We start from the raw sequence: 72,089 nt of genomic DNA on the forward strand, positions 1-72,089 counted from the left end.
ATCACAGATATGGGTTTAATTCATCAGTTTTTTTGCTCACCACAACACCCCATAATGGACAAAGCCATATGCAAATCAAGCTTGACCCTGCTGCCCATGGGAACAGTCCAGCCCAAAATGCAAGGCTAGGTCCTCCCTGGACCGAAAACAAGCATTCTGAGACCAGTTTCAGGGTATCATTCATCATCATCCAGGCTAGCTTGAATCCAGTGGCACAGTGAGCATGGGACTCACGTCTGGGCATACTCTTCCCACTTAGGGCAAAAAAAGCAAAAAGAACAGATGGTGGACGGATGTGGAACAAATCAAACATTCACCCTGAGTTACAGATCTGGGTTTAATCCATCAGTTTTTTTACTCACCATGTCAGCGCAGCTTGGACCCAGCCATATGCAAGTCAATGTTAACCCTGCTCCACATGGGAACAGTCCAGTCTGACCTGCCAGGCCAGGACCTCTCTGGACCAGAAACAGACATCATGGTGTTTGGGTATCACCCCTGTTTGGACCTTGGGTAGATATTAAAACATGGTCATATGTGTACATAAGCTTGATGAGAATAGCATTGATTACAAAATCCCCATTTCCTTTACTGATATGGACTCATGTAGATAAAACATTTTAGGTAAAGCTAGTACTAAAGGCTTACTACCAATGGCTGGCCCAAAGCTTCTTCGGATGTCCTCACCTTTAAAACAGCAGCACTTGCACCAACAAACACATTTAAGTTGAGGTTGTTGGAAATTGGATAAGAATTGGATAAGTGTTGTTGGCTGGTTATTGTCCAGGCTTCTTATATATATGTACATACTTCAGTGACAACTTGCCCAAGACCAACATGCATACACAGAGACAGGGCATCCTTGCAGTTTTTTATGGCATGAGCTATAAAAAGTGGGCAGAGGTATTCTCTTCTGGCTTCCACTTTAAAGGTACAAAGCAATATAAAGTGCGTAACAGACCCCCCCCCGCCCCCTCCCCACCGCAGGTCACATCCTCAATTAGATGAACTACTCCCACCTTAATGCCTCTACCTGATGTACTGCTTCACCGGCAAGGCATCTGGTCTAAAATTAACATACAATGACCTCTTAATGGGCAGTTAGTTTTGTCCACGTAAGGTTCAAAGAAAGAAAGTGGCTTGAGTGTCCAAAGCTGTTCCAACTTCAGAACTGACTGGTTGATGGACACATATTGCCAGAACTCTTCCTTCACATATTGCTCTGTGCCTTTCATAATCCTTTCTTGTTCCGTGCAACAGTTAGAGCATCCTATAGTTAGCAGGAAGTTGGCCAAATGAGTATACCAGTGAAATTTTACTTGTTTGGCTTGAGACCAAAACTCTCGCACAGTGCTCCGGTAGACTTTCAACTCCGGTTTGATCTATATTTTTACCCAATATAAGATAGAAAGAAGTGTTACCTGCAGTTCAATAGATCTAGTACCCAGCTTGTGCCGTAATGTATCCGCTGGAGTCCCAGTACAAAGTGCAAGGAGGTACGCAGGAGACAATTCTCAGCCTTATCTAGCCCTTCTACATTTATGAAGCCCCATACCTCTGCCCTGTACAGGCCTGTAGCAAGGGTTTGTGCCCCATATACTTCAAGGGGAGAGGCGATCAGCCTACTCCCCCGGCATCTAGCAAAAACAAGAATTCCACTGGCATGTTGACTCTGTGATGCCTCGCCCTTGAATAATTAACGGGACCAGGACAGCTTAGAGCCAAATCTCACTGCTAAGTAGTTATAGTGGTCAACAAGAGCCTGAGGTGTACTATAGATTTTAAAAGAGCACCTCAGCTTAGCACTTCCTTTAGCAATCGTGTAGTTCTCAAATGGTTGTGCATGGTTAGTTTAGTGTGGGACAAAAGAACTGCATCATCTGCAAAAAGCAGGATTGCCATTTTTTGGACCCCTCTGACTGGAATGTCGAGATTTAAGGCCCCCGGGTAATCGGCGACATCGTTAATGAAGATGCTAAACAACGCTTGGGCAACATGCATCCTTGCCTGACCCCAATATTTATACCAAAGATCTTCCCCTTTTTGACCAAACCTGACTTATGAGGTGCTGTTGCTGTATAGATTCTTAATAGCTGCCACTAATTTTGCTTGACAACCCTGAGTTTGTAAAGTTTGCAAGAGTACCAAACAATTTACAGTATCATAGACCCTTTTTTATATCTATAAAAGTCAGGTACAGCTTTGATCTTTTAACCCCTCTATGTTTCAGGTAGCTGTTAAATATCCACATGGCCTGGTTAATTGTTCCTTGCCCTTTCTGGAAACCAACCTGTGCAATATTAATCACCTTATTTTCACTTCTTCTTATTTTCACTTAGCCCGTCATCTAAGCGGGTATGCAGCAGCTTGATGTACATTTTCCCTGCTACATCCAGCAGCAAATTTGGACGGTAATTAGAGGGGTCATTTCGGGGACCGTTCTTGTGCAGGAGAACAATTGTTGCAGACATCCAGGAAACTGAAGCTTCTTCTGGAGCCAGATCACGTTAAACAGTGTAGTCAAATCAGGTACTCAATACTTAATTGCTGACCTATAAATCTCAGCCAGGAAACGGTCAGGCCCTGGTGCCTTGTTAGGTTTCTGGCTGAGGATTGCTGATTGTACTTCGCCCTCGCAGGATTCCTTATTTGTTATTTAATCTCCTGGCATCATTAATAGTGGGATACTTTGAGTCTTCTCTGCCAGACGGTTATACATCTGATTTTTGTCTTTCTCCAGTGCTGGGCCCGCAATCCCAAGTCAAAAAGGAAGATCTTCCTGGAGTCATTCTGAAGTCATCTGATGACTCTGACTGGGCTATATCCCTGTAATTATCTGCTGGAGTCATCTGAAACCATCCTGAAGTATGTGTATAGGGTGAAATATTTAAATGAGATGACTCTAGAGTCATCAGAGAAACTACTCTAGGATGATGATCTGATTATTTCAATTGAAGTGTGTGATGATCTTTAACTACTCAAGGAATACTAATTGACAACTTCAGGATCAAAGTAAATTACTCCATGATGATCACATGACAACTTCATGATGAGCATAGATTACTCCAAGACATGACAACTTCAGAATGAATGGGAAATATTCTAGGATGAGTCCATGACAACTGCACAATGATAGTGGATTATTCCAAGCGGATTTTCTGATTAATTCAGGATGGGCCTGGCTTACTCAAGAATTAGTTGCAAACCCACTCTTGCCACAATTTCTCCATGAATTCATATTTCTAAAGTACCATTTTAGTTGTGTATTTAGTCTTGGAAAATTAACGCACTAAGTATATTATAAATTACAATAGTGGAACAGAGCCTTAAGAAGCCCATCACACAACAGACTGCTTAGGCTTAAAGTGTTTGTGAGACCAACATGATTTATGTATTCAAAAAATACTTTTTTATGGTTCAAAATAAGTGTCATGGTACTCATGAATAATATGATAGGGGTACAGTCTAGATGCCGTGCAATACTTTGTTTAATACACTTATTTATCCTCATCTCACCTTAGGATTGCCACACTCACTGTCCGCAAACATGTCTGGGAGATGGTGGTTTGCATCCAATTTAATTGTAGATGTAGAAGTTCACTGTAGGGTAGGTCACAGGGTTGAATAGTGATTGGGGGTGGCAAACTATACCAAAGAAGTGAGGGTGTTAAAGCATCACACACGGAGACACAAGCAGACGAGTGATGACAGCACCTGCCCAATTCATCAGCTTCGAGTGGTGCTTGGTACAGTGAAGCATTCCTGTGCACCAATTAAGAACCACTCTGGGGCTTTATTACTTAGCCCAGTCACATAGACCTAGCTGCACATTTTTAGATGGTGAAAAAAGTCGAACTCAGCCAACTGAAGTATGTTTCCAAATCCTGAACCTTTCCTGAGGTGTCAAGGAGGCTGTCAATCTTCACAACCATGGCAAAGAATCCAGGTCAACTGGTTGGAGGGTGTCGACCTGATTCTGAACTATTCTTTTATCCCTTCCAGTTCATGAAATACTGTAGGTTGAAGCCACAATCATGTCTAATTCTGATCTGGCCAATAGCCAGTGGCAAGTAGTGTTAAGATTTCTTGCTGAGGGTTCCCCCTGCCATCAAAAAATGTTGTCCAAAACCAGTAGATCCCAATAAAGATACATTTCAAGGGAACAGACCCATTCTCTTCTACCCATCCCTATGCAAAGTGCAAACACCAGACAAAATGAAATCCTTCCATCACCCCGCATCATGTCGCACACTCAAGAAAACCTAAAGACTTTTAGGTGGTTGGATACTGCTTGTTGGGGGACTTCTGTTTTGAATCACACCTTTTACTCAACCTAAAAACAGACTTTGGAACTGCATCCAGTGTGTGTCCTAGCAAGATTGCTACATCTATGTTCCGCTTAATAGATCTCACAACTGGAACTCTCTTGAAGGTCCTCGAGCCAACTCAAACTAGGCCCCATTGGTTACAACGGGCCTTAGTACAATGTAGGTAGGAAGATATATTGGGTTATAACTCATCCATAGAAGGTGCTATCACCTTCTGGCATTTATATGTCTTCACTTTAAATTAACTATTTACATATGTGTTACTTATAGTTATAGTACTTTTCAAACAAGCTCTGATTGCGATTTGCTATCCTATTTAGAGTACATCAGTATTAGTCCTAGCATATCAGTTGTGAACAATGCCAATTGGACGCTTATACTGGGTTGACACTGCGCTTTCTTCTCCTCACATTATTAACATCGATCTGCAAGTGATGCATCGTAAAGACAAAGGAAGGCCCGATGGACCATTTACAATTAGGACAAATCGTGGTCTGATACTGAAACTTTTTTTCCTTAATAACAGCGTTTTTAAAGCGTTTTTATGCTTTCAATGTAGAGTGCCCGGCAACCCCATGTATTTCACCATGGTATTAGCAAGTGCTCACTTTTGCAGTTTCAACTGTAGAAGAACTTTAGACAAACAAACACATAATTAAATCGATGCACCTACACCACTTATAAACCCCCCAAAACTGTGGATAAATCAATTTTAAATAGGCCTCAGAGAGTGTTTATTTATTTTATGGTAAGCCATTTAAAATACTAAAACCCACCACTCGAAACATACTTGCACAATCACAGAAAACGTGTTATATTCAAATGAATTTTATTCAATTACAAATCCACTCCTAAAGCTCTATAACAGTATTGCAGCATATGTATACCACATTAAAGTATTCTCTGTTCTCAAGCTCCTTTCATAGACTAGCACCAGGACTGCACTCATATACATTTTGAGCCGTAGATTCTGATCTGAAAGGGTTAGCTAGGTCATATTTAATATGGCCAGAATGGTAATAGACAATCCTGCTTATTGGCGAGGTTGGATTTTATATTACTATTTTAGAAATGACACTTTTAGAAAGTGAGCATTTCTCTGCACTTAAAACCATCTGTGCCTTACAGCCTGTCTCCAAACAACATCTGGTCTGTGCTGGTTGACAGCTCCCTTGTGCATTTCACCCAGACAACCACAAACACAGGACACTCAGTCACATCTGCATTCACCGGCATGCTGAATAGGCCTTTCTGGGCTGGAAGGATGGAGGTCATGACACATATATTTCAAAGGCCAGTGGCCGGCCCCCACACAAAGAAGTGATAACCCCCCATTTGGGCCCTGGCAGACAGGACGGTCCTGAAAGGGGAACTTATGCACTTCAAAACCACTCTTTGAAGTCTCTCCCACTTCAAAGGCATTTTTGGGTATATAAACTGTGTCTCTGACCCCACCAACTCAGACACTTCTGGACCTGCACCTGAACTCTGTTGGAAGACCTGCCTGGCTGCCCACAGGACTTTCAGGACTGCTTTGCTGAGAAGGACTGCTGCTCTGCTGTTGCCCTGCTGGCCTCTGACTGTGCTGGAAGGACTCTGCCTTCCACTAAACGTGCTCTCTAAGGGCTTGGATTGAGCTTGCCTCCTGTTCTGAAGTCTCAGGGACAGCAACGACTTCAACTACTACCTTTTTGCTAATACTTGACTCCAGCAACTCCAGAATGACTTCAGCAATGCCAGCAACTCCACAGCCTACTCCCGCTCCATGGACCTCAGTGATTGCAACGACCGCGGGCTTCAGAGCAAGTCAGACATTGCTGCGACTCTACTGACGTCACTCAGGATCATCATGACCCTGAGAAGTCGACACATAACGTCTTGATGGAGCGGTTCACAAGGAATCAATGCATCGCGGACACCACCGCATCATCTCCCTCTGCATCTGGATGGAACCTGTGCCTCACCTCCACTTGTTTCGCAGCGCAGAACCAACGTCTCTGTCCTCGGAAGCTGTAAGGGATGCTGCACCGACTCCAGGGACCCGCTTTTCCGACTCCTTTGCGACGTCCTGGTTCTTCGTTTTCAAAAGGCACTGTACATGGGGGTCTGTGTGACTCTGACCAGCACCAGTGCTGCTGGATTGTTGGGACGACTCCGTCAATGACGCAGTGATAGCCCCAGTCAGAGCTATTGTGTTTTTAGGTGCTTCAGTTGGATTTAATCTTTAAAAATTCATAACTTTCAAACAGTATTTTATTCAGTTGAATAGTCTCTATTTTTTCTAAACCTGCGTGGTGTCTTTTTTTGGTGTTTTCACTGTGTTATGGTATAAGTTCTGCACAAATACTTTACACGTTGCCTTCTAAGTTAAGCCTAACTGCTCAGTGCCAAGCTACCGGAGGGTGGGCACAGGATAATTTGGATTGTATTGTGACTTACCCTGACTAGGATTGTGGTCCCTACTTGGACAAGGGTGAATACCTCTGACAACTAGAGACCCCATTTCTAACAGTGGGTATGATGGTTTACATATAGTCTAGTTATGCAACACTTCCCGATTAGTCATTGTGTCATCAGGTTTGGTGTTAAACTCCCTGCGTACCAGGATGACATGTTGCCTTGCTAGCTGATGGTTCGACGGTGAAGGTGATAGTGTGTTCTGATGGGCAATATCAATATACTTTTCTAGCCCAGTCATTTGCCTATGAAAATCTGATTGCAGGCCTGGCAGAAAAAATATATTCATTATGGTCAATACCCAGCATTCGCCAGAAATTAACAATATTTAAAAATTCATGTTTATTGGGGTCAACACTTGGCTGTCTGTGTCTAGTTGAATAGAAATCCAGATTGTGAGGCCTTCTCTCAGTCTCCCCATTGTTGCCTTTGTGGCTTTCACTGAGAGCACAGTAAAGCTATCCATATTGAACTCATCCAGGGACCAAGTCTCTGGAAATCAGCCAATAGTGTTTTATTTAATCAAATTGACCCAATCTGTGTCATCTGTCTTTGCTTTTAGGCCAGTGATATTCCAGCTGAGCACCTTTAGCCTGGTCTTGGAGTTCAGATCAGTGTCCAGCTCCTATGGTAGGTGAGTGGCATAAGGTGGGTGTGGGTGCCATATTCAACCTCTCTGTGCCTCTTCAGATGTTATTTGGGCCATGCTGGTGTGACCTTGCTAGTTCCCGACACTATGCAGGTTAAACGTTTCAGTAAGCATCTGTATAATAACATTTAAGCTTCAGGCTTCCTCTTTAGAAATGTTGCTAGTGGTACCCAATGCAGACAGAAATGCCCTGGGCTTGCAGGATTCCTTCACCCTGTGCATTGATACATCTACATACCCATGTTTGAATATTGTTGGGTAGGACTTCGAGATACCTTCATGGTTTATATCTGTATCTTATACCATTAACTGATTACCTTCATTCACATCCAGAGGAGCGACACATTAATTTCTAGGACTTGTGCTATTATTAAACAGCCTTTTGCATGAGGTTCTCCATTTTTGCAGTAATTTAATCCAGAAAAACTCTTACAATAGGTCTTTAAGGTCAATACAACTGCCGTTATTATGAGCACTCCTTGTTTCTAAAGCCTGAATAGTGGGCAGAGCATTTCTATGGTAGCTCCATGTTTGTGGAATACCATCCAAAACGTGCTTCACCACAAGTAAAACGGACTTATTTTTAGAAAAAGCTCTCTGTTAGAAATGGGGTCTCTAGTTGGCAGTCGGTTTGCACCCTGTCCAAGCAGGGACCCTCACTCTAGTCAGGATAAAGGAGATACCTGCTCAGATAACCCCAGCTCACCCCCTTAGTAGCTAGGCCGAGCAGTCAGACTTATCTCAGAAGCAATGTGTAAAGCATTTGCACATAACACATAGTAATAAATGAAGATACTACAAAAGGACACAACACCAGTTTTAGAAAAATAGCCAATATTTATCTATATAAAACAAGACCAAGTTATAAATATATTAATTCTGCAAGATTTACTCAAAAAATACAGTTCCTTGAAGTCGATAGCTCCACCTGGGGCTATCACGGCATTGTGATACAAAAAAAACAACAGTTCAGGCCAGCTGTGGCATCGCTGGCCAGCTACAGTGTCGGGAAGACCCACAAACAGTACCTTTGGAATTGCAGGGCGTCATGATCCTCGCTGTGAGCTCTGGAGAGCGGCATTGCTGGTGTTGCTGTGTCGGTTCCGGAGTCAGTGCAGGAGTCGTTGGGCCCTTGAAGTCACACGCCTGGCGAATCGAACTCCGGTCTGATGAAGTCAGGAGCTCTGGCCTGGATGGTGTCAGGGCTGCAGTGCAAAGCTGGACGATGCAACATGCAGTGCCCACAGGTCACGGTGCAGGCAGTGGCTCGGTGATGGCATCCAGTGGTGTTGGTGAGACCAGGGCGGCAGTGTGAAGTGGGGCGGTGCGACGTTTGGTTTCACCAGGTCACAATGCAGGCAGCGGTGTAATTGTTGCTGAGGCGCTGTCATCGGTAGGCCCAAGCCAGCAGTGCGGGATGGACGGTGCTTTGTGACCCTCATGAGCGGTGTCCCCAGGCCACAGTGCAGGCCGGATGCCTGGTAACGATACTGGGGTCAATGATGATGACGTTGGTGGACTGGGGCTGCGGTGTGGGACAGAGCGGTTCTTCATGTACCTCACGACCGGTGTCCACAGGCCATGGTACAGGCAGCGGCACCGGTGTCAGCAGGAGCAGCGTCAATGGGGATGTCCAGGCTGTGGTGTGAGCAGTCGATGCCGGAGTGTGGGGCCCACAGGTCGCAGTGTGGGCAGAGGCTCGGTGAAGTCATCTGATGACTGTGTCGGTAAAACCCGGTTCATAGTGAGAAGCGGGGCAGTGCAGCTCTGTGCAGCATCGGCAGGTTACGGTGGAGGCCAGCGGCTCATTGGTGGCAGTGCTGTGGTTTCTCCTCTTGAACAGCACAACACACACAGTTCACAGTGCTGCAGGTCGAGGAAACTGAAGTCTTTGGGGCCATATTTATACTTTTCGACGCACAACTGCGCCAAAGCAGTTGTGCGTCAAAAAATCTAACGCCGGCTAACGCCATTCTGAAGCGCCATGCGGGCGCCGTATTTATTCAATGACGTTAGCCGGCGTTAGCCGGCGGAGCTGCCTGGTGTGCATCAAAAAAAATGACGTACACCAGGCAGCGCCGGCGTAGGGGAATATGGAGCTTGGGCGCCAAAAAATGGGGCAAGTCAGGCTGAGGCAAAATTTTCGCCTCAACCCGATTTGCGCCATTTTTTTTTACTCCCAACCCCCATTGAAATGACTCCTGTCTTAGCAAAGACAGGAGTCATGCCCCCTTGCCCAATGGCCATGCCCAGGGGACTTCTGTCCCCTGGGCATGGTCATTGGACATAGTGGCATGTAGGGGGGCACAAATCAGGCCCCCCTATGCCACAAAAAAAATTACTTACCTGAACTTACCTTATGTTCCCTGGGATGGGTCCCTCCATCCTTAGGCGTCCTCCTGGGGTGGGCAAGGGTGACAGGGGGTGTCCCTGGGGGCATGGGAGGGCACCTCTGGGCTCCTTCTGAGCCCACAGGTCCCTTAACGCCTGCCCTGACCAGGCGCTAAAAAACGACGCAAAAGCGGCTGGACATCATTTTTTTTGATCCGCCCACTCCCGGGCGTCAATTTTGCCCGGGAGTGTAAATACGGCGCACATGCCTCGGAGTCAATTTTTTAGACGGGAACGCCTACCTTGCATATCATTAACGCAAAGTAGGTGTCCATGCTAAAAAATGACGCAAACTCCATGGACTTTGGCGCTAGACGCGTCTAACGCCAGAGTATAAATATGGAGTTCATTTTGCGTCGAATTTGCGTAAAAAAAAACGACGCAAATCCGGCGCAAACGGAGTATAAATATCGCCCTTGGTGTCCCTGAGACTTCCAACAGGAGGCAAACTCTACTCCAAGCCCTTCGAGAACTCTCTCAAGCAGGACACACAGCATAGTTCACCCTTTGCACTCTTTTCAGGCAGAAGCAGCAACTGCAAGCCATTCCAGCAAAGCAACACAGCAAATGGACAGTACTCCTCCTTCAGCTCTTCAGCTTTTCTCCTTGGCAGATGTTCCTGCTGATCCCAGAAAGATTCTAAAAGTCTGGGGTTTAGGGTCTTCTTTTTATACTCTGTTCTGCCTTTGAAGTTGGCAAACTTCAAAGCAAAGTCTCAAGTGTCTGCAAAATCCTTCCTTGTCCAGGCCAGGTACCAGACGCACACCAGGGGGTTGGAGGCTGCATTGTGTGAGGGCAGGCACAGTTCTTTCAGGTGTAAGGGACCACTCCTCCCTCCCCTCTAGTTCAGATGGCCCATCAGTATATGCAGGCTACACCCCAGCCCACATTGTGTCACTGTCTAGAGGAAATTCATAACAGCCCAACTGTCAGTCTGACCCAGACGTGGAATACACAAAGAGGCAAAAGCACAGAATGGCTTAAGCAAGGAAATGCCTACTTTCTAAAAGTGGCATTTTCAAATATACAATCTGAAAACCAACTTCACTAAAATATATATTTTTAAATTGTGAGCTCAGAGACCCTAAACTCCACATTTCAAACTGCTCCCAAAGGGAATCTATACTTTAAGAACATTTAAAGGCAGCCCCTATGTTAACCTATGAGAGAGATAGGCCTTGCACAGTAAAAACCGAATTTGACAATATTTCACTGATAGGACATATAAAACACATTAGTATATGTAGTGCCTTGAACATACACTGCACCTTGCCCACGAGGCTACCTAGGGCCTACCTTTGGGGTACCCTACATGTATGAAAAGGGAAGGTTTAGGAATGGCGAGTGGATACACTGGCCAAGTCAAATTGACAGTTTAAACCTGTACACCCAGACACTGCAGTGGCAGGTCTGAGCCATGTTTACAGGGTTACTAATATGGGTGGCACAACCAGTGCTTCAGGGCCATTAGTAGCATTTGATTTACAGGCCCTGGGCACCTCTTGTGCACTTTACTTGGGGCTTACTAGTAAATCAAATATGCTAATCGTGGATAAACCAATTATCAATACAATTTAGCTAAGAAGCACTTGCACTTTAGCACTGATTAGCAGTGGTAAAGTGTGCAGACCTGGATAAAATAGGAGGAAGAAGACAAAATGTTTGTGGATAACCCTGCAAAAGGGCCATTTCCAACATGCTCAAAACCTTCCTGCTTCTCTAAGTAATACAACTAGGTGTGGTCTGATGCTCTGCGTCATGGTGGCCTAAGATATGAGCCTGCACTATATAAATTTCTGTTCATTCATTCATTCCCTAAAATAACACTAAACACAAGATGTGGGACCTATTTCTTTCTTTATTACATTGCATATACTAAGCATTTTTGTACCTGAAACATCAAAGGTTTAGTACGAATAGTAGCAAGATAAAAGTCAACTTTCAACCCATGCTAAGATAACCATCTACTTTTTCACCTGTCCAAAAAATAATATTGCAGTGACGCGAGATATAATAACCTTAGGGCACACGTTATGCTCACTTGAGATAACAATGACTATAACTGGTGAATGTATGTGGTTTTTAGAGTTTACAGTATGTAGGAAAAGCATATTTTGTTTGCTAATAACTTTGGGGCTGATTTAGATCCTGCTGGAGGGAAAACTCCATTGCAAACGTGATGGATATCCATCCACCATATTGTGATCCCCCTGAGATATAATGGCATCCTAATATGGCGGATGGGCTAGCCTTCATGTTTGTGACAGAGTAGCCCTCTCCGCTAAACTCTAAACCAGGCCTTATGGTACCGTTTGATTAATCATGCCAAAAACAAATCTCCTCCACCTCAGCTCCTTCCTGGAAAGTGTTCTGGTGATCTTTCAAGTGGAAGCCAAAAAAAAGGGGTGTCCCAAAACATGTCTTCTCCATTCATTCTTCCATAGGAAAATTAGACACAGCTACAGCCATAATGGCAGAATGGAATAATACCACATGTGGTTGAAAGCTACATCTTGGTCCTGAAGATGTGCAGTATTATTATTTTGTGTAATCCTGTTTAGACGTTTTGAGAAATTAAGGCTTAAAAATGTTATGATGCCACAGAAGGTACACTGTGGACCAGTGATGGATCTGCGTGCTCAACTACAAATGTGATTGGCTGACCACAACCTTGAGGAAACGTTCGGGCCACCACCTTAGGAATCAGTCCTGAGTCCTAAAAAGTAAAAGAAAATACGTTATAAGGGGTCAAGATAGGGTAGGGGTATCCTGATCCCTGGGCCTTGTAGGGGTGTCTCAGAAGGACCCCCACAGTGTCAACATTATGTCATTTTTTGAGAGGGGTCCTTTGGATCCATAGATCCACTGCAAAGTTCAGCATGACACCCCTAGGGCTTTATGGAAGATCTGCAGATTTGGAGTGAATTCCCAGGTGTATTGCCCTGAGTTTCACAGAATTCCCCAAAATATAATAAAGAGGGGTTAGGTAACGGGTGGTTGCTCCCAACCACATGCCATGCACAATGGTAGGTCATGCGCCGCACAAGGGATGGATGTCCAGAGGCCAGTATCTGTACCCCACCCCACAAATGGAAAAGGGCTATGAGCGGCTCTGGTTTGGATGCCAGGGGGGTTTGGTTGCAGGGCATGGCTGCAGGCTACATACAGACCCTTTGCCGTGCATGGTGGAAGGCCGTGCGCTGTGTGGGTGGTAGGGCACCAGTGAGGAATTTGATGCAAGGCCTGCCCACAGGCACCACGTAGTGCTCTAGCAAGCTAACATTAAGGCACATTGTCTATGAGTTCTCAAATCTATTTCCCATTAATGTCCATAAAATATTTTGAAAGGCAGACTGAAACATGTACTTTTAACAACAGTAACAGTCTGTCGATTAACTCCCCAGTGTGCTACTGCACATTCCCACAATGCTTTATTACAAACGTGAGGCACACCTGGAGCTATCTTAATGGAATTAAAACTGTGAAAAACGATGTAGCACTTTTACCCCGGTATTCAAATTTAAGCGCTATTTATGAACTGAGAGTGGTGTTAATCTCCTAAGGATTTTGTTGCACCACAACTGGACTTACCTAACATGTAAATTCAATATCAAATAACATTTCAGTATCAAATGTAATGCACATCAGGCTTCACAATAAAGAATGACAAGTATTATAATGAAGGTTTATTAAAGGTTTTTATCATTACAGAAGGTAAAATAAATGGTAAAGAGTCAGTCAGTCAGCCAGTTGTCAAGCTCAGAATAAAATGCAAATCATGAAATAGCTTCACAGAGTACAATGCTGCTCAGTAAATAATTCAGAAATCAGAGATCAAACTGACGGTGTTGCCTGCTACTATGAGGGGAGAATGTGCCCAACAACATCTGTGTAAAGCTCGTTTGATAATGTGAAATACAATAAGGTCTTACATTTTATGAGAATGTGCACAGGCCCTGGATTCCCACCCAATCATATTAAAGAAAGAAAGATACAGTGCAAAATCACATTTGTCAGTACTATCCCGCGGATTCAATTAATGTAGTTCCCACCTGGGGTGCTCCTGTGACATCTTATAGTTAATACACATTTTGTGACAATCAATGTTAATTTCTCATGAGAATCAAATTGTGGTCCAATAGGTAAGACCTTGGAAAAGCATTCACTACACTAACACACCATAAAATGAAGCTTGAGAATGAAGCGTTATGTTGTACATGAGAGATTGACAATATGTTCAAAACATTCTATGCAAAATATATTTTCTTCACTTAAAATATAAAGGAATAGCTGTGTGAAAGAATAAAATGGTGACAGGTAGCAACAACCATTTTTAAACCAAGGCATACATTATCAGTGTTAAAATAAACACAGCTTTTCAGCAAAACATATTCCATACATTCTATTTTGCACATTGTGTTAATACAATTTTGAAATTTCATGAAAATTGCTATACCAAGCCTAAAGCGTTTCCTTTAGAAATAAAAAATGAGGATGTTTGTTTTGTCATAGAAATTATAGCAAGTGTTCTAGAAAGTTAAAATAAGGACAAACAGAGGCAGCAAAATGAGTGGTGGGGGACTGGAGGGAGGGTGCATGGGCAATCATGAAGGGCTGAAGGGAGGCAGCAGGGGCAGCATGCTGACCATTCAGGGCAAGCCGGTATGTGCAGGGGCAGCACCATGGCCCTTAGATGGAGGGTAGAAGGGGCATGCCCATTTACAAAGAGAACAGAGGACGGGGAAGGTAGGTAGAGGTAGTGGCAGCAAGCTGACCAGAGGGGAGGCCAGCATGAGCTATGGAAGCAAGCTGACAGGGGAGAAGAGACAGAAGAAGGTAGGGGCATGCAGATGAAGAATAGAGGGCAAAGGGAAGGAAGCAGGGGCACCAAGCTGAATATGGGGGTGATGTGGGCATAGGCAGTGGTATCACAATGGACCCCAGAGGGCAGGAGGGAGGGGCAGAGCACACAAACAGAGGACGGTGGACAGAGATGGAGGGTTCAGGGATGGGGCAAGCTGACCATGAAGAGCAAGCCAGTTTGGGAAGAGGCAGCACAACAGACCACAGAGTGCAGGAGGGAAGGGGCACGCACACAGAGAATATAGGGCTGATGAGAACAGAGGGTAAGCCAAGATGAGAACAGAGGGCAAGCCAACATGGGCATGGACAGCAAGCTAACCATGAGGGCAGACAGGAGGGATGCAGGGCCAGGACATTGAGATAACTATTTGGGCCAGGGTTGCATGGGCAGGGGCAGCAAGATGATCTCAGATGGCAGTAGGGAGGTGGTAGAGAAATATAGATGGAGACTTCAGGGCAGGCAGGAGGAGAGCAGGTGCAATAGCCTAAAGAAAATGGTATGAGGGTACAGTCAAATTTCATTGATACACAGTACATAAACACAATCACCTATAAACCCTCACAACGTACTCTGCAGGTTTACAGCAACCTGGAAAGAGTGTCATTTTTGCCACACATAGACTTGATACTAGAGAGTGTTAGTTATAATGAGAAAATACATCACTCAGTGATTGGCTGAAATGGGGACATGGGTGGATAGAGTGAGTTACAGAAGGCATACACATCTACATGCCAGTGAAGGAGCTAGGTGCTAGGATCTAGTTTGCACATAAGAGCAGAGATAGCAGTCACATAAACTCACTAAGAAACTTGTTATTGAGACATGCTGACCCCGAGTTCCTTGGTGTGTTGTCGAATAATATGCTTAATATTCTGACACCTATACAGAGAGTGATATGGTTATAGAAATCAGAGCTGAGCAGACTGTTTAGTATTACTAGGTTCTGCCATCTGTCCAGTGTCTGTGGCAGGTCCACATCTCACTGCAGTCAGGATAGCAGAACAGGAGGTTAGTGTCAGGTGTCATATGAATTAACACAATATAATCAAAGTAAAGATGCAGTAAAATGGATGAACATATTTGAGACCTATTCAACTACAATACAAGTATGCTAAGTACCACCTATGTAAAGAACACAAATTAAAGGCAACGTTGAATTGCAAACAAAAAAGATATGTAATCCTCTATTGTGTGATAATGATTTTGATAACAGAAGTGCCACATCTGTTTGGATGATAGTTTTGCATTTAGATGTGTAGATGGTTGTTGCCCTGGTACACTAAGACATACTTCGGCTGTTGCTAACAATGCTCTTGACATGGGGATTGCATAAAAGAAAGTTAGCATGTGCAGAGATTAATATAAACGTCACTCCAAATCATTTAAGGGTAAGGTTATATTTGTGTAATGTGTGGGATGCATGCCTATCTGTGACATTGGAGGAGAGTGTGACATGAATTAGTGGTTGTAATGTGGTTGAAGGATGAAATGATTTCTTTTTTTTCCTGGCTTACATCAAGATTATCCACAACAGGCAGGCAAAGTGGCAAGCCAGGATGCATTGTTCATGGTGGACTGGATACGTTCATTGAGTGGGGATGGGTCAGACATGAGGTAGGAGCCTTGTTCCAGGAAAATCTTAGGCCACTTGCATCCTAACAAATGTCTCCCTATCCCATTATGTGTAATTATACCTGCAATGCTTTGACACTGTCAGAGACCTTCAGGCACTTGGCCTGCTTTTCCGACCCACTGAGGGTTTGTGATATTAAATCACATAGCTCCTTATAGTGATCTGCAAAAAAGGTTCACTACAACTTATGTCTCTTTCTCAATGAACACCTACTTTCTCTTGAGTGTGGTGGGTTTCAATCTATGGTTATAGTTTGAAGTTGTCCCAAATGTCACACAATCAAAGGGGAAGAGGGTAGGATGTGGTTTGTATCTATGTGCTTTTAGGGTCAGATTTTGTTAGGTGTGTAATTTAGCCAGGTGAACAATTTTTGCTCATTCACTTCCATTTGGAGTTTCTCATAGCCTCTGTGAAAATCTCAGCATTGACTAGGGAGAACTGCTATTACAGGCATGTGCCTGAAATAAGAAGATCCTCCACCTTCTTTAAGAGGTGAAGACTCGTAATCCCACTAGGTGGCTGATATTTCTCCTCTGTTTTGCTGCAGAATAATAACATTTCCTAAGAATGCATTCTTTAAGTTAGAGGAAAGATAATTGCAAGGACCTGCAGCAAAATGCCCTTTCCTCTAAAATGTCTAGTTTTGCAGTCAGCCTTCTAAGTGTTCCCACCTAAATAATGTTATAGTCCTCATTCGAGTATTCTGTTATTGAGACCAGCAAATTCAGGCCCCCGAGTTACCTTTATCGGCTCATACAGGAACCCAGTGGTCAGAAAAAAAGACATGAATCCACGTTGTACCCTGAGGATCTACGAAGAAATAAGGAACAGCTGGGGGAATCTGGTTGACCACATCTGACACCACAGATAATTCCTCAAAATATGCCTGGAGATTTTGGCTGCTTTATGCAGCTGGAGCCCCCAGAGTGCACTGTCAATGCACATAGGTTTAACATGATGCTCGAAATCCTGATGGGCTCTAGCAGGCCCATTGGAGATGAAGAGCAGCTCCTAATTTGGCCCCTTGTATCACACACTAAGGCCCAGATTTACAAGAATCTGGTGCATCAGTACTGATGCGGCAGATTTCTTGTGCCCCCCCACCACCACCTAACCACACCCTGGGTGCACCGTATTTACAATACAGCACACCCTGGTGCACGTTAGGCCAATAGCGTCAACATTTATTACACTATTGTTGTGCTTTGCTCCACTAGCATCAAAATTGTTGATGCTAGTGGAGCAAAGTGCAAGGAGGCCCATTGCTTTTAATGGGTGCGTCCTTTTCCCGCCTGCTTTGAGCAGACGTTAAAATGGCATCACAAATGGCCCAATGAAATCTTGTAGATTTCATTGTGCCATTTCTGAGGGCTTCCTAATGCTGGAATTTCCACCTTGCATGCATTATGTCTGGGGCAGGCATAATGTGGCACAAGGGGTCACAAAGTGGAGCAATGCATGCATTGAGCCACTTTTAAACATGGTGCAGTGATTTTTGCCTCATTGAGCCGCATTAGCATGAAAAAAAATAATAACACTAATGTGGCACAAAGTGCTAGGGCCTTGTAAATCTGGGTCTAAATCTTAAATTGAAACAGAGGGTGTAAGGGGAGCCAAGCCAAGGGAGTTGTGTGAACGTACACATTTCAAGGCTGTATCAATCAGCCAGGTTTCAACAGCAAACAAATACCTTTTGTAGAGTTACGCATGAATTTTGCCAGCCAACCATTACCTTGCCAGATTGAATAACAGATTAAAAAATAACTACTCCAGAAAATAAATTAGAGAGACAGGCCTGTGGTGCAGTGGATCTCAGATAATGTAGCTGATGAATGGCAGACTTTACCAGAGACTGAGTGGGAGTAGCATATTACTGCTTTCCAGATTTTGACAGCAGTTCATTAATGTGCCTACATGACATAAACCGTCAGTTTTAGATCTTCACAGTTTCCTATGTGGATGGGAATCTTACCTTCATCATTCAGCCAGCTGTAGGCTTGCATATCTGTGGTTATCTAAATTAGTAGGAGAGTTCAGATGATAAGCTTTGAATCACTCAAATTCTAATGCAGTATATCTTAGATACTGTAATTTTATTGATATGCATTTGCTTATTTGATAAACGGACCTTCTGATCTAAGAGCTTTATACCTATTTAAGAACGTAATAGTGAAACTTTCACTTCTGTTACTGAATACCTAATCACACTTTTTTGTTTTGCTGTGAATATGATTGGCTTTATTTCTGACTTGTAATTTTGACACAGTAGCGCTTTGGGCACTTCAAAGTCATATTAATTAATTAGTATTACAGTTGTGTAGTATAAAGCAAGCCTCAACACAATGCTTTGCATTCAGCCTCTACCCTCAGACAGCCTATCTCTTAAAAATATGTACAAATCATGAGGTATATTATCGCGTTGCTGTAATTGTACACAAATAAGGAATTCAATTCACAAATGTCTACTCTTGACACAGTTAAAAGTTTCAAAGACTACTGGCAAGGGGTAAATTTACAGTTACCGTGCAGCATATCTGAGATAGGACCAAGCAATTACAAGTTAAGCGATATGTAATGGGGAATTACCATAGGGGATCAGATTTACCGGTCATACAACCACACTGAATCCTCATTTATGTGGAGTTTATTGCGTAGGTTTGTCACCTGCTGTTCCCAGGTGGTAAATCTAAGCTTTTACCTCAGGGTGTGGAGGAGGGAGAGTGGTGTAGGGAGTAGGGGTAAGAAGGAAAGGGTAGGTTATGGCAGAGGGAGCACTGTCTGCTCCCCCACTCGCCCACCAGAAAAGAAAAAGAATGAGACTTAGGGCCAGATGCAGGAAACGGATAGCGACTCGCAACCGTCAAAAATTGCCGTTTGCGACTCGCTAATCGCGTTTCCCTATGCAGAAATGCATATTGTGAGTCGGTACCGACTCGCAATATGCATTTCAGAATCGTAAATAGGAAGGGGTGTTCCCTTCCTATTTGCTATTCGGAGTGGTATGCAATACCATTTGCGACCGCATATGCGGTCGCAAATGGTGTCGCAGTTACCATCCACTTCAAGTGGATGGTAACCCACTCGCAAATTGGAAGGGGTCCCCATGGGACCCCTTCCACTTTGTGAATGGACCCACAAATATTTTTTCAGGGTAGGTAGTGGTCCAAGGGACCACTACCTGCCCTGAAAAAAAACCAAAACTAAAGGTTTCGGATTTTTTTTTAAGTGCAGCTCGTTTTCCTTTAAGGAAAACGGGCTACACTTAAAAAAAAAAAAACTGCTTTATTTAAAAGCAGTCACGAACATGGAGGTCTGCTGACTACAGCAGGCCTCCATGTTTGCGAGTGCCTAGACTCGCTATGGGGCTGCAATTTGCGACCCACCTCATGAATATTAATGAGGTGGGTCATTGCGACCCCATAGCGAGTCGCAGATGGTGTCTGAGACACCGTTCTGCATTGGAAATTGCGACTTGCAATTTGCGAGTCGCTCCGACTCGCAAATTGCAAGTCGCAATTCCCAACTTTGCTACATCTGGCCCTTAGTTACTGATGCAGCCAAAAACTCCTGATTTTTCCAGGAAATGCAAACGCCTTGGAAAAATCAGGTCTGGTGTTCCCACATCCGGTAAAACTGGGTGACAGAGCGCCAGCCCTCTCTAAACAAGGTAAAGCGGAATTTCACACCATAGTACCACTCTGCCTGACTCATCATCGTGGCCTCTGCAGAACAGAGCAAGCAAAAATGCATTGTTCTTTTCACTCCGCATCTAAAATGTGTTTCTTAAGAAACATGTTTCCTAATAGGGAAACGCATTTCCATACACCCCAGCATATTTTGCCCATTCTCACCACTGAAACAGATTTACTCCTGCCATTGAAATGAGTAAATGTCCAATTGTTTTAGAATGTCAATGGGTAGAGGATCAGTTTATGAAAAACTGAAAATTCAAATGTCTGTGAATGTTTCTGAATTTTACAAGGCATCTCCACCCTGGAAGGCCCCCTCCAGCCACTCTTAGGAAATTTACTTTGATACTACTACACCATGCTTCATTAGTATTACAGATAACAAAAACGATTTCCACTTTCACATTTTGTGAATTGCTTGCTCTTGGAAATTAACTGATTTGTAGAATGAAGCTCATTTTACAAAAACAAATTACTTTGCAAATCATGCCCAAGTGTTTGTTAAGCAATAGTACATCTCACTGTGAGCATGGCTTACCGAGTTTATTCTGTGCAAATTGTTGTTCCCTCGATGTGTCTGATCTGTCTGATACCTTCCTTTCTTTGTGTTTGCACAATGGTATTATGTCCTGCCAGACCAGACTGGGCATTGGGCATTTCCCCGGGAGGCTGGAAAGGTGGGGGGCCTCCTTTGGGGCTGCGGGTTGGTTTTGTAGCAGTGCAGCAGTATTGAAAGCACTGCAGAGTTCCAGTATATGCAACAATTTTCAGGGATCAATAAAAGTGCCAAGATAACTCTGTGTGCAGAGGGTTAATATGCCTGCTGCAAAGAACATATACTATGCAGATTGTAGAACTGTATTTTATATGCATAGCTCAATGGGATAATGCGTTTATCATGGAGTTCCATCTGTTACTATGCAGTTCATAATTTACAGTCATAATCTAGCGCAGTGAGCTATGAACTGCCATCAAAGAGCTGCATTTAAACTGCGTGGTACAGTTTAGAGAGTAAGGGTTTTTTCTGTCTTTGATTATTCTTGTTTTGTTCAAAAGGGTTTGTTTAGGTAGAAATAAATTGTTAGTAAAGTCAACCCTAACCACTGTGTTCCGTTCTGAATCCTGAGTTTATGCTTCCACAGACCGAGCACTCTTAACAAATGCCTACCAGTATGGATGACATGTGAATCCTACATCTTGTTGTCCACTTTGTCTTAGATAGCATTTTCTATACACTGATTTACACAAGTATGATCCATTGTCTTTGTATGTGTGTGTGATGCAAAGTACTCCAACACCCCAGGCTGATAAGACAGGTGCTATAAAACAAATTAAATGCATATGAGGAGGAGTTATGGAGAGATGAGAGGTGCTGCTCGAGGGTGATGGTAAGCACATCACTGAGGAGCCCCAATAAAGATTGCCGTATACTGGTGCTTTGAAAGGTCATCCTTCAATATGTTTTAAAAACTAATATAATTGAATACATAATGAAAAATGTGTTGTAGAATGCACTGTTTGCCATTTTTTCCCAAATTTTCTTTGGGAGAGAACCCCCAATTGTAGTGGTCAGGTTCACTCGCTATGTACAAAATTTGTCATGGCCTCTAGGGGTTCCCAGTCCGGACCTGATGTCCTGGATTCATAGCGGCTCTTTACTTGCAAGAATTCACCAATATACTTGTTGACAGGCTCCTACATCTCAGAAGCAAGGCACATACTTAGAAATAATTGAGGGTCGTTGTGTATAAGGTAGACCAAAACAGACCCAGAAGCCAGAGCATGAGTCTGGAAGCCGGATAACGTTGCAAAACGAAAGTCCAAGCTAGCGTTCTTTTTTGCCTGGATCAGTCCTTCCAGCCTTCAGGGTTGGAGGCGGAGTTTGAGGAACATGGTCGGCCGACTGACCTAGTGCGATTGCGAGCTCTCGGATCCTAGGCAATATCGCCTTCTTAAATATGCCTTAAACTGTTGCAAAAAAACAGCTTCTTACCTAAACTGGAGGAAGGCACTGGAGATTGGGCTAGATGGGTCGGGAGGCATTGGAGGACGGGCAGCCACGGGGCAGGCCCATGTGTAGAGGCGGCATGGAGCTTGAGTCGGGTGAGACGCTTCTCAGCCCGGTTTCACTTCCGGGGCACGAGAGGCCGCACGGATGGCTTCTCTCCCATTCTACCTGAGCCCAGAGCTGTGGGGGAAACTAGGGCTGTGTGCTTGGAGAGGCCCTGGCAAATGACACCAAATTGCACCCGAGCGCGGCCTCACCGGAGGAGCCCCTTTTAAATATAAATTCAGCACTGCAGAGTTGTAGACGGATTAAAGGTAAGAGGGCTTCTCCCAACAGTTCCACGGAAACAGTGAGGAGGGGTGCCTCCACAGAGCCACAGGTGGTAGGGAAAGCTCAAGGGCAAAAAAAGGGGGACAGCAGGAAGAGGGGCTACACCAGGGGGCAAAAATAAAAACAGAAATAGCCCTGAGAGTAAACAGCCCTTGTTGGGTCCTCATGTGAATAGTGACAATAAAGAAATTTCTATGGAACAATTAGAGAAGCAAAGCCCATCTATAGAAATCCCTAGAAATAGCCCGTCCCTGCACTCGTTTTTCAAGGTAGTGCCTAGGGGTGTTTGTGGTATAGAAAGCAAAGCTGCTCGCCCTTCAGTGATAGAGGAGACAGCCAATGTTATGCAGGTATCGGGTAACTCAAATGAGAGGTCTGGGCTGTCTGAAGTGAATTGTCTGGATAAATCAGCCCCCCCAGACAAGCGTAAGGGCCTCCCTCGATCTCTGTTGATAAGCCAAGCACTGAGTTACACACCCCAGTTCACTACTTTGCAGTCTATAAACTCAGGAGCCCAGATGGACGTGTACAACCTTTTGATTACCCTGACAGGGGACATTAGAGGAAAAGTTTTGATCTCTGGGCAAAACCAAGAAAACATGAAAGAAACATGTGAAAGTGTGGAGAATAAGATAAACTTATTGATGGAAAAAATGGGCCATATGGAGGCTGCGGTGAAGGAGCTTGATAGGCAGGTACTATCGAACAAGCAAGAGATCCAACAACTGAAGTCAGGGGAGAAGATACTGCAGGATAAATTGGAAACCGTGGAAGGAATAACATTAGGCTGTTGAATGCCCGAGAAAAGGTGGAAGGGGACGATATTTAAGCCTATGTGATTTCATTAATTAGAGATTTTATCCCCCATACTTGGTCACTTCAACTTAGAAGAAGACATCCATAGGGGCCACCGAGACCGTTTAAAAACAAAAATGACCTAGAAAAAATCCTAGGAAAACATTGGTCAACTTTAGATCTTACTTTATTAAATAAAGGATTCTGTTGGAGGCTCTTAACGTCAATAGATTTTACAAAGGGATATCTCCAGGGTAACACAAGATAGGCAATGAGAACTGGGGAAATATATGCAAGAACTTAGGTCCTGAGGGGCAACTGAGGTCACTATTAAAGTTTGGTTTAATGTGTATATCAAAAGGTGTGGGAGCATATGGGAAAAAAATAAAAAAATTGATTCCTCATAAAGTCTAAATTTGAAGAACAGGCCACACACAGGGCAGGCCCCAACATAGAGATTTCTCTAATTATTATGTATATAAATAAAGTTGCCCGCTTGAGGGTCTTATCTTGGAACGTTAATGGCCTAAGGACGCAGGTGAAAGATTCTGGAGTTCCTGGGGGGATTAGACAAAGAGGTGATTATTTCACAAGAGACCCATCTATTACAGGAGGAGTGGTGGGGAGTGTACTGAAACATTTTAGATGGGTGGAACACTGTGTGAGTACTAATCAATCTGGAGTGGTTAAAGGTATAGCTATTCAACTCCAAAAATCCTTAAAGGCAACATTGGGTAAATGGTAGTACTGATCCTAGCAGGTGATGGCTGTCCGCAGAAATTAAAGTAGGCGGTAATTGGTTTACGATTGCGGGCCACTATGGTCCTAATGCTAATAATCTGGTACATTTTCAAAACTTATATAATCAATTATGAACCCCAAAGTTTCCCAGTCCTGTTAGGGAGTGACTTTAATATTTTGTTGGATCCAGTATTGGATAAATCCACTGCCAGAGGTACGGGTGAATTCACCCAAAACAAGAACTTGGGTGAAACAGGCAGTGGAAGGCCTGGGCCTGGTAGACATTTGGTGCTGGAAGGCCAGCGGTGACTCAAGATTTACCTTTTACAACAGAAAATACAGCCATCCCTCCAGGATTGATGTTATTCTGGTACATAGAAGCTTGTGTGGAAAAGTAAGATATGCCGGTCACGCCCCGGGTCATCTACCGGATCATTCGGTGGTGAAACTGCATTTTAATTTTCATATATCAACCACTCACCCCAGGAGGATGGTAAATTGGGCCTTGTTTTCAGATGAACTGATGCTTAAAGGGCTAAAACGAGATACTAGAGATTTATTTGCTTTAATCTATGGGTCTGCAGTTTGGGATACCTATAATGCAAATATAAGAGGGAGGTTAATTTGCATAGCTGCTCACAGACATAGAGAGGAGAGGAAATGAGTACAAGAGCTTAAGTCAGCTAGCCTGGGGCTGCAGCTTAGAAAGAACACCTCTGCGGACGAATTTCACGGGACCAGGTTGGATAGTCAGATGAAGAGTGCTAGGGCAGAGTTAGGGGAAGTTCTAGAAGCAAAGAATAGAAAAAGAGAGGAAAAACTAGCAAGCTGGCACATTCTGAGTATGGGGAGTGATGTAGTAAGCTTTTAGCTTGGAAAACAAAAGTAGAACAATCAAGAAACAGTATTACATTACTTGAAAAGGAAGATACAGGGTGTTGTGCTACCGGGGACGCAGAGATAGAAGAGGCTTTTGTTTCTTTTCAGAAATTGTATACTAATGAATCAGAGGCCACGGACGAACAGATCAGGGGGTATTTAGGCAAAAGTTTTTCCCCGGTTTAGCAAAATCATTAAGACAGGACATGGAAGTAAAGATAGGAATGGAGGAACTCCACGAAGCTAGACAGACTTTAAAAAGGGGGAAATCACCTGGCCCGATGGCCTACCTAATGAATTATACAGATTACTCAAGGATGAGCTGGCCCCCATTATGTTGGAATTAATTAACAAGCTTTTCTCTGAAGGTCTATTGATGCTGTAAAGCTTGGAATGAGGTTACTATGTGTTTGATTCTGAAGCCAAAGAGCCAACACAATGTGAGTCCTATAGACCTATCTCACTACTTAATTCACACTGTTGGGTGCAACAGATCTCGCAGTGCAGGGGACTATCCCTTGGCAATCCTTACTATCGACGCTGCTAAAGCTTTTGATCAGGTTAGTTGGTCAAACCTCCAGAGGGTCATGGAGAGATATAAATCAAATACTACTAGCTGGTGAGCTGGGCAAGTATGCTTTCGAAAGTAGGGCAAGGAGACAACTTCTGGGAGAAAAAGTTATGCCAGAGTCACATTTATTGGGAAGAGGTTGCCCTATGGTACTGGATGTTAATGGAGGCAGGAGAAGATCCTCTCCTTTTGCTACTGAAGAAATGGGACAAGGAGTTAGCATTGTTGGACATCGACAATCTTTGGCAAGTATCTATCGCTACACTATTGGTTACAGTAAAGCCTGTTAACTTAAGAAACAACATCTTTTTACAGTACACAGGGCATATTGGTCGCCTGAGATCATACCTGCTCTAGGGAAGGTGAAGAAATACTGTTCCCGGTGCAACGAGAAAAGGGCAGAATATATTCATATGTTCTGGAGCGGTCTGAGGCATGGGCAGTTTTGGATGGAGGTAGGTAAAGTGCTAATATATGTGACTGGCCCAGAAGTCAAGGTAAGCCTTTCGCCAGTAATATTTGGGGTTAACAACGGGGAAAATCAGACTCAGAAATTAGACAGACACCGAAGATATATGTTGTTTGTATTAATTCTTTTGGCAAGATGGGAGATATGCTTAAAGTGGGTCCTTCCCCAGATACGAACTATAAGTGAATGGGTTGCATCGGTGAGCAATTTATATCGCTTAGAAAAGAGGGGTCCCCCTGAGCAATAGGAACAGGTTTTCGTCACTATGGGAGAATAAGATAAATCGAATTTAAAGAGAATGTGAGCAGTTCGACACTTAAGGTATGTCCAATGATTATTTAAGCCACCGTGTGGTACGAGCTGGTCTGATTGGGATACCAAGCTGCTTGGGCGCGGAGCCACTGGCAGAGGCCGTCTTTGCCCCTGCGGCTTATAGACAAATATAAGGAAGTAGATAGAGGTGATGCCTCCTTTGCTTGAGTCCTTGTTTGAGGTATTTATCTCTGCGCTTAAAACCTATTGTTCTCTTAGCCCAGCTGGATGTATAATGAGGACACAAACAAAAAAAAAAGTCAAGCCAGGTCAACCATAATATTGTAAGCATCACAAATGAACAAATGAAGGATGAGTGGATATTTGGCAACACGACGAGTCTGATTTCAGTGCCTAGAACTAAGGAGTGAGTTTCTGTATTTATCTAGCCCTGCCAAAGGTACAAAAACCGGAATGTAAAAAAAACATTAAAAAACTGTGACAGAACAATGGAAGTTAGAGAGGGATTGGTGCCCTCAACCTCATGCTGGAACTTAAGAAAAAGGCAGCTGCAAGTGTGGCAAAAGTCGAGTCCCAGTGAACGCCTATTTGTGCATTTTTGTGTTTTTTTATTTCAGTAGATTTCTCTGAGCTTTTAAATACATGCTACGATCCTAATACTAAGCGCGAGATATAGCTGCCATGTGTGTCGGTGTTGTTTGCACAGCTGCTTACCATGCAGTATCTGTTGTGTGTGTGTTTTAGTTAATATTTGTCACTATTCAAAGGTCAACCCTATTGGGTTTGTCAGTGCTTGTTGATGTAGCAGACGATTTATACATTGCATTATAATAGCTATAGAATTCTTGATTTATTCCATTGTTATCCGCAACTATTCTCCGAGAAGGCAATCTTATGCATATAATAGTCTTCACTTCTAGTTCAGATTTTAGTTTCCATGGCAACAATATTTTTGCACATATACTGTAGTGCTGTGGAGTGAAATCCAGCTAAACACATTTCTTCAGAATTGATTAAAATTAGTTTTGCTCTTGCATTCAGATTTTTATATGCATAAGTGCATTCGACTGCTTTTCTTTTTAAAGATTCATCTTAATAATACGCGTTTTCTCTTTTCTAACACGACACCAGAATGGCGCATAGGTTCGAAGGCGAAGGCGCAAAATCAGAATTGGAATTGCTAAATGGGTTGGCGGTTGAGGGGGGCGCTAGGGGGAATCGGGCATTCAATGTGACTGTGGAAATGTCAATGCGATTTCTCACTTTAAATTGACCAGTATGTACCATGCCACATGTACACATGGAACCTTTCGCCCCGTTTTTCAGTGAACTATGCATACTTACAGCATCATGCACATGTCATTCACTTCTTTACATACTCATTTGCTTACCTGCCAACTCAGTCCCACATTCATACTCGGAAATGTATTCTCTTACACCTTGTGGAAAAAACGGTGGTGTTTAGAGCACATTGCTGATTTAATTCCTTTACCTGTGCATATCTGAAGTATGTGTACATTAAAAAGTACACTAAATAGGGTATAATGCATTGAAGATGTTTTTTATTTCCATTAAGTCAAGCCTTTGTATACAATCATCACATTTGTTATGCTATGATTCATTAAAACCACCGTGGCAAACCCCACTGGCCTACTCCTAAACCTCTAGCCAGCCGCTAATGCCGATAACCTATCTGTCCTCTCTCCAACTTCCCCAATGGAACTAACTTCTATAATTAAGAATGGAAACCCCTCTTGTGAAACATTAGGCTCTTTCAGTTCACAAATCATCAACCCTCTCACTCTCTGACTACATGCCTTATCCATGTGTTAAATCATTCTTCAAGAAACGCTCTCAGCTCTGGTACATGCTTTTGATGCTTTACATCTACCATTGTCCTACTTTTACTCAAGAAGCCCTCAGTTTGCCATCAAACCCAGCGAGCCATCATTCATTCTCACCACTCTCTTTGGTCTGTTAGCACCCATTTCATGAATACATTTTTGCATCCATAGATTTACATCTGCATGACGTTGCACATTTACTATGTTTTGGAATTCATAGAGATCTCCATCATGGAGATGTCTACAAAGGGGGACTAGAACCCCGCAAACACACTTTTACTTTTTTCCGTTATGGAGGAAGACCTGCCCCTATACCCCCAGCAAATGTGAATTATTTGCTATCCTTCCCACCTTCAAAGGGGAGTTGCCCTGGCCCTATGCTGGAGTAAATCTCTGACCATTTCCAGGATGGAAAGGAGTTGGATTAAAGTTTGGGAATGTCCAGAAATGCACTATTGTGGGCATTCCCAAACTTCCAAGGCAGACCTCCCTGTACAGCCTCAAGACTCTGATCGTTCCAGCTACTATAAACTTACCTCTGGAATAGACTTCCTGCTGAACTGCTCTCAATCTGTTCCATTTAAAGGTTATTTATTGAGGTTATCTATGTAAAATTACTAAAGACCCTATTTAAAAATTCTTAACAAGGACAAACATAAGAGGAAGACACACAACAGTCCTTTACCACTTTTGCACCAGCACCACTTCCTATTAAGTATGTCCATGGAGTCAGTAGCACTATTTCAAAAACGTTTACAAAAAAAGTGGTTGATGGAAAGATTAAAGTAATTTCGGCTACTGGTTAATCACTAGGGGCCGCCAGCTAGCCCATCATATTAGTTGCCCACCTTGCCACCTCAGATTAGACCCAGCCATATTCAAATCACCCTCCGCCCCAGTCCAATAGGAACTGTCCAGCTTGAACTGCCAAACCAAGTCGTCTATGAAATGGAACATAAGCAGCCATGATTTATGTTTACCACTTCTAGGCAGGTGGCGGCAAATCTGGGTGCTATTTCCCCATGTCTAGAGGCTTTCCACTCAACTCAGAATAGCAGGTTCAGGTTTACTACATGGTAAATTCGATTGTCTCCGCGTGTGTTTTTTCTCGTACGAGTTTACCGAGCTCTATTTAAGCATGCCAAATGAAGTGTGTAGGCCAGGGACATCCATCGGAGACAGACAATACCTAATCATGTCCAGGTTATGTGCTTCCAACACCAGCCTGCAGCTGGGAGTTGCTATGGGATTGTTGTATGGCAAACTAAATATCTAAGATTCTACTCTCTTGTATGTCTGGAGTTTCCTGGGTGCTCTGTTAAGTTTAGAGTTGAATAGTTTCTTCCCAAACACCCATGCTGCATTGCCTTGCACAACATAGCAGCACAGAGAGGCCACCCCATACCCAGATGATACCACCTCTGATGATGAATATCCCCGCCCCCTCGACACACACCCACCATCACCGTGCTGCAACAGCTGCTGACGGACAGGTTCATAGGTCTGCTGAGGTAACTGCCATACACATCCAGCAGACATAAGTAAAGCATGTACCCAAGCATTGGGGATCAGCACAAAATGTGTTTCTTTATAGGGTGGAGTTTTAAAAAAACTTGAAAGGCTTGGCTTGTGCTCACTGATGCTTTTCTGAGCGGACACATTAAAAAAACAATCATTTTTAAAGGTATTGCTAAGGTAGTTTTCAAACTTACTCCCTATGTAATCTACTGTCGCCATTTCAGAAGCACTGCCTTCAGCTGCTCCTTCCCACTCTGCTCTGCCATGGCAAGCATGCCGCGCGTGAGATGTTTCTGCCACAGGGATGCTGCTGAGCCTGGAGTCCTCTTCACTCTCTGTTGACATTGTTTGCTTTCTGGCGCTGAACAAAGCAATTTACAGTACCTCAAGTACCAACCCAACCTCACTGACACGTAACCATTGAGGTGGCCCATTTTCACTAGGAAGTTTATGGATCCAGGGTCCAGATGTAGCAAGAAAAACTTTTGTGACTTGCAAATTGCGAGTCATACCGACTCACAAATTGCAACTCGCAAAAGTGCATGCAGAAAGGTGTCTCAGACACCTTCTGCGACTCGCTATGGGGTCGCAAAGACCCACCTCATGAATATTTATGAGGTGGGTCGCAAATTGCGACCCCATAGCGAGTCCCTGCACTCACAGGGATGGTGGCCTGCTGGAGACAGCAGACCTCCATGTCTTTGACTGTTTTTTTTAATAAAGCTGTTTTTTTTTTTTGAATTGCAGACCGTTTTCCTTAAAGGAAAACGAGTTGCAATTCAAAAAAATAATGAAACCATTTGGTTTCATTTTTTCAGAGCAGGCAGTGGTCCATAGGACCACTGCCTGCTCTGAAAAAATATTTTCAGCGACATTCACAAAGGGGAAGGGGTCCCACGGGGACCCCTTCCCGTTTGCGAATGCGTTACCACCCACTTCAAGTGGGTGGTAACTGGGAGTTGGTTTGCGACCGCTTTCGCGGTCACAAAGCAACTCAGCATGGCGATGCGGTCGCAAATAGGAAGGGAACACCCCTTCCTATTTGCGAGTCGGAATCACATTTTGCGAGTCGGTACCAACTCGCAAAATGTGACTCTGCATCGCGATGGCTGTTTTGCATGTCGCAAACTGCGTTTTTCGCAGTTTGTGACATGCCTACTGGTTGCTTCATCTGGCCCTAAATGACTAAACTCGTGTGGCACTCTCCAGCCAGTGAACACACCTATCAAAACTCCCTAGTCAGCCTAGAAGATCTCTCTGCCTATATGTGTGAGCCAAAGAGACCTCAATCATTGAGACACACAGACTGTATCGATCCCGTTAGCTTCTGCATCTGTCTAGTCATACCTTCCTGACATTCCGTCCTTGACTAGAATCCTTTATGTTCTTCCTTGGATGTAGAATTATTTTTTCGCATGACCCGGAGTGATTGCAGCTGTCCTTGCTGGATCACTGGCATGCAAAACTCTAAAACCTGGGTTTTGTAACAGAGTCCAGTTGTCTTTCACACTGCCCAGCCTAGGCCCGATGATAACCCTTTGCAGTCTCATTTGGTTTAAGTCCTGTAGAGGTGATTTTAAAATACTGAGCATCGTGCAGGGCTAGAGTTGAAACCTACACATTGGCTAGGCCCACTGTGCACTTCAGTTTACATATGTTAAGCCCTACTACAATTCTCAGCATAGACCTCACCTGTGTCATCTAACAATGGGTCTGGTTATCAGATAATGTGTGGGCAGCACTGTTGTGTGAGTCACTATACATGGTCCACTATACATGGCCCACAAAAAGGGGAGGATCATTGGCACTGACATCTGATTTCTGGGACTTGGTTTGGAAGCCAGCGAAACTGAATCCTTTCAGACCTTTTTGTGTGAGGGTAGATTCCCCAAGATCCTCAATTATTGTTGCTCGTGGTGCAGTAGATGTCCCTCCTCCTGTGGCAGGTGCTTCTCAGGGACTAGTACTAGTCTCTACTCTGCCTGCCCCGTCAAATTCTACTATTAACTCCAAATCTCCTCTGTGCTGCGATTGGTTACCCCAACAGCATTTACTTTTTTTTGTATTCCATGCCGTATTTTCTTTTTTGTTGACTCTGGCTCAGATAGTGATTAGGGGCCAGATGTAGGTAGACAGCAAATTGCGACTTGCAATTTGCGAGTCAGAGTGACTCGCAAATTGCAACTCGCAATTTGCTATGCAGAAAGGTGTCTCAGACACCTTCTGCGACTCGCTATGGGGTCACAAAGACCCACCTCATTAATGTTAATGAGGTGGGTCGCAGTTTGCGACCCCATAGCAAGTCTGGGCACTCACGGGGATGGTGGCCTGCTGGAGACAGCAGACCACCATGTCCGTGACTGTTTTTAAATAAAGCAGTTTTTTTTTTTCTATCTGCAGCCCGTTTTCCTTAAAGGAAAACGAGCTGCACATAGAAAAATTCCCGAAACCTTTTGTTTCGGTTTTTTTTCAGAGTAGGCAGTGGTCCATTGGCCCACTGCCTGCTCTGAAAAAATAATTTTGTGATCATTCACAAAGGGGAAGGGGTCCCATGGGGACCCCTTCCCGTTTGCGAATGAGTTACCATCCACTTCAAGTGGATGGTAACTGCGAGTTGATTTGCAACTGCTTTCGCAGTCGCAAATCAACTTACATCGCGGTGCGAGTCGCAAATAGGAAGCGAACACCCCTTCCTATTTGCGAGTCGGAAATGCATTTTGCGAGTCGGTTCCGACTCGCAAAATGCGTTTCTGCATCGCGGGCGGGGATTAGCGCCCCACAAATGGCGTTTTTCGCCATTTGCGAGGCGCTATTGCCTTGCTACATCTGGCCCTAAGTCCCAAATAAGTTATCATTAACAAGATACATTCCTCTGCCTTGATCTGTTGCTCAATACAAGAAAACATTTGATTTCGTTCTGCCCTTATCCTATTTTTGTTTCATGTGTTGGCATTTTCAGTTTTCCTCTCTCTGCTCCTGGGAACCTCATCTAACACCTCTTCAGGTCAGCAATGTGCTACAAGGGTAGGATTCCCTGGCATCCAATGCAACATTTACAATTTTTGAATAGCAATTCACATTTTGCTACTTTTATCTGCCGACTTGCAATCTGGAAATTATAAATTCGCAAATGTGATTACTAAGAAATCACTATTTGATACTAGACTGCTTTGCATATGTCTTTTTGCGATTTTGCTATTGTGAGCGCTTTGACAACCAACAATTTATGTGCTGTGTTAGACAGAGGTTCAGTGTTCTGTTGAAAGTTCAATGTAGGATATTGTTAGAAATGAGGGTTCTGGTTGGCTAGGGTGTACACCTAAGCCAGACAAACCCCACCAATCTAGTCAGGGCAAGTAAGATTCACACTGAAGATAACCTGTGCTCACCCCTTTGTAGTTTGGCATAGAGCAGACAGAGACAATGTCTCATCAGAGACAATGTGTAAAGCATTTGCAGAACACAGACATACCAGTGACACAATAATTGCACCACAAACGAGACTTTGCACATGATGATATATAAAAATATAGTATATATTGTACCTAAAACATAGACCAAGACAACATGAATCAGTGAATACTTTGCAAAAGAAGCAATTGTCAAGCATCACAGTGTTGGGAATAAAAGAAAGGTTCATATATTAAACAGGTCATAAAGCCCATGCATATTTTCAGAAAGATGCTAATAGCCCTTTAAGCACATGTCACACCAAAATACTCCCTGAGGTAGATAAACAACACTTAATTTGTTAATAATGCAATAGTATTTACAAGGTATACACTCTTAAAGTAGGATGCTAGGTACATCAAGAAACCTTAGGGCTTAGGGGGTATCAGCGTGTCTACATCAGGAATACAGTAACCACTGTTGTCCTAATTAGAACAAGCATTTGGGGGCCTCCATCATGGTCTCACTCTACAATGAAGGCAGTGAAACTAGTGCTCCCAAGTACAACGTGTCCAAAGCCCTTCAGGGACTTTCGGACTTCTGCCGTTGTAACAGAACAATGTAGGACAGAGCCTCCAAGGTAGGAGCTGTGGTTTGGCCACAAAACAACCCTGGGGCCCACTCACCCTCTGTACTCCTAATGCGATGACAGTGGCCCTCGCTTCCCTGAGGACCAGCTCTATATGGGCCAAAGATCTATATGAAGTTTTATGATCAAGGCGATCACCAAAGGCTTTTCATAAGAACAGCACATAGCATTAACAAGGCAGCAACAGGAGAAGTCCTCTCCCAGTGCGGCTGCTTCCCCACAGAAGGGTGTACACATGATGAACGGCCAACATCTAACAATCTACTCTGGCAGGGGGATGTTGCCTCAGCACAGGTCATCCCTGTCAGCTGTCACACATCATGGTCTCCCTGGCTGGGGGACTGTATTGCAGACAACAAAGGCTTTACTGAGCAAAAATGATCAACACGCGCTGACATTGTCCTGAAGTGAAAAATGAACTGCTCACCATGCACTGAGAATACAAAGCGCTCACCACGTGCTACAGTCCCTAAATTGCTCACCATGCGCTAGGTTTGATTAAGTAGCAAGATGATGCGCTCTCAAGATGATGTGCAGGTGGCTGGGGGAATGTAGAGCGCTCACCTGGCGATATTTCAGAGTCACACTTTAGTCTCCAGGGTGAAGCGCTGGAATATACAGAGAACCAGGGAGCTGCCAAGCCACATTAGCCCCATGCTGGCCCCTGGGAGAACACTTGGGAGGAAGCACAAGGCAGACAGCAGTAGACAGGTAGACCAGAGCAACCAGTCCAGCAGTCCTGATGGCGATCTCTCGTGGCAGCACCACGGAGTCAGAGAGCATCTGGCAACAGGACAATAACGGAAAGGCAATCCAGTGAGTCCTTTATGCCACCCAGCAGAATGCAGGCACCAGGGCAACTGCAGAAGAGCAGTCCAGATTCGTCCCTTGAGCAGCTCCGCAGTTCTTCTGACAGAAGGTCAGTCCCAGTTCCAAATGTGCTCTCCAAATTTGGGGTCAGAGCCCCTGTACTTATACTCCAAAATGTCTGTAATGTAAGGGATGACTTCAAAGGAACATTTTCAAGTGTAACACATCCCCTTTGAAACCAGCCCTGGCTCCAGACATCAGTAGGGGGTAAATCAGCCCTTTTGTGAGGGCAGGATACAACCTATTGACATTTAAGGTGTGAACGACCTCTTGAACTCCCCGCCCAGGAAGACTACATTTATGCGGATGGCTGCAGATGCCTCTCCTGTCACAAACAGCCCCTCCTGTGCTTTGGCTGACTGGAACGTATGCACCAAGGGTAGTTGTCACTCTGCCCTAGATGTGGATTCAGGGTGCAAAGCAAGCAGAGTTATAGGCACTGAGAAATGCCCACTTTCTAAAAGTGGCATTTCTAAAATAGCAATGTAAAATCCAACTACACTAGTAAGCAGGATTTCTCACTACCATTCCAAATATACCAAACATCCCATTGCTACTGCTTTCAGATCAGAAATTTCCACTTAAAAATATAAATGGGAATTCACAATTCTAACCTATGAGAGGAACAACCCTCACAGTAGTGAACAATGAAATATGCTGTTTGTCACTATTAGGACAAGTAAAACATAAACTAGCATGTCCTGACTTTTACATACACAGCACCCTGCCCAGAGTAATACCTAGGGCCTACCCTAGGGGTGACTTGGGTGTAGTAAAAGGGGAGTTTAGGTCTTGGAAAGTATTTTGAAATGCCAAGTCAAACATGTGGCAGAAAACTGTGCACGGTGGCCCTGCAGTGGCTGTCTTGAGACAGGTTTAAAAGGCTACTTCTATGGGTGGTACAATAAGCACAGCAGACTCAGTAGTAGCATTTAATTTACAGGCCCCGGGTATATGGTATGCCACTTTACAAGGGACTTACGTGTAAATTAAATATTCCAAACAAGTGTAAGCCAGTCATACCATGTTTTACGGGAGAGAACAAATGCACTTTAGCACTGATTAGCAATGGTAGAGTGGCTAGAGTCCTAAAGCCAACAAAAAGAAGGCCAGAAAATTAGGAGGAGGAGCTAGGCAAACAGTTTTGAGGTCACCCTGCAGAACAAGTCATTTTCAACAGATATGGTTTTGAAGTTCCCTGCTATTGGGCACTATGACAAACATTTAAATGACATATCTGTGCCACACTGGTTGCCTGTGGACTGTTTTGTCTGAAGTGTTCTATTGGATGTTATCCTTCCTGTGGGACAGTCAAACAATTCATGCCTTACTATCACAGTTTCAAAGAAAAACAATGTAATCTTCTTTATGTAACATGCTGAATAAGTGAGGGGGCTCTTTCACATGAAGGTAATAAGAGGATGTATTGACATTGCGGAGCCATGATACACTCAGCTATGGTTCTTCTGGATCACTCCTTGTGAATATTGAGTCCCTGTGGCCTATTCAGTATGAGACAAGCCTCTTGTGTTTAGACTGGATCTTGTAGTCAGTGGGTTACAGGTGTTGTGAGGGCCTTTGAATTATTCCCATTTCATTGGAGCATGTCTAGAGCATAAATGAGCTCTTAAAGATACTGTAGCCCTCAAATGACCTGTGATTGGACATCAGAGGGGCACTTAGGGGGGACTGAAAAGTAAAAGTAAAGAAATCCTGTTGGTAAATAACACTAAAATATGAGTTATTGATAAGGGAATTAAGACTGCAGCAGTGGGGCAGATCAGTATTCTTTTGGCACCATTCCCATGTTAGAAGCTCTTCCCTCTGACAGAGTGGATAAGTGGTCTGGTTATATAGAACTGATAATCAAATGCCATAGACGTCAGAACTATCCATAGTGTTCCCCTCAGAGTCCCCAGTAATTAAGATTGTCATGGGTGTCCCACTGGTGTCCACCATGGGTGCTCACCAAGGACTTTGGGCTCCCATCGCCCCCCAACATTTGGATATGTTGTGTGTGCCCAGGGCAGTCACTAGGGCACCCAGGCTAAAATAAATAATAACAAGAAAAATAATAAATTAGCAACAGGAGCTGATCATTTAATATTTAATACTCTGGCAAGGAGTGACCCATAAGGCCCTTCGGCTTTTGTAAAATATTTTTTTTGTTCATAGTGGTTCCCCATGAGGAGCTAGGGAGACTGCCAGCCACTTGTTTATGTAGTGCGTGTTATATAAACTTTGCAACATCTTTGCTTCTTGGGAAGCTGCAGTATCTCTCCATACAGTTGAGCCAACATATTATGGTCAATGAAATACTATATTTCATTGGGTTTCCCTTATAGCCATTCTATAACATAGGGTACTTCAGAAGTGCAGTAGTAGTGACGTTTGTTAGGGATCCCCAGGCCTCTCTTGTTTGGGGTAGAGTGTACACACCTGTGAATGAAGTCTTGGCTTTTTCCCTTCCCATATGAAGATCTTCATGGGTATCAACATTTTGAAGAAAGCTACTCTTCACACACACAAGAGTGCATTGAGATGCCAGGAGAGAGTGTGTGCTTCAATTGATTTACATCATTGTCTAAAAGTACTCCTGGAGCAGTTGTGTAAGTCTGGCGTTAGGCTAATCCCTGGGTAGGTGAGAACCACGTGCGTTCTTTGGAAGGGGGTTTCATTTTGTAATGAGGTGGTTAGTTTTTTCCCCCAGAAATCAATAGTTCCAATGATGTGTTTGACTTTATCTGCAGGGTGGCAAATAAGTGATATTCCTCTGCGAGGGGCATCAACCTCTGCAGGGACCTGCTAGGCTCAGTTATAGAAAAGAGGATATAATCGTCAAATGTTTACATCTTAAAGGTGTCTTGGTGGAATGGAATGCCCCAAATCTCCAGACGCTTTCATATTTTCTAAAGAGGTGTTCTAGATAGAGCAGGAAGACTATCAGGGAATGGGACCCCCCTGCCTCATGGCTCTCTAGATCTTGACATTGGGGAGATGGCACCGTTTACCCATACCGCTGCCGCTGGTGCATCATATATTGTGTTAAGTCAGCCAGGAAATTGTTACCTGAATCCTGCTTTGATAAGAGTCATCTACATCATTTCCCAATCACCTCTGTCAAAGGCTTACTCAACATCCAGGGGCAACAGGACAGCCTCTTTATGTGTATCACTCTTTTGCTGCTGCCATTGGTGGACCTAAATATAGCAAAGTCTGTGTGATTGGTATGTATCAAAAGATGGAAGGAAGGGTCCAGTCTAGGAGTGAGATTTTTTTCCATAACTTTGGTGTCGACATTCAACCAGGAAATTGGCTGGTATGACTGGCAACTAGCAGGAACTATGTGAAGTTTTGTGATCAAGGTGATCTTAGCCTCAGACATCACCGAAGGCATTTCAGAAGAACAGCACATAACATCAAAAACCTTGGTCAGAAGGGGAGATAAGAGCGGCCTGCAATTTTCATAAAAGGTGGTAGTAAAGCAATCTGGGACTGGGGCTTTGTTACTATTCAGATTTTTAATGATTGACAGCATTTCTGCTTTTCTGCTTCCATGAAATCTGCCATGTCAGAGGCTATTTAAGTAAGAAGAGAAACCAAATCCAAATAAGCTATTGTGGTTTGGCGTTGGGTGTAGGTGCTGCGTAAAGTACACTATAGCATTCATGGAATGCATGGAGCTTTCATTCCTCAGAGTTTTGAGCTTTACTTGTAGCATCCTTGTGTTCTTAAATGAATTCACAAGCATGCGGGGCTTGAAGCTTATTAGCTATTAGGGATCCAGACTTATTTCCACACTCACAGAAGTTGGCTCTTGTTCTTGCCAGGTTATAGTTTGCTTTATCAAATTCAAGAGTGTGAATTTGGCCTCAGAAAGTGGTTAGTGCCACCAAGTTTTCTGGAGGGAACCTTCTCATGTTTTGGCTCTAACAGGATTAGCTTTTTTCTGTGTCACACCTAGGGGCTCTCACCTGAATTTCCAAGTCTTCTGCAGATGCAGAGATCTTACACCACTTTCCCTTAGGTTAATCCTTATCATCAGAAGAGATGACTGTGGGGGGTGGTTGGAGAGGAAAAAGAGACAATCAGAGAGAAAGAAAGAGAGAGTACCTAGAGCTACTGCAAAACGTATGGCAGGTGGTTGTTAATCCTTCTGTGTGGGACCTTTCAACTTCTAGCGGCAAGGTGCACTCTTCAGTCAGGATATGTATTCTGCAGCAAGAACACAATCATTTTAGACAACTATACATGAATAGTTTCCTATCATCCTGAAGGGCGTGAGTCCTTAAGGAAACATAGCAAACAAGAATTACCTTAAAAAATTTAAAGTCAATGTGAAGTACCCCTGCACTGGATGCTGAGCATGTTTCCTTTAACCTCTACTCAGGTGATTCTAAAATCTTTATCTGTGCATAACATTGTGCTATTTTCATCAACAAGCCCTTTTTCTGTAGCTAAGGATTTCCAATTGAAACTCAAGTTGCTAGGGTGTGAAATAAAAGGAGATACAAAAAGCAGAGGCACCCGGTTAGTGCCCTAACCTGATGCTAGAATAGCTGGAGTGATATACAGAGAAAAGATGGCCATAGAAAAAGCGATGGGGGCATGGCAGCTGTGATTGATTGGCCAGGTTCCAGGATTCAAGATTATTGGAGACTGTCTTGAAGAGACAGAATTCCAAGAGGGGTCGCTGACCCCAGCTTCCAGGCAAAGATGTACAGGTTATTCTTGTCCCAGGAAACAGGGCTCAGAACTCAAGGACAGTGCTGATGGGAGACTCAACTCTCTCTCTAAAGATGGATCGACAAAGCCAAGTGGAAGGCTGTGTTTATAGCCAGCCATACAAGCGTTTACATGGAAAGAAGTTCATAAATAAAAATATAAACAAGAACCTACTACAAGATACCTCCTAAAACACCTATATACAGTAAGAAAACACAAGCTTACAGCATTCTCAAGCAATAGTGAAAGACCAAAGTCAGTAAACACCAGAGACAACCACATGCAACCCATAGTGTGTAAAAGTATTCACAATGCAATTAATTATAATCCCATACCTTAAAAATCCACTACAATTCAGAAGCAATAATCATCAATTGTGTACTCTGAGAGGAAAGTTAGCCAGCTACAAACTGATATTGGTATTCTTGAAAAGGAAATTGAAGGCTTGAATCTTAGAGAAGCCATTGAAAAAAATTACAACATTTTGAATTAAGTTTTACTCAAATATCAGGATGAAATTATGCAGAGGAAGGCTCGCAAACTTAAACGGGACGAGAGAGATTATTTAACTGGTAGAATTTTCACTTTCTCTAATAAATATGATCACCTATTTCATACTGGTGGGGTCCCCAGTGGTTCAGGTTTGTCGAAGTTTTCTGACTCAACATCTGTTAGTACCTCGATAACGAGTGACTGTGAAGTGGAGGATGGAGCTAGTACTTCTGCTCAAGAGACCTCAAGTGGTAACAATTTTTTATTAGAACTATTGAGGATGAAACGAGGCAGAAATGCTCAAAACAGAGGAATAACATATACAAAGAAACTAGGAGGGGTAGGAACGGGTAAATGTCACGAAAGAGGTGGAGGGAGTCAAAACGAGATCGCGGGACAAGAAAGTATGAACTCGGATGATGTGTCATCTATCAATATAGTGAATTTGTCAAATAGGGTACTAACTACAGGGATCAAAAGCCTTTTATCGAAGGGTCTTAGTTTTTGTCCTAGTAATTTTGGTGATCCCTGTAGATCTAAAATTGACTTGTTTTATGTTTGTTCGCAAACTTAAACTTAAAAAGTATTTTCAACAGAATTCCTGTATTGGTACGAATAGTGATGATACTATATCTGCCTTGAGCACCCTTTCTATTGAGGATGTTCAGGATACTGCAATCTTAATATCTTTAGCTGAACGCGACGAAGATCCTGACATTACTGCTAGAATTTTACATGATCTAGATGTAACCTCGAACAGAAGTGTCTCTAGTGGACTCAAAAGGAAATCTAGGTGGACTAGGAGATCCCTAGGTTTGAACTCCTTGGACAAGTTTTTTGACCTGGTTTGTGAAGACTATGACAACTATTTAACTAAGAATAAGTATCGACAATCTTCTAGCAATCTGAGTACTGAGGAACTAGCTGCATTACAAGAACTTAAACAAAACAAAAATATCATCATTAGACAAGCAGATAAGGGTGGGAATGTGGTCATTATGGATAAGGTGGATTATGATAATGAGATTTTGGCACAACTTAATGACTTGTCATGTTATGAGAAGATCACACACAATCCCATCCCCAGTCTGGCACATATGATTAATAACAGATTAATGGTGTGGCAACAACAAGGGTTACTCAATAAAGATGAATATCTATACTTAAAGGTACACCATCCTCGTTATCCGTGTATTTATACCTTACCTAAAATACACAAAGGTTTACCTTTCCCACCTGGGAGACCCATTGTTTCAGGTATACTTGGTCCCACGGAAAGGCTCTCAGAATATGTGGACTGTTTCTTGCAACCACTGGTTCATAACCTTCCTTCTTTCATTAGAGACACCACGCATATTCTTAGCATTTTGAGTGACGTAGAATGGGATAGCAATATGCTATTGGTGACTTTAGACGTGGTGTCTCTCTATACCTGTATCAATCATGACGGAGGCTTAGAAGCCTTAAACATTTTCCTAAATAAAAGATCAGCGAGTTTATGGGACCATACAATGATGTTATTGGACATGGTTAACATGATCACGACTAATAATTTCTTTTTATTTAACAATATGTGGTTTCGACAAAAACGTGGTGTAGCAATGGGCTCCAAGTTCTCTCCATCCTATGCGAATTTGTTCATGGGATGGTTTGAACACATATAGATTTGGGGCCCTAATTCCGTTATATGGCAAACACATATATTGTTTTGGGGCCACTATATAGATGACTGTATAATGATTTGGACAGGCGGTGAAGAAAAACTTATGGAATTTTGTAGTTTTTTGAACTCTAACAATATGAATGTCAGATTTACTCATCAATTTAGCGCTGCCAGGATTGAATTTTTGGATGTAGAACTTTTCATTACTGATGGAAAAATTCATAGCAGGCTTTTTCGTAAGGCTACTGCGTGCAATTCTATTTTGCATGCCAATAGTGCACACCCTAGATATCAGGTTGCATCAATCCCCTTTGGAGAATTTTTTAGGGCAAGACGTAATTGTAGCTTAGAAGAGGATTTTATTACCCAGATGAATGACATGGAAAGGAGGTTTTCAGTACGAGGTTATTCTAATAAGATCGTTAAAAAAGCACGATTGAAAGCTATACATGTTGATAGGAATGAGACTTTGAAATTGAAAGTACAGAATGAGACCAAGGAGATATCCAACGTGGTGAGGTTTGTAACAGATTTTAATGATGCTTCCTTGATTCTGAAAAGATTTATGAACAAACACTGGAATGTACTTATGCAGGAAGAGGCATTGAAGGATGTGGTGGCTGGAGGAGTCATCACATCATTTCGTAAAGGTAGAACCCTGAGAAATCTTTTGAGTCCAAGCTTCACCACCATCTCCTCTAACAAAACATGGTTATCTCAGAGAAGGGCGGGCTTTTACAAATGTGGCTTTTGTGGGGTTTGTCGTTGGGCTTGTCACAAAATGCAAGAATTTTCTCATGATGGTAAAACATTTGTAATTTGTTCCACTATGGACTGTAACTCTAATTTTGTTGTATATATAATTCTCTGTAAATGTACTAAAATGTATGTTGGAAGCACTATACGATCACTCAAAATTAGAATAGGAGAACACGTTCGGGTACTAAAGAATGGGGATGTGAGGTATCCCTTGGTAGCACATATGATAACTTGTGATGCACAAGCAACTCAAAAAAGCTTTGAATTTATTGGACTTGAGCATGTCCCCCGTGACCCCAGAGGGGGTAATAGAGAACTACGTCTACGCAGACAAGAAGCACTGTGGATTATGACACTTAGATCCGTGGAATCTGGATTGAATTCTGTTAGAGAACTGGAATTCTTTTTAGGTGACTAAATTATTGCCTTTTGTGATATACAGTATGTGGTTTTTGTATTGATTGTATTAATTTTCCTGTACATGCAAATATTATGGGGGTTAAGTTTATCTTTAGTTTACTACTGTATAGTTTCACATTGTGAGTCGTGTACACACGAGTTGATGATCAAGATTCTCAAACGCGTAGTAGCTCATAATCAACCATTGGGGCTATATTCATTTCCCCCATTTTTTCTGTCTCAGCTTAAAGACTATTTTGAACACGAGGCAATTAGCAGCTTAGATATGGCTCATTATTATTCTTTTTGCTATTATAGCTAGTGATTTTCTGTGGTCTGGTGTTTTGGGTACCTCATTAGTGTATTTGAGTGTATGGTATGCTTTTGTGTTCTTCTTTTTCACAATTATTGGCTTTTAGTAATTGTGCTAGTATTAGCTATTGTTTATTTTTATGTATATTGAAGGCTTAACTTGTGTGGTTTAATCGTTTTATAGCAGTTGATCAATTTTCATTAGGTGTATTTCACGTAATGTCGGTCTAAATCCCCCCTCACCCCCCGCTTCCTTTTTCTCTATGGAGCGTTTTATCCGTAAAAATAAATACTCATTTTCGTTGGAATACAAGGCTGGGCGCATTTGTTGGCCGTCTTTGATGTTGGTGCCCGTTGAATCTAAGGTGAACCCGGAAGTGTATTTAACTTCCGGGTTCGTGTATGAGCGTTTATCGCACATGCTAGGCGTCCGTAGTTGGAGATGCCGCTTTCTTTAATATTCATCTGCTGACTCTATATATCTGGGTAAGTGATGCTAACAGTGCATTGTTCGTGTAAGGCATATGTTTATGGTGACAGGAGTGTAATTTTCTTAGCTAATGGATTATCGGGATTTATGTGGAAACTTCGGGTTTCTCATTGCAGTATTTGGATTATCTTTGTTGTTAAGTCATGGATTTTTGGAAAGTTTGTATGGTTATGAGTCATTGTTGTCAGTACATATATTAACTAATTAAGGTATTGCATTTGGTAAATTATTAGTTTTTTTTAAATATATGTACTTCCCCCCCCCTTCCCCCCTTTTTTTCTTCACATTATATTGGAAGTATTTAATGGATAGCATTCACGTTTGAAGCATATTTTGATTTGGACACAATTGTAGCTGGCTAACTTTCCTCTCAGAGTACACAATTGATGATTATTGCTTCTGAATTGTGGTGGATTTTGAAGGTATGGGATTATAATTAATTGCATTGTGAATACTTTTACACACTATGGGTTGCATGTGGTTGTCTCTGGTGTTTACTGACTTTGGTCTTTCACTATTGCTTGAGAATGCTGTAAGCTTGTGTTTTCTTACTGTATATAGGTGATTTAGGAGCTATCTTGTAGTAGGTTCTTGTTTATATTTTTATTTGTGAACTTCTTTCCTCTCACTTTTATGAGGTGTTAGCTGGGTTATTATTCCTCCCTTTAGTTTGGTACACAATTGATGTGAACTTGGCGGTTGAGCATATTGGTCTTAACTCGTGTGTTATCTTTATGATTTCTAGCCCTGAAGAAGTCGTAAGGGATGCAAACATTTCCCAAGACGAAACACATGTTGGCTGGAAATACAATCTACTATTGATGTTTTGAATTTTCTCAATACATTTTGGATTCATCGGTGGACTCTAGAACCTGTGTGTTGTGACATGGACTTTTATGATTTTGTGTTCTACATGATTTACCTCTTGAATTTGAACTTTTGTAGGCTCTTATGAGAGGGGACCCTCACTGTGTATTGGTTTAGTTTTGAGGTTGTGTTTACCTCTAAGGGTAGGGTGTTTCCCTTGTGTGGTTTCCCTGACATATTACTTAGGGTGGTTGTACATCCTGAGTGCCATACATCCTCACTTTGCACCCCGTCTAATAAAAGCGTTTACATGGAGCCTTCGAAACGATTACTGTTTCCTGTCCATTAGAAGCTGTCTTCTGTGGGAGACTGAGTCAGGAAATTGAAAGGTAACTAAACAAACACATTAGGCACTGGAGCCTTTCTGAATACTATAGGGTCAAATAAGGAGTCTATCTACAATGGGTGACTGGGGCAGGAAAGTGAATTAGAAGGCTGTCTCTGCCAGGAAAGTGAGGCAGGGAGTGCAGGCCTATAAATAGATGGCAGGGCAGCTTAACAAATAAACAACAAGCAAGCATGCCAGATGACCTTGAAGTCAGCAAGAAACAGAGACTTTTAAACTAATGAGCACCACCTAATCTATCTTGGTCCTCCTTAAGCAAGTGTGCCTACCATACTAGACATATTTCTGCCCCATTCTTTAAGTTCCTCTATGATATTCAGGAACTTTGTGGGATTATTAAGACCCTGGACGTTATACGTAATAACTTTCAAGGTCAGACGTATGGTCAATATTTATGTTGGACAGTGTGGCCCCTTACCTAGTGATTCAATGGCTGCATTGTGTAAAATTAACAAAACCTAGTTGTGTCATGACCCTTCCCACCTTCATAATTAACTGCCCAAATAAGAGAACAAACTGAACTATCAACATAATCTAAACTGCAGATTCCTCTAGGCATATGGTGTGTTTGTGACATCCCCACCACCCATTCACACCAAAGTACCACGAATAGAGAGTCAATCGGAGGGTGTAGCTGCCCTGTCAGTCCACTTGAGGGGGCCGACCCTGGGATGCTCCCTTCCCCACTAATAATGACAGAAAAGCGAAATCCAGAGAAGGCTACATTGTCACGGCTGAGTCCTGTTCACTCTAGATTTTGTTATGATAATTCTTGCTCTGTGGTGCTCAGCCAGGAGTACCAGGCCTCCCCAGTCACTTGGTGGAGGCATAAGAAGATGATCTCCTTGCTTGTCTCTATTTCTTTACTGTCTGGTTTAGGGTGGGGACATTTGTGTAAAATGGTTGTCTAAGTCTCTCATGAATGCTGTCCTCTACAGGAGGCTGGGAGGGACGTCACACCTCTTGAGGCTGTCAAGCCCAGCAAGGCACAATCTTCTTCCGAGAAGCAAGGGAGAAGAGTCTGCCCTCTCACTTGATAAACAATCCAAAGGGGTGCCCTCATATGTATTTAACTTCTTTTAAGTTGCAAGAAGTTGGTGATCATCTAGAAGGCTCTATGTTTGTATAAAGTTATGTTCAAAAAGGTCCTGATGAAACTGAAAAAATGGGCCCATTAAAAGATACCTGACTGCCATCACAAGACTGAGTCATGATGGCCTTCTTGTCTTTGTACAAGTACATCTAGGGGATGGTTGTTGGAGGGTGCAAACTGTGAGTTCCATCAAGTCTGATGCTTGGTGCCTTAGGATCTTCTAAGATGGTCTCAAACTTTGGACCATCTTTAGGGATATCTGACACTGGAACATCTTGAGGGACACCTTTAATCAGGATGTGTTCTGTCATGCCCTGTTCTCAAGTTCTTCACATTCTTCTTGGAGGAGAGCGTGTTGGCCTTCAAGTGTTAGCATTCATTGTTGGAGTTGGTTGCAGTCATCCATCTGTTTGTGTAGACCTTTCTCTACTTCCTTGACATAGAAATCCAAATATGTCACTTCTTTATGCACCTCTTGCAGATCGATTCATAGATGTGATTTGAGAGTCAGAATTTCCTCTTTGAGATCTTGGAATGCTGTTACTAAGGAGTCTTTAGTGAGCCCAGCAGCAGTGAATGTAGACCTTTTTGTCATTCCTCCTCCATGGTTGTCTTCAAGTCCATGGTGTGTTGGCAAGATATGGTTTGTTATAGGATTATTTCATTTTTTGGCCCCCTTTGGCTGTGCTTCCTTTAATGGTTGTCAGAGAGTTGAGGGTTTTTGTGGACCCTGATTGTGCACCGCTCTTCTTCCCATGTTTAGTGATCATTGTGTGTTGCTGGCGTACACCAGGAGAGGGCTAGGTGATAGTAAGTCATATATTCACAGGGGCTGGGAGGCATTCCTCACGAGTGTTGAATAGGGGGCTTAGGCCAAGACTGAATTAAGAGGTCTACTCACTGCAAAGTGTCCCAGTGATCCCAGTGATCCCCATGACTCCCTAGCACCCACTGCCCCAATCCCTCTTCCAGCTGTATCGCAGCAGGGTTTAGCTGCTAAGCTGGTGGTAGGTTAAGCAGACTGGCCTTAGGGCATTGTGAAGGGGCAGGGGCTCCCCAATCTTTGCTTCCCTTGATGATTCATGATGCATGGGTACTTGTATGCCATGGGCCCTTAAGGCACTTCTCCCCTCATCACTAACTAGCAGCTGTTGTTGAGGACAGTTTATTGCTCACAAATTCAAAAGGAACCGGTCTAGCTCCCAGATACAGCACAGGCTGGTTCAGGTTTGCCAGATGCCCCCTCTTTCCAGGTCCTCTGGGCTCTATGTTGTCATCTTCACCACCATGTAGCTCTCTCAGGTTATGAAGCTCAAGTGAACTACAATGCAGAAGTCAGGGGCCAGGTGTGGATCTGAGTGAGAGGGTGTCAGAGGCTCTGATCCACTACATGGCTTCTCCTGCTGTGGTTAATACTGTTTCAGAGGTGCACCTGTCAAGGGCTCTCAACCCCTATGGGGCTGGAGGCCACAACTCGCCTCCAGGATCAGGACAGCCAGTGCCCAGGGATCAGGTTTTCAGAGAGTGCCACTGTCAAGGCACCCCAGGTATGTTAGCCACCTACTCACAGCTAGGCTGTCAAATCTCGGTGTGGGGGGCCCTTGTATCTTTACAACTCATGCGGTCTGTGGCCATAGGGGGTGCTGTCATGTATGTTGGAGTCCCCACTGGCAACAAGGTGTTTATCACTGGAAATTTACTCTGCCATGTGTAGTGCACTGTCAGGAAGTCCTGCCATGTTAGTCAGGACTGACTGAATGTACTGATTTGCCCCTGAAAGAGATGATCACCACGCCACCTAGTCCCTGGTGGCCAAGGAAAAGTCCCAAGTGCTGGTGGATCAGATTTAGTGGGCCCACTGCTAGATGAATGAGCATTCAACGACCAGGGCTCAGAGCACAGAAATCAAGTCTCTACCTTGTTAGGTGCCTGCCCATACTCCCCTAGATCATTGTTTAGCTTCCCCCTATATGTAGGTAAAAGGTGATACTTGCTTATTTATTTTAGGTGGGTGCCTATAGTGAGCAAGCCTCTTTTACGTAACACAATGTTTGCAATGTTGATTGCTTTCTGTAAAATTAACTTTGTCAGTACAGCTCATTGTACCACTTTACACTTTATAGATTTTCTACTGTTCTGGAACCATTGAATGTGCTGTTTTTTGGAACTGTAGCCAGACCTTTTCTTGCCTTCACATTGAACAGTGACTCTGATGGTTCGGGATTTGGGTCTGCACATACAATATAATTTTATATTACAGTTTTTGCATTTTTCAAAGAGGTAGCCCATTTTTCCTATTTTTCTGCATTCAACGTCCTTTCAGTTAGCAGTGAAAACCAGTGTGAGACCCCTGGGTGATCAAGGAAAACTATAGATTTCTGAAAAGTAGATAAAATCCCAAATTTAGCACTGGGTCCTTTGTGTAGATCCTTCAAGGTTTTCTCAAAGAAAAGAACTGCTGAAATGAAGAAACATTGAAAATGATTAGGAAAAAAACATAATTTGTGACAATGCTTTCATCTGTAACCTTTTGTCATCATGGCCAATTTAAAAAATCAATACATATTATGTCTGCTATACCATTCTGGTTGCAGGAATATATGGGCTTTCTAGGTTCTTCAAGAATTAGGCACCGAGAACCAACAAATGAGCTGCACCGTACAACGGTTTTCAATGTGAAAAGAGTATAGATCAATTAATATGGTAAAATGTGTAGAGTGAAAAATATGTATCAAGGAAACAGCTTATTTGTGAAATGGGTATAAGATATGGAGTTTAGGAGAAGTAGTGATTTGCACATCTCTGAATTTGTGAGCAGCTGTACTAGCCTGTGATTCAGAGGGAATGAAAAAAAATATATCTCCTTTTTTATACACTGGCTTTCACATGGAAGGCACAATTGCAGTAAAATCCAATGGTAATAACAAATGTCCCACTATCCGATGTTCTCACATCCCTTCTGATACAAATGGTACCTCACTTGTGTGGTTTTGCAAAGTGTCAGCTGCAAGAAACGGGCTAAAACGCAGTCTGGACACATCACAGTTTCCACTGAAACTGAACCTTTTTTTCCCAATGCGGGTAGCTGTGTAAAGTTCTGTGATCTGCAGGGAGCCACAAATTACCTTCCATCTTATGTTCCTCTGAGTCTCCTGCTAAAAATGGTATCTCACTTGTGTGCGGAGCCCTAGTGCCAACAACAGAAAAGGGCTCCAAACATCACCTTTTTCCACCAAAAGCTGACCCCTTTTTGCAATGTTGGTAGCAGTGAAATTTGGGGTATAGCTCAGAATACCAAAAATCCTGTCCATTTTCAATAACTAGACACCTCAAGGAATTCACCGTGGGGTGGCTTGCATGGATCACATCAGATTTATGTACCCAGAAACTAAACCTGAAACCATGACTTAAAAAACACTTTTTCTTCATATTTCTGTGATCGAAAGTTCTTGAATCTGAGGGGAGATACACATTTCCTACCACCTAGCATTCCCCTAAGTCTCCCAAGAAAATTGATACCTCACTTTTGTGGGTAGGCCTTGTGCGACAGGAAACAGCTCGAAATGCAACATGGACACATCAAATTTTTGCACTGAAAACACACCATTTTCTTTTTTTAGTTGTGGTTTTTGGGCCCTGGCTCAGCAGGCACCTGGGAAAACCTAACAAATCAGCACATTTCTGAAAGCTGGGCAACAAGGGAAGTCCAGGAATGTTTGACTTGTGTGGCTCTAACTAGGTACTTTTACCCAGAAGCCTTTGCACACATTGTCCACATATTACTGAGAGGAAAACATCTGGAATCTGTGAAAAAAAAGACTCAAATTTTCTACTGCCCGGCATTCCCCTAAGGCATCCAATAAAAATGCTACTTTACTTGTGTGGGTAGGACTAGTGCCCTCAAAAGGAAAAGACCCTTAATGAAACATAGACACGTCACATTTTTCCACTGAAAACACACCCTTTTTCTTTGCAATGTGGGTAGCTGTGGAGTTTGCCCCTTGGCTCAGCCAGCACCTAGGAAAACCTAGCATACTTGTAAATTTTTTAAAACTAGACAATCAGGGGAGTCCAGGGCTCCTGACTTGCATGTCTTTCACCAGGTAATTTTACACAGACGTTTTTGCAGATCTCAAAATTCAATTAAAAACACACATTTCTCATGCATTCTGTAAGGAAAACTTCTGGGATCTGTAGGGAGCCACAACTTTCCTGCCACCCAGCATTTCCTGGTCTCCTAATAAAAATTCTACCTCACTTGTATGGGTAGGCCTAGTGTCCATGAAAGAAAAGGGCCCAAAACACAACATAGATGAATCACGTTTTTGCACGGAAAAATGCCCCCTTTTTATGCAATGTGGGTACCTGAGGATTTTGGTCCCCAGTTTGGCCGGCACCTAAGAAAGCCCTGCAAACCTGTACATTTCTGAAAACTAGACAACCAGGGAAGTCCAGGGCTGTGTGAAATGTGTGGCGCTCATCAGACAATTTTACCCAGAAGAATTTGAAAAACTCACACTTCAACTTAGAACACACATTTTACATATATATGTACAAGGAAAATCTCTGAAATCTGCAGGGAGCTACATATTTCCTACCACCCAGCATTCCTCCAAGACTCTTGATAGAAATGCTCCCTCACTTGTGTGAGTATGCCTAATGCCTGTGACAGGAAAGGGCCCAAATTGTAGACTTATCACATTATTGCAGAGAAAATGCACCCTTTTTGCAATGTGGGTAGCTATGGCTTTTGTCTGCGTTTTTACCATCTATCAAGTATCCACCTCCATCGACATTCTGAGCATTACCACATGTGTACCAAGTGAACCTTTACTGATAGCTCCTATGACAGCCACAGGATGATGTGTCTTTCAAGCACGTTTAGTGCACTCACTGTGGTAAAATCAAATTTCTACCAGTTTGTGGATGCAAGTTGAGGGTGTCCGAGACTTCCATGCGAGACTCACAGTCCTTAAACTGAGCGAACATATCTACTTTTGAAACTAAGGCTAACATTCTGGGGAATACTGCCTAAGTAAGAAGCACATCCTAAACTAAAGAGGGCAGTAATTTTGACATACAGGGGGGTCAGTGTGAATTTGGCATGTGTGCCATCCATTGTTACGTGCATTGCTGTCACTGTAGTGCAATTGTCATATAGCAAATTGGACATCTACTATGTTCTGATGGAGAATGACTATGGCAAGCAGATATGTCACCCATACATGTATCATTGGGTGCAAAGTTCTTGTAATGTAATGTGTGTTTTTAAAGTGCAGTATCACCCGAGATGGTATCCTCTCGCATACACAGGAGCAGTTAGGGCTGATCCATGGATTCACCTAGTTGAAGAGCCAAGAGTTCAGCTTCATGCAGAATGCAATAGTTTTAGAGACAGTGCATATGTGTAGGGACAGGTCATTCCTGTTCTGGTGCTATGTATGCATAGGATGTATGCAAGTACGAGTCCTGCAGAAAAAAAAAGATCTCTGGAACATTTCTGAAATCTGATGTGGAGTTTGAGATATGCTGGGCCAGTGCTGTGCAAGGCTTCAAATGTGTGTGTCAGGAGTTTGAAAAGAGTCATGGATTAGGAGCCAATGAAGCTGTCTGAGGTGCAGGGTATGTGAATGGTAGGAGGTTAAGGGAGGAAGATGTCTGCTGCATTCTGTATGGTTTGGAGCCATCTGCTTAGCTGAGTGAAGGAGTAATTCAGTGTCAGGGTGAGTGTGGCGTTGATATGGTTGAGTCCAATGATGAAGATGAAGTGAGGGCACTGTGTCTGTACTATCTTGAATATCTGCCTTCTGCTTATGTGATATCACTGTGAAAACACACCTAACCTAAGCTTTTCCTACCTGTTTATTTCTCTGTCTCCTTCAAAGTTTTGTACACTTGCCAACAGTGCCCTCCATTGATAGCTAGTTTAAGAAAATGTGTCATTCATGCATCCTTAGTACACTACTATGCTAAACCCAGCTCTTTCCAGTTTGAGGATGGATGTTGTGGGTTTCTGAGCCAGCCATGCAAGGCACACAGGCCTTGACTGGAGTGAGCATATCTACCTTTTACTAAGAGAAACATGCTTGAGAAGACTGCCTAAGTTCCCTAAAGAGCACTTCAAAAAGTAGTCAAAACTTTACATTTTTGTCACAAAGGGTTCTTTGTGACAATGTGGCTCATGTTCTGTCCAAGATTATGTGCATTGTGGGGACTATAATTCACTTGCCCTCCCGCGAACAAAACAACTACCACGTTCTGACGGCAAATAAAGGTTTCAAGACAGTGGCGTAACACATGCCCTCACAGCCCCCATGGTGTGGGGGAGCACCCGAGCTCCAGGAGGCCCCCTCAGCACAGCACCTGGTCCGAGTGAGTCTGGAAGGGGGGGTTGTGTCCATGTTTTGTCTAGTGGGGCCTACTCCAGTTTCATTACCCCAGTTTCGAGCAGGCCATAAGTAAGCCCGTTGTTTTCTTAAATAGGTATCCACACACAGCCATTAAAAAGCGTTTGTTACGGCAGCTGTACCTCAGTCAATTTCCTAATACTTCACTTTTGTATTGTACAATATAAAGCAAGTAGGAAAACACATGGCTGGCTGAGATGGACACTGGTGACAGCAAATATGACTCTCCTGCCCCTTTCCCTGCTTACAGCAGACTCTACAATGACAACATGTTTGAGTTTTTTAGCTGTTTTAGGAATGCTGCTGTCAAAAGGTTGATCCTGCAGCCTTGCCACGTCCTCCAGGGTACATGAAATGGGGACTGCAGCTTCTGTAGCAGTAAGATTTTTAATGAAGGTCAATTGAAAGTCAACTAAAGACATGAGCCTTCTGGTGGTGGTCTAATGATAAAGAAAATACGCATGGTATGTTGCCATTTGGATCAGGTGGGTGAGCAACATTTTACACCTAGTGTGAATTTTACAACTCATATTATGTGTCTGAAGAGCATGGTCATTCTTATCCCCTCCACCCATGTTCCTGTTTTAATGAAATATACAAGTGGGATTTTGAACTTCGGCCAAACCGTGATTTGGGAAATGCTCGAATCACGAATTGTAGCGAGCACATACGTATCACACCTATCAGAGAACTTGACTTTGAGTAGTTGTGTGAAATGTAATACAGTGTTCTAAGAATTTTGGAGCTTCCTACAAACATGCTTCTTTGAGAATCCTTTGTGATGACAATGAACTGTACTTCATGCCAGAGAGCCAGCTTTGTACAGCTCACTGTACGCCTGTGTAGAAGTTGTCCATATAAAGGCTATAACCTTTCTGAAGGTGCGAATGGACAAGCTCCCTTACAAACTTTTCCAGGACTCTGAGCATGGGAGGGTAACCTACAGGCTTTAGAGTAAAGTCCTTCCTTGTATACCACTCTCAAGCTGTATACATAGCCAGTAGAGCTCTCACACACCGTGTTCAACTTGATGTCATAGAAAGACCTTTTTCTTGCAATGTACTGCCTGAACAACAGCTCCCCTTTATACATGATCAAGGACTCATCAATTACTACATTCTTTCCATGGGTATAAAGTGTAAAGTGTAAATTCCTGGAAACCTGGCAAACAACTTTTCCTTGACAGGCCAAATTTTGAACAACCTGTCTAAGTTAGGATGGTCCTGGGGCGATGCAGCAGAACTGTCATTGATATGCAGCATAGGCTGCAATAAAAACCACGCTCTGTTCATGTAGTGAGAAGATAGGTGTTACCCAAACTTTGAGAGTAGACAAGTAGGACTGCAGGCCTGATTTGTGCACTAACCCCATTTTGAGCAAAGGGCCTAAAAATATCTCCAGCTCCTCAAGTTGAGTGAGAGTCCCCAGTGTGCCCTAAAGTGAGGCCTTTGAGAGCCTCCAAGCTCCCTCAGAAATTGTTTGGCATACAAATTTGTGTGCTGCACAATTTCCTCAAGGAAATTAGCATCCAAAAAGAGAAGGATGTTGTTAATCACCAAAACATTGGCAATATCAACTTTACATCAAATGTCGCCAATGAACTGCAGAATTCGGGGCTGAACTAAATTGGGGGACTGCCGAGAGAGCACTGTATCTGTTCTTGCCACTGCATGTGCCTCATCTCTGGATTGGTCTACCCTGATATAGCCGCTCCACTGCACAGAAGGTACTTAGGAAGGAAGGGCATGACTGCCATCATCATGTCACTCAGAATGACATGAAGACGAGCAATATCTGCAGTCTCAGTATCTGATCCTACCTTAGAGCTCTCCTCAATAGCCTGAGTTAGAGCCTAAGCAGGAGCATCCACCGAGACACCCCCACTGCTCAATGGCTAAAACCTACCTCCTTGAACATTGTCCTATGTAGAAGGCATAAGTATCGTTCTAAAGCAATCAATGGATGTTTCCATGTGAGATATGTGCAACAGAAAATAAGCACAACATTACTTATCTGGTTCCCTGAATCTGCAGATTCCTCAATGACACTAAAGAAGACAAAAATAATCAAAGTATTACTTCACCCTGACACATACCCAATACCACAGCATAATTTTGTCATGGCTTATACAAATGTTATTGTTGGTGCAGTTGCTGGGGCTTTGCCAGTATAAAACGAGTTTCCCAAAGCCACTAAAAATTTACCTTTGATCTCAAAAAGCACAAATTTATGAAGTATCCCCTGCAACTTTGCACGCAGACATGCTCATTGTGAAAACACTCAGTGCTATCACCAGAATCACTGGAATTATGTGGCGGGAGAGCATCTAATCACATGGCAAGGGTGACTAAATTATGGAGCAAAAAAAGAAAATTATATGGCATAATGCACCACATTTGTTTTCATAGTTTATAGTATTACTTCATTATTTTTGATTTGAAACCATGATAATACTGTGTGGGCCAAGATTTCACTTCATGTCATCACTATGATAGCAACCAAATACAGAAATTAGCAACTAAAAGATGACTAGTCAACTTTGGGAATGGCCTTCCACTACACTACATATCAATAAAATGTTGCCACATATGTACAGTGTGGATTTATTTTCTAAATGAGTGTTTTCCCAGGGGGGTGCAAATGTCCCACATAAAACATTTATAAACAAAAAAGGGGGCCCGAAAACAGGTTGACCAATGTCCTCAGGGCCGACTCCCACCTACATTTCTTTTACAGTTTTGGGGGAAATGTGTGTTCCCCCCAGGGAGGCTGCTATTGCCCCTCCCCTGGGAAAATATACATTTCTAAAAAAACGTGGGCCAACAGGGGGTCAGTCAGCATGTCAGGAGGGTTGACCAACTGACAATTTCACTGTTTTAAAAACAATGGATTTTGTTCTTGTCTATTTTCTAAAAAAATTAGCCCCCAAGAGGGGGTTGGCTCATTCACCAAGAGGGTCAACCCCCCTGAATAATTTCACTTTTTATTTATTTTTCCTTTATTTCCCCTGGAGGGGAGTGATCAAATGATTTTTGTGCCCTCAATGTGGTTTGGGTCTCTTGGTGAATGGCCTGACCTCCATTGGGGGCAGAAAAATAAATATACTAGCCCCTGGTGGCCTAGTGGGTTTCCAGGATGTGGATCACAGCATGACTTTCACCTTTCCAATGATTCCTCCCTGAAACACTAGGAAGCCTTTTTAGGCATTTTTTCCCAACTGGAGCAGGATAGAGCACTCACCTGCTGCCCCTCGCCAATCCACTAGAGGATCTGTGAAGTCATTATACCACGCAGCACTCTGATATCACAGATGAGCAGGGGGAGGTGGCTGATGTGGAAGCCATACCACATCTTCCCTGCCATTTGTAAAAAAATAAAAAGGAATCCTCCATTGCAAGCCCCAGAGAATCATTTTCAGCCCACCTCGGTGTCAGTCAATGGACAACAAATGCACTGGCGAGGGGGTATGGGTGTTACTGTCGGCCAAAACCTGCAACAAAAGGGTTAACTAAATAAACCTTCATGTGTCCTCGTCCTTTGAGACTCACCAGCCATGATGTAATACACTGATATTCTCGGTCCACAAGCTTTTAAAATCCCAACTTTTAACACGTAACTTACCTTTTTATACTGTGCTTCTTTGAATGCTATAGAGCTTCAGTTTATACGTGCTTTGTATTTAAAACACAATAAATCCAATACAATACATATAGAAAATCTTTGGGATTTGGACTCGAATTAGGCACAATTGCCCTTCACAATGTTCTGACATCACATGCATATTGCGAGTTCTAGAGTTGACTTTTTCTAATATTTTTTTTTTTTTTAGATTTGAGTAAACAATGGCGGATCCTCCGGATGGCATGTAAAAATGCAAGACAGTTAAGGTGACCAGGAGAGAAGTGTTTTATTTGGAACTTCACAGTATGTTCTTGTGATTGCTCTCACTGCAATTCAGCAGGGTGTGACAGTTGTCGTTCCTGGACCTATCATACATATTGCTTCTGACCAAGCACAGTCAAGGCAAAAAAAAACAATTGACAATCTTTAAAGGGGCTGGCCCCAAGACTGGATGAACAAGGTTAAAGAGAGGACACCCAAGTAAAATTGTACATGAAGTGTGTTTGCCACACAGTATTTTATAGTACCTTCCGAATGCTCAAATTCCAAAACACATTTAAATATCAAGGAATACTGACTGATCCTGCCTGTATCTGGATTGCTTTAACAGGCATAATTAATCCAACTCCAATATGTAGACTTTATAATGTGTGTGTATCATCAATATATTTACACCAGTCTAGGAGGCACATTTAAGAAGACGGGCACTGCACCCAGTGTACCACCACTTTCCCTGTGCCACTTAGCATCCCACTACCACCACCATGTGGGCGCCATATTTAAAATACGGTGCACCATGGCGCAGGCTAGCGGGCTATAGCATCAGAATTTTTGACACTATTTGTAGGAAGTTGGCTCAGTATATACTATCTCAAACTGAGAGATAGTGTGCACAGAGTCCAAAGGTTCCCCTTAGAGCGGCCGGGAGCAGTGTGCAAAGCAGGCGTCGGGTTTTGAATAGGAATCAATGGAGGGACCCAGGGGTAACTCTAGCAGTGCAGGCAGGGCACTGGGCTTCTCGGGCCACCCACCGACTGGGCTAGGCAGAGGGTCACCTAAGGGTCACTCCTGCACTGGAGTTTGGTTCCTTCTGGTCCTGGGGGCTGCGGGTGCAGTGCTTGGTCCAGGCGTCAGATTCCTTAATTCAGGCAGTCGCGGTCAGGGGGAGTCTCTGGATTCTCTCTGCATGCGTCGCTGTGGAGGTCCAGGAGGGTCGTCTCAGGTTACTCACGAGGTCGCAGTCACCTGGGAGTCCTCCCTGTAGAGTTGGTTCTCTGGAACTCGAGCTGGGGGCGTCGGGTGCAGAGGGTGAAGTCTCACACTTCCGGCGGGAAGAGTGAGTTCTTTAAAAGTTGCAAAGTTGTTGCTGTTTTTGAACAGTGCCACTGTTCCCAGGAGTTTCTTGGTCCTTCGGGCTCAGGGCAGTCCTCTGAGGCTTCAGAGGTTCCTGGTCCCTGTTGGATGCGTCGCTGTGCAGGTTTTTTGAGTCTGGAGACAGGTTGGTAGGGCTGGGGTCAAAGCAGTTGGTGTCTCCGTCGTCGCTGCGGGACTTTCAGGTCAGCAGTCCTTCTTCTTCTTGTAGGTTGCAGGAATCTGAATTCCTGGGTTCTGGGTCACTATATTTAGGGGTGTATTTAGGTCAGGAGGGCAGTAGCCAATGGTTACTGTCCTGGAACGTGGCTACATCCTCTTTGTGCCTCCTCCCTGAGGGGAGGGGGACACATCCCTAATCCTATTGGGGGAATCCTCCAATCTCAAGATGGAGGATTTCTAAAGACAGGGGTCACCTCAGCTCAGGGCACCTTAGGGGCAGTCCTGACTGGTGGGTGACTCCTCCTTTTTTTCTCATTATCTCCTCCAGCCTAGCCACCAAAAGTGGGGGCAGTGGCCTGAGGGGCGGGTATCTCCACTAGCTGGGATGCCCTGGGGTGCTGTAACAAAAGGCATGAGCCTTTGAGGCTCACCGCCAGGTGTTACATTTCCTGCAGGGGGAGGTGAGAAGCACCTCAACCCAGTACAGGCTTTGTTCCTGGCCAGAGAGTGACAAAGGCACTCACCCCATGTGACCAGAAACTCATCTGGTTGTGGCAGGCTGGCAGAAACTGGTCAGTCTAGCACTAGGACTTGGACTGGTATTCATGGGGCATCTCTAAGATGCCCTCTGGGTGCATTTTACAATACATTCCACACTGGCATCAGTGTGCATTTATTGTGCTGAGAAGTTTGATACCAAACTTCCCAGATTCCAGTGTAGCCATTATGGAAATGTGGAGTTCGTATTTGACAAACTCTAAGACCATTGGTCTTTATGGCTACCCTGCACTTACAATGTCAAAGGTTTTGCTTAGACACTGTAGGGGCATAGTCCTCCTGCACATATGCCCTCACTTGTGGTATAGTGCACTGTGATGCTATTAATTGTGTTTGACCAATGACTTTGTGTTTCACCACTGCACATATTAGTAACTCAATGTTTACCAGTAGCACATTCTGTATTCAGGTCAGCTGCCTATTGGCTTTAACATGGAGTTAGCCATTACATTTTGTATTCAGTTTACCTGCCTATTGGCTTTGACATGGCATTAGACATTACATTCTGTATTCAGTTTAGCTGCCTATTGGCTTTGACATGACATTAAACATTACATTTGATATTTAGGTTAGCTGCCTATTGGCTTTGTCATGGCATTAGCCATTACATTCTGTATTCAGTTTAGCTGCCTATTGGCTTTGACATGACAGTAGACATTACATTTGATATTTAGGTTAGCTGCCTATTGGCTTTAACGTGGGGTTAGACATTGCAGTTGAGACATTGCAGATGAGCTCTGTTTTTCCAAGCTGTGTTTTTCCACAAGATGGACCATCTGTTTTCTTCACACCAGACCTTAGCTGATAAGAGCACGTAGATTTTGTGTTTATCTCCCAATCCAGTCTGAGAGCAAGTGAGCTCGGGAGAATTGGCCACTCTCCAAGGTTCTTCGGTTCTCACACTGAGTTTGCTTTTAAGGATGACTCTGGGCTACAGCAGGGGTAGATTGAATCTGCTTGACTTCAGACAGGAACGGAGACATCAGTTGCCTGTCTCCCGTTTGGGTAGAAAATCTCTTTCTCGCAGTTGACCGGAGTTGCAGACCCCAGAAAGATGAAGCTGAGCTATAGGCCCTACAGTAATGATTTTTGACTTTTATGCTTTGAAGTTATGCTATAATATAATCACATATATTTGCTGTGTACATTGCAACTGAGAAGTACTTTGATATATTTTGCTTTCATTGCTGCGACTACTTTTGAACGTGTGCTTCCAATCTACTAATTTCGTCTCTCAAGAACCTTGCGGTGAAGTAATAATAACAATAAATGTCTTCTTTAAACTCAGAAGTGCATTCCAGAGAGGTTCTGTAAGCTCGGTTATGAGATAAGAGCAGGAAAGCAGAACATTTTGGGTTACTCGTCAGTTTTCAGAGTCAGAAATTGGAGTTTCGAAGTGCACGATTTAAAAGTGTAATTGTTTTTTGTTGTTTAGAGAATTACAGAAGCACAGCAGACCATATTTGAAAATGCATGTGAAGTTAAACTGCCTTATGATGCTGTGAGAAACATGTTTTCTTGTTTATCAGGACTGTATGAGTCTTCGAATGAGTGCTGTGATAAAGCATATTTAGAAAATGTGCCCTTTGAAAGAAATGATGTTCCTTTTGTTCTTGACAGAAGGGTTTGGTTACTTGTATCTGCTTACAGGAAAATGCAGGAGAGATGTAGGCAGTTAGAACATGAAAATAAGAATTTACGTGAGCAAATTAGCCTGAACAAATTAATGTAAGATAATGCTGAAATCTATAAAACTGCTGTTTTAGAAGAATCTGGCTTTTCCCATTCCAGTAATGAGGGGGTTAAGACAGCTGTGAGCCAGTCTGAGCCTCTGTGTGAGCAAAACACCCCACAGTTTTTGGCAGTTGAAGAGCATTCCTCAACAGATAATACTGAGAACAGAGCTAAGAATGTTGTTTACAGACCGCTTCTGTAAAGAAAAATTAATTCGGACATGGCAGAAGTACCGTCGCAAAATGTGCAGTTATTGGCACAGTAAAACAAAAGATTGTAGAGTTTCTTACTGTTTGCACTAAGCAAAAGACACCGAGTTTCATGAGCTTGTTTGATTTTTGGAAACAGTATAGCCCTCATCTGAGTGAAATCTTAACACCTTGGTATAAAGTAACTAGGAAAAAAAAACATGAGCAGCTGCGCGCTTGTGATTTGGCAAATTAAATAATTCAGACTTTAGGTTTCTGCGCAGTGCAAGAGGGAAACACTGATTTACATGTAAATCAGGAACAGGGGAAGACAAGAGTGCCCCTGGAACTTTGGTGTAAGCTTTTGACTTGTTATCAGTGGGTGATGAATTCACCTAAATCTCACAGTTTAGGACGGGCACAGGAAGATAGTATCATACAGTGGATCTGGTACATGCAAGACAAGGCTAGAGTCACTGCAGCCCTACATGAACAGGTGTCACAAGCCCCTTTTCAGAATGAGGAGAGGGTGCAGGGAGTACCCAAGGTAAAAGAGTCACCAGTGAAATTGAGTGCACCATTTGAATTTGTGTCCCCTGAGGATAAAAAGCATGTTTGTTTGACTAATGATTCATTTACTGAAAAGTTGTTGTCTAGCACAGGAGAAGTAACAGATTTGTACAATGTGTGTCAGACTTTAAAGCAAGAGCTGCTTGAGATGTGTCATTTTTACACTGATTCTTGGTTCACTGCCAATGGTTTAGCTGTTTGGTTTTCCACATGGCTTGTATATAACTGGTTCAATTCCCTTGCAGATGTTAAAGAGAAAAATTCAGAGTCTGAAGTGCCCACCCAGGATTCTGACTTAGTGGGGATGGATAAGTGGGTGCACCAGAAATGTGGACATCCGGGAGACAAAGCCACTTACAGGTGGGCAGAGATGAAAGAGATGCACATTCCCCTAGATTTGACAAAAACTGTGATTGTGCCTATTTGTCAGCACGCACAAGAGCAATCTGTCCCACAAACAGTCACAGAGCAGATGGAGAGAGGAAAGTTACCAGGACAGATATGGCAAATCGATCAGGTTTTAGGGGGAGTGATTGCTGCAGATTACCAAGGAGAAATCAAAATTATGCTGATAACTAGAAAATAATCTGATTCAGTCATACAAATTGGAGACAGAATGGCCCAACTTGTCAAAAATGCAGTGAATGGAGGTTTGGTAAAGAAGGAGTCTGTCCCAGCCCTTCTGACAGTGCAAAGAAAGGGAAGCTGCTGTGCAGCAGATAAAAACCTCATTGCTAAGGTTTGGGTTGAATCCCCAAATGACCCTCCAGAACCTGCAGAAATCATAACAAAGGGCCCCAAAAACGTCCTGCTGATTATAAAACAGGGAAAGGAAGAGGAAGGGCACATTTCAGATGACAAATGTTATTTGCAAGAAAAGTCATACTTTTGTCTTTTGCAGATCCTACCACGTTTCGCCACTGACCATGAGTGTGCTGTGTGGTCTCCCTTCGGGTGTGTGCGTGTGGGTTCGGGGAAGGGACCAACCCCCAACTTGAACCTCATTGAGTAAAGTACAAACCACATGGATCCATTTTGCGCAACTGGCGCCTTCAGTTCAACATCAACTTGTTTGATTGCATTCTTCCACTGGAACTAAGCAACCTTAACAGTTAGCTGTCTCTGTCTTTTCGTGTGGAACTCTGACTTTCGCTTATATTCCAGCAAACCTTTCAGGTGGACCGTGCACCTTTACATGAGTAGAACGCATGCTACGTCCAATTGCTATTTTAGAGACATATTATCCCAATCAGAGTATATGAGTTTCAGTCTTTTCTGTGTAGATGCATCTGATGTGAAAGGTTATGAGATCAATATGTTAATCCACTTCCATTGCTTTACAGTGATTGCTTTGATCATTCAAATCTGATTTGCTTATAATGTTTTTTTGTTGATATTAGTTGTTTTTTTGTTTTTGTTTGAAATAAGAGGTATGAAACAAAAATTCATTGGTCATAGAGTGGAATGTGATGCTATTAATTGTGTTTGACCAATGACTTTGTGTTTCACAACTGTGCATATTAGTTGCTCAATGTTCACCAGTATCACATCTGTATTCAGGTCAGCTACCTATTGGCTTTAACATGGAGTTAGTTATTACATTTTGTATTCAGTTTAGCTGCCTATTGGCTTTGACATGGCATTAGACATTACATTCTGTATTCAGTTTAGCTGCCTATTGGCTTTGACATGACATTAGACATTACATTTGATATTTAGGTTAGCTGCCTATTGGCTTTGACATGGCATTAGCCATTACATTCTGTATTCAGTTTAGCTGCCTATTGGCTTTGACATGACAGTAGACATTACATTTGATATTTAGGTTAGCTGCCTATTGGCTTTAACGTGGGGTTAGACATTGCAGTTGAGACATTGCAGATGAGCTGTGTTTTTCCACAAGATGGACCAACCTGTTTTCTTCACACCAGACCTTAGCTGATAAGAGCACGTAGATTTTGGGGGTGATTCTCACCCTGGCGGGTGGCGGAGGCCGCCCGCCAGAGTTCCCCCCTCCAAAATACCGCTCTGCGGTCGAAAGACCGCTGAGGGTATTTTGGCTTTTGCACTGGGCTGGCGGGCGACCGCCAAAAAGCCGCCCGCCAGCCCAGTGCAAACCACCCTTCCCACGAGGACGCCGGCTCAGAATTGAGCCGGCGGAGTGGGAAGGTGCGACGGGTGCAGTGGCACCCGTCGCGTATTTCAGTGTCTGCAAAGCAGACACTGAAATACAAAGTGGGGCCCTCTTACGGGGGCCCCTGCAGTGCCCATGCCATTGGCATGGGCACTGCAGGGGCCCCCAGGGGCCCCACGACAACCCATACCGCCATCCTGTTCCTGGCAGGAGAACCGCCAGGAACAGGATGGCGGTATGGGCTGTCAGAATACCCATGGCGGCGCAGCGAGCTGCGCTGCCATGGAAGATTCTAATGGGCAGCGGAAAACCGGCAGGAGACCGCCGGTTTTCCGCATCTGACCGTGGCCAAACTGCCGCGGTCAGAATGCCCTACGGGGCACCGCCAGCCTGTTGGCGGTGCTCCCGCCAACCCTGGCCCCGGCGGTCCATGACCGCCGGGATCAGAATGACCCCCTTTGTGTTTACCTCGCAATCCAGTCTGAGAGCGAGTGAGCTCTGGAGCATTGGCCACTCTCCAAGGTTCTTCAGTTCTCACACTGAGTTTGCTTTTAAGGATGACTCAGGGCTACAGCAGGGGTAGATTGAATCTGCTTGACTTCAGACAGGAACGGAGACGTCAGTTGCCTGTCTCCCGTTTGGGTAGAAAATCTCTTTCTCGCAGTTGACCGAACTCATCAACTTGCAGACCCCAGAAAGATGAAGCTGAGTTATAGGCCCTACGGTGATGGATTTTGACTTTTATGCTTTGCTTTGAAGTTATGCTATAATATAATCACATATATTTGCTGTGTAGATTGAGAAGTACTTTTTTATATTTTGCTTTCATTGCTGCGACTACTTTTGAACGTTTGCTTCCAATCTACTAATTTCGTCTCTCAAGAACCTTGCGGTGAAGTAATAATAACAATAAGGGGGTCATTCTGACCCCGGCGGTAAGAACCGCCGGGGCCAGGGTCGGCGGTATCACCGCCAACAGGCTGGCGGTGCTCCGCCGGGCATTCTGACCGCAGCGGTACAGCCGCGGCCAGAAGCGGAAAGCCGGCTGTGTACCGCCGACTTTCCGCTGCCCATGGCAATCCGCCATGGCGGCGCAGCTTGCTGCGCCGCCATGGGGATTCCGACCCCCTCACCGCCATCCTGTTCCTGGCGGTTCCGCCCGCCAGGAACAGGATGGCGGTAAGGGGTGTCGTGGGGCCCCCGTAAGAGGGCCCCACTTTGTATTTCAGTGTCTGCTTTGCAGACACTGAAATACGCGACGGGTGCCACTGCACCCGTCGCACATCCTCCACTCCGCCGGCTCCATCCGGAGCCGGCATCCTCATGGAGGGGTGTTTCCCACTGGGCTGGCGGGCGGCCTTTTGGCGGTCGCCCGCCAGCCCAGTGGGAAACCCAGAATGACCGCCGCGGTCTTTTGACCGCGGTACGGTCTTCTGACGGTTCCCTCCAGGCGGGCGGCTCCCGCCGCCCGCCAGGGTCAGAATGACCCCCTAAATGTCTTCTTTAAACTCAGAAGTGCATTCCGGAGAGGTTCTGTAAGCTCGGTTTTGAGATAAGAGCAGGAAAGCAGAACATGCACCCTACCTTAGGGCTGTAAGGCCTGCTACAGGGGTGACTTACCTATGCCACAGGCAGTGAGGTGGGCGTGGCACTGTGAGGAGAGTGCCATGTCGACGTAGTCATTTTCTCCCCACCAGTACACGCAAGCTGTGAAGCAGTGTGCATGTGCTGAGTGAGGGGTCCCCAGGGTGGCATGAGACATGCTGCAGCCCTTAGAGACCTTCCCTGGTATCAGGGCCCTTGGTACCAGAGGTACCATTTACAAGGGACTTATCTGGGTTCCAGGGCTATGCCAATTGTGGAAACAAATGTACAGTTTAGGGAAAGAATACTGGTGCTGGGTCCCAGCACACTTTCAATCATAACTGCCCTCAACAAAAGGCAAAATGTCAGGGGGTAGCCATTCCAAGGAGGCATTTCCTTACACTATTGATGTACTGTTCAGGGTTAGCATGAAAATGTTGGTTCCAACCCTGAACAGCACTTAGGGGCTCATTATAAATTATTATTTTTAAAGCCTTTTCTAAACTCTTAAATATGCCCCTAGCATTGCCCCACCCTGCTGGAGAAACACCTCAGTCAGTGCTTCCCTATAAAACCTTAGTCAGGTGTACTACCGATTCTAGCCCATTACAGATGAGGTCTCAGCAGTGTTCGGTGCGATGTATTTCAGTCCCAGGTTCAGGTGCATAGGGACATTAGGGGTGCTCACAGGCACGTAGGCCTTTAGAAAGCCATTATCACAGTTGATTAGTGTGGAACAGTTTGGAAACCCCAGCTGATCTACCCGACATAGGGCAGCATTTTTTTCCCTGAGCCTTGAGTTTTTGTGCCACTGAGTGTCATCTGAAAAGCTTTCTTGCAGTCACAAGTCCTTCTGCTTACAGTCAATTAAGTTAATTGGTTGACAGTTCCTTGTAAAAGGGTAGATGTACCTTTATATCATTTTCATATAAGCACCGGAAATGCAAGTGTTAACCATTTTCTTTTGTTCTCCACAACGTCTATGATCTTTTTCCATGGGGATGACTTGTTACCCCTACCAAATTTTCATGTTGCTTCTTTCTTTTTTTGTCCCTGGAAAGGGATTTACTTTTTTCATTGGCAGACGTAATTCTGAACCCTTTACTTAGGTAGTAAACAGGAGATACACCAGATTGTGAATACCCACAAAGTTGTAAGTTTGTGAGTATGCACAGACTCATAAGTATGGCCACTGGAATTATGCAATTGTGCAGCCAAAGTGATCTCCACATAATTATAGATTTGCCACATTTGTCACGTAATCCATCATTATCCACACAATCTGAAAATTGTTTTCTTTAAATGTTGTTTCTAGCTCAAACAGTTCAAATGTTACAAAAAATGCAGTAACACAAGTTGCTGCGCAGTGAAAGGCCCATTGGAAAGGTGGACCTCCCACCTTTTTGCTGCGTACTGCTATATTTGGATATTAAAATGGCACTAATGCCCAAACAGTGTTACTAAGTTTAAGAATGATGAAATAATGAGTTAATAATAATACAACATTTGGCGCATTATGTCACATACTTTGCCTTTTCTTGCAGCTAATTAAATCAACCCTGCCCTCATAATTTGTCCCTCTCCTGCAGTAGAATTCCTGTGGCCCTATTCATAAGACATTCCAGTCCTGTAACATCCACTCTCCCCACCTGCTCACACGTTTACTTACACAAAGGGGCATATTTATACTCTGTTTGCGCCGGAATTGCGTCGTTTTTTTTTTACGCAAATCCGACGCAAAGCTAACTCCATATTTATACTTTGGCGTTAGACCCGTCTAGCGCCAAAGATCTTGGAGTTTGCGTCATTTTTTAGCGTGGACACCTACCTTGCGTTAATGATATGTAAGGTAGGCGTTCCCGTCTAAAAAATTACTCCAAGGCATGTGCGCCTTATTTAAACTCCCGTGCAAAAATGACGCACAGGAGTGGGCAGGTAAAAAAAAATGACATCCAGCCGCTTTTGCGTCATTTTTTAACGCCTGGTCAGGGCAGGCGTTAAGGGACCTGTGGGCTCGGAAGGAGCCCAGAGGTGCCCTCCCATGCCCCCAGGGACACCCCCTGCCACCCTTGCCCACCCCAGGAGGACGCCCAAGGATGGAGGGACCCATCCCAGGGAACTTAAGGTAAGTTCAGGTAAGTATTTTTTATTTTATTTTTTTGTGGCATAGGGGGGCCTAATTTGTGCCCCCCTACATGCCACTATGCCCAATGACCATGCCCACGGGACATAAGTCCCCTGGGCATGGCCATTGGGCAAGGGGGCATGACTCCTGTCTGTGCTAAGACAGGAGTCATTTCAATGGGGGTTGGGAGTCAAAAGAAATGGCGCAAATCGGGTTGAGGCCAATATTTTGCCTCAGACCTGACTTGCCCCATTTTTTGACACCCAAGCTCCATTTTCCCCTACGCCGGCGCTGCCTGGTGTGGGTCATTTTTTTTGACGCACACCAGTCAGCTGCGCCGGCTAACGTCATTCCATAAATAAGGCGCCCGCATGGCGCTTTGGAATGGCGTTAGCCGGCGTTAAAATTTTTGACGCACAACTGCGTTGGCGCAGTTGTGCGTCAAAAAGTATAAATATGGCCCAAAATGTCTAACTATGAGTAAATCCACCAATAAGTGTAAAATCATTCTTTTCTGCATCAGAAAAAGGAGTCTGTTTGCAGATTTACATCAGACTTACACATACAAATAGCTTTAAAAAATGGGTCTTCTGAGTTTAAGTTTAAGCAATAGCACTAATACAAAAGGATACTCTCCCTTTGATGTGGCATAAGCTAGTAAGGCCATAGACTGCAGTAATGAATGAAGGATTAACGGTAGAGAGTAATAATAAATCTTAATGTTGCAGAAAATAATGCAATTGTAGCTAGAAGAAAACAAAAAAACACAAAACATAGGACCTAATTCAAAAAAGGGCCCGCAGTCCTGGAGAGGGTCCCCCGCAGTCGCAGCAGGTGTCCTGCACTCATGGCAGGACCTCCAAGATCCAAAACAGTTCTACAAGTGCGGAACCCCTGCAGCACTCCGGGGTGGGGGGCGACATTACAGTGGGGCCCTTTTGTGAATTAGGCCCAGAGTTTATGGTATGACACTCAGATTGAATTTACCATTAATTCTTAAATAAACTGCTTGGGCAGTCATGTGGTTTATTTTATCTGCTGTTTGTGTGACAAGACATATTTTGGCAAGACAACACACCAATTACATGTAAGGATTTAGGAACATAGGTAAGAATGTTTTTACCAAAGTATTTATATTTGAGTATGGTTTACAGTATACCGTATATGAAATTATTATTAATAAAGAACATATTTTACTATGGCTCTTTTCTAGGTTATGAGCTAGAGTGCAATATTGGTGAATCAGGTATACCAATACTTATTTGTGTAATTGGGGCATTAGACTACTACTTTTGTAAGTTGAGATTTGAGGCAAATTGTTTAGGAATAGGACTTCCTAACGTAACTGCAGTTAGATAGCATACTGTTGTGAACCTTGGTTAGATTAGAAAGGATTGATTCGGGGTTGCCGGAAAATATATGATGCTGATACATATGTGTATAAAAAATGGTTGTAGGAATTTCTGTAAAGTGATGCACAGTAACTTTCTAATTTATGTTCATATTTAATGTTATTATTTTTTATATTGTTTGACTTTATTTTCCTTTTAATTGATACCCATTGTATCCAGCGGTATCAAGTACATTTTGTACTATGAACAATTATAGAGATTATACCATAGTGATTTGTTGTGTTCATTCATGTGAGGATCTTTTCTTACTGTGGTGACCAAAGTATGCTTTCACAAAGGGTTGTTTTAATCATATCAGGCATGTAGTGCCATTTCTTTACCATTATATGATGTCATTGTACATATATACATGTTTTCTAACACTAAATTTATGAAACGTGTAATCTAGAACCCTTAAGATTCTCTCCTTGTGATTAACAAAACGTGTTGGCTATATGTCTCTTGATGAATTGCTATTGAATTGACAAATAGAGACTCAATTAATAATTTGAACTACCATTCAAAAATCTGTTTGAAGTATTTGACTCGTTTTCTCCCTTTGATAGTTTGCTTCAGGTCCACTTGGCACTGCTCACTTGAGCACTTCACGAAAAAGGCTTGTTTTGTATGGCTAGCCACATAAAAGATTTGCCAACTAGCCCTTACAGTTCCTGGCTATAGGTGGGATCAGGTACAGCTCTTTAGACCTCCTCTCAGGTCTCATACCACAGATTCAGTCCTTCTATTCTCACTCAGGTCCAGAGTGCTGTAAAGAAGGTGTATTAGGGTGTCACATTTATGGCTGGTACAAGCGTGCAGGTGGGCTTGGCTCCGGTCCCCTCTCTAACCAAAAGAGTAAAAGCTCTCAGGTGTAACTCTACCCACATTTATAGGGGATTTAGTGTGCCCTACTGCAAACAATCCTATCTTGCCCTTTGTTCCCTAAATCCGAGCTGGAACACTCCTTCTTCCCATGTGCAGAGCCTGTGTGCCCACCCAGAGATGTGGTTAGTGTAGAGAGCCACCACACCTCTGTGTTCATTCCAAACCAGATTTGAAAACAGCTTTGACGTACTGAGTTTGGTGCCTGCTTGACTGGGAGAACAAAGGAATGGGCCTGTTTCATCTGGCATCTGCTTGTGACAGAGGAAGCCCCTTTGAAGTTAATGAAGTTCATGGGTACACCTCAACAAAATTGCTGCCAAGAAAACAAAAGCACCTCCCCACATCCAGGCTATTTTCTTTGCTCTGGGAGCAGTTTTCACACCTCTTCAATGCCATTCACCAGGTGAGTGACAGCTGAAGACTGATGCTAATCCAGGAGCTTTACGCAGGAAAAAGGTAACTTTCTAAAGATCCCTTTTTCTTATCACTTATGAAAAATCCAACTTCACTATTCAATACCTAGTAAAAATAGTTGTTCAATAATTTTTACAGTTTGTTCCCTAGTCTGAGATTGTTTCTCAATGGATGGTCAGCCTTCATGCTGTGAAAGTATCAATCAATCAATCAATCAATCAATCAGGGATTTGTACAGCGCACTACTCACCCTTGAGGGTCTCGAGGCACTTTGGAGGGACGGTGGTGGGGAGGTGCTGCTACTGCTCGAAAAGCTAGGTCTTGAGAAGTTTCCTGAAGGTAAGGCTGTCTTTGGTCTGGTGCAGGTGGGTGGGAAGAGTGTTCCACATTTTGGCAGCGAGGTGTAAGAATGATCTACCGCCGGTTGAAGTTCTGTCGACGCGTGGGACGGTTGCAAGAGCGAGGTCGGCGGAGCGGAAATGCCAGGTCGGGGTGTGGAAGGAGAGTCATCTGTTGAGGTATTCTGGTCTGGTTTTGGGCAGTGTTTTGTAAGTGTGGGAGAGGAGTTTGAAGGTGATTCTCTTGTTGACTGGGAGCCAGTGCAGGTTTTTGAGGTGGTCTGTGATGTGGCGGTGGTGGGGGATGTCCAGGATAAGGCATGCAGAGGTGTTCTGGATGCGTTGCAGCCTCTTCTGGAGTTTGGCCGTGGTACCTCCATCAAAGTTAGACAGTAGGACGTCAGGACCATCGGGACCACTTCAGTCCACCACCTGTGATGCAGGATCCACGCACCTCATCAGGAGAGGGGACGCACACACTAGGTCGTCATTGCAGAGAGGTGCCTGCTGAAGCAGAGGAGTGACTCCTTCACTCCAAGGGTGATTCCTTTGTTCTTCTGGTGCAGGCTAAAGACAGGCTGTCCTCTGAGGATGCATGACCAGAAAGCAGTTGCAGTTGCTGGCAGGAGCTGAAGATCTAGGCCCATATTTATACTTTTTGACGCTAAACTGCGCTAACGCAGTTTAGCGTCAAAAAGTTTTGCGCCGTCTAACGCCATTCTGAAGCGCCATGCGGGCGCCGTATTTATGGAATGGCGTTAGACGGCGCAATCAGACCGGCGCTGCCTGGTTTGCGTGGGAAAAAACCACGTAGACCAGACAGCGCCGGCGTAGGGGGAAAATGGCGCATGGGCGTCTTAAAATGGGGCAAGTCAGGTTACGTCGAAAAAATCGTCTTAACCCGACTTGCGCCATTTATTTTCGACGCCCATCCCCCATCAACATGACTCCTATCATTGTAAAGATAGGAGTCATGCCCCCTTGCCCAATGGCCATGCCCAGGGGACTTCTGTCCCCTGGGCATGGTCATTGGGCATAGTGGCATGTAGGGGGGCACAAATCAGGCCCCCCTATGCCACCAAAAAAATATATAAAAAAAAAAAAATTATACTTACCTGAACTTACCTGAATGTCCCTGGGGTGGGTCCCTCCATCCTTGGGGGTCCTCCTGGGGTGGGCAAGGGTGGCAGGGGGGGTCCCTGGGGGCATGGGAGGGCACCTGTGGGCTCATTTTGAGCCCACAGGCCCCTTAACGCCTGCCCTGAGCAGGCGTTAAAAAGTGGCGCAAATGCGCCGTTTTTAGCCACGCCAACTCCCGGGCGTCTCTTTTGCCCGGGAGTATAAATACCACGTAAAGGCCTGGGAGTCATTTTTTAGACGGGAACGCCTCCCTTGCATATCATTAACGCAAGGAAGGGGTTCACGCTAAAAAATGACGCACATTCCGGGAACTTTGGCGCTATTCGCCTCTAACGCCATAGTATAAATATGGGGTTAGTTGGCGTTAGTTTTGCGTCGAAATTGCGTCAAAAAAAACGACGCAATTTCGGCGCAAACGGAGTATAAATATGGCCCTTAATGTTGCAGATGTCGTCTTTGCTTCTTTGTTGCAGTTTATAGAATTCCTGGAGGATCCAGATGCAGTTTCTTCAGTGAGAAGGTGAAGTAAAGGATACAGAGGATTCCTGCTGGAATCTTGCAACACAAATCTGAAGAACCACTCAAAGGAGAAACCCTAAGTAGCCCTGAAAGGGGGATGGGTTTGCCTGCTCTGTGCCAAGCTACCAGGGTGCAAGCACAGGTTAATTTAGGTTGTGTATCTGACTTACCCCGACTAGGATTGTGGTTCCTACTTGGACAGAGTGCATGCCTCTACCAACTAGAGACCCAATTTCTAACAAGGTCTATAAGAGGATAAGTCCTCCGGGTGAGGTCAGGTTTCAGCAATGTTGTTACTAGAGTCAAAGGAGTCATGGGAGGGAGTATACCCTGTTCCAGGGAGGTACAATACAGTTTCCTCAATTGTGGTATTAGTCAGGTGTTAAAGGTAGTACACAATTCAGAGGGCAACCCATCTAGCGCAGCGGTCTTATTGTTTGGAAAGTTCTAAAATAGCATTTGGAATTTCCGCTTCTGTCAGGAGGGCAGCCAATTCTATTCAACGTGGCCCCAGTACCTAGGATAGGCACATCCCTGACAGGAACTTTGTAACAACTGCTGGAGATCGGGGTGTGCGTAATCCATAAAGGTAAGTATAATATTCTCTAAAGGCTTTGTTAATATCCAATTGGGACATGTATTGAATATATGTGGTTGTGTTTAATGACTATACAGAAGTAGAAGACAATGAAAAGTGGATCATGCGTGCTAAATGTGTAGTGGCCTTATCTCCATCTTAATGCAATCTGTGACTGTATGTGTTGTAATCAAGTATATGTTGGTGTTCCAGCAGTTCTTCATAATGGATCTGCCTTTTTGTGGTCGTCACATACATTGCTCAAGCCCTTCTAATTGTGCCTTGGTGGAAGTGAGTTCTCGAGGGCCGAATACCCCGGCGATTGTGGATAATGATACCCCTTTTTAAAGTAATTGGTGATAGAGGTAACCAGTGTTTCTCTAAACACTGTGGGCCATATTTATACTTTTCGACGCACAACTGCGCCAACGCAGTTGTGCGTCAAAAAATCTAACGCCATTCTGAAGCGCCATGCGGGCGCCGTATTTATTCAATGACGTTAGCCGGCGTTAGCCGGCGGAGCTGCCTGGTGTGCGTAAAAAAAAATGACGTACACCAGGCAGCGCCGGCGTAGGGGAATATGGAGCTTGGGCGCCAAAAAATGGGGCAAGTCAGGCTGAGGCAAAATTTTCGCCTCAACCCGATTTGCGCCATTTCTTTTGACTCCCAACCCCCATTGAAATGACTCCTGTCTTAGCAAAGACAGGAGTCATGCCCCCTTGCCCAATGGCCATGCCCAGGGGACTTCTGTCCCCTGGGCATGGTCATTGGGCATAGTGGCATGTAGGGGGGCACAAATCAGGCCCCCCTATGCCACAACAAAAAAAAAAAATTACTTGCCTGAACTTACCTTATCTTCCCTGGGATGGGTCCGCTC

This window comes from Pleurodeles waltl, chromosome 2_2, assembly GCF_031143425.1.
Source record: "Pleurodeles waltl isolate 20211129_DDA chromosome 2_2, aPleWal1.hap1.20221129, whole genome shotgun sequence".
NCBI lineage: Eukaryota > Metazoa > Chordata > Amphibia > Caudata > Salamandridae > Pleurodeles > Pleurodeles waltl.